The sequence below is a fragment of the Chenopodium album genome, chromosome 17 (genome assembly GCF_948465745.1).
Source record: "Chenopodium album chromosome 17, dcCheAlbu1.1, whole genome shotgun sequence".
Taxonomy (NCBI): domain Eukaryota; kingdom Viridiplantae; phylum Streptophyta; class Magnoliopsida; order Caryophyllales; family Amaranthaceae; genus Chenopodium; species Chenopodium album.
Genome location: NC_137850.1, coordinates 10,039,787 through 10,111,875, shown reverse-complemented (window position 1 = coordinate 10,111,875; position 72,089 = coordinate 10,039,787). Strand labels below are relative to the sequence as shown.

The window sequence follows — 72,089 nt, the reverse complement described above, 5'->3', positions numbered from 1 at the left end:
TAAACAAACCACCTGCAAGACCAAAATCAAAGATTGATAAGAACAAAAAAAATATTTGATGTTCAAAATCAACTTTGAGAATAAAATCACCGTAATGATCTTTACAAACATTTAGACATTAGATAAGATTGCTAAACCTTAAACACAATTGTTTTTGGTTTGTAGACGAAGACAAGCAAAGAACTAACTTGCTTTCTTGAACATGACTTTAACTAAAATGCGGAAGCCATGTCATCATCCTAAATATCTCAAAACAAAAATAGGATATATACATAGGTCCATCTCAATATCATGATTATATGAATGGCCTAAACAATAGTAAGTCATTAGAACTACCCCAAATTGGGGGCCCCAAGACTTGTGAAATAGCAAGAATGCGCATAACCCGATATATGGGGGCTCCAATATCCACACAAAAAAAAAACAACAACAAAGTGAGATATTCATGCCATTCGAGCTACTTTCGAGAATCGCCTAAACTACAAATGGTTTACGTAGATCTCGAGCCTTACAATTTTCAAATGTATCACAATGATTTAATAATCATGTTGTTCCTTTGAAAACTAAGTTTGCAACTGAATTTGACCATTAAATAGGTTAAATACTCAAGCTATTTTCAAGTTCAACTTTAAAAACTAATTTTAGTGCAAAATTGTTGTTTCAATACTTCAAATTTACTCTAGAGATTAGAGAGTATGACTAGTATAGAGCAAAAGAAACAAAATCATGATACATAAAACATACTTGCTCAGACGAAAGTTTATTACTCAATCATTCATCATGAAAATCGTATCAAGACAATTTATTAACATAAGACAAATAATTTCATGAGTTAGAATGTAAACAAAAGACTCCTAAATTATAAATTAAGGAGTCTTAATTTTAAATTATTCTTCCATTGTTGCACACATTGGAATTTCGCAAGGAGGTTAACATCTACTTTCTTGAGCTTCAAAACATTAACAAAATTTGAACTCAAAAGAAAGAATTCGAAAGTAGCAAGAATAGAGGAAAAATTTGAACAACATTTCATTTTCCCTCTTACTTGTTCTAATGAAAGACCAATACTACTAGGCTTAGCAAATTTCCTTGTTAAAACTATGAATGGTCAAAAACGATTTAAACACACTAGTTTAATCGTTTCTAAGATCCTAGTTGTTATCATAATAAGACGAAACGCGAGATTCCGAGACCCGTTTCAAGAAACATGAAAGGGTCTAATTATTAAAAAAAAAAAACAAGTCATCGAAGTCACCCAACATTGGGGATTACAATATTTGAAAAACATAAAATGGGGGCTACAATATTTGAAAACATAAAATGGGGGCTCAGAAGCCCGAAGTGTAGCCAAACTACTCTAGTTCTATGATGTCTTCAAGAATTTCCTAAACTAACTAGTTTTGTGCAAATCTTGAAATCACAGTTTTATAAGTGAATAATAATAACCATCGGTTATTTTTATCATAAATAAAACCAATTTTGCAACTTACGTGTGAAACAAAAATAAACATGAGTCGCAAGAACAATTTCATGCTATTATCAAAGTTCAAAATTTCATTTATAATTTTAATGCATAATTGTTGTTCTAAACACTTCAATTTACATTAAAATTAACAAGTATAGTCTATGTGAGCAAAAAATGAGAAATAAAGTTCAAGCACAAATTCAAAATTAAAAAACACATATATGCTTGTACATGCTCATACAGGATCAATACTTTACCACTTCACATGAAATTTGTTGCAATATATTGCTTAAACATGTCACAACAACAAACAAACAAATTCATGAAAACAAGTCGAATCGAAAACCCTAACTTCAAGTTAGGATTCTTCATTCGATTTCTCCATTTTAATGACCAAGATCAAAGTCTGGTAAAATAAAAGGAGCAAGATTTACTTTCCTTAGCTTTAAACGACAACCAAAAATGGAAAGAGATCAAAATTGGAGAAAGAGGAGAAGAAGAAAGTGAGCTGCAGATCGCACTTCTCCAACTCTTTTACTAATCCAAATGTTACGCGCAACGCATTAAGTTGCGCGTGGCATCCCAGCGCAACCTAGTTTCTTGCGCGCGCCTGGCAAGCGCGGCCCACAAAGTTGCGCGCGGACACTGGTCACTTAAAAGATCAGTACTCAGATTTCAATCCGTTTTTCCCAACGATTTTGTATGTTATTAGACGTAACAACGCGCGAATTATCAAAATCTTTTAAAATTTCTTTGCATCCAGTAGTTTCTTTTCTTTTTTGAATGTTTTTTGCATCATCCTGCATGCACACCGTGCTTTGTGCCTTCCCTAAGCATACGTTTTGGACATTTTTCGTAAGAGTGTCTTAAGACGTTCCGTAGTAGTGCTTTACGTAAAAGCTCCCATAGACAGGTTTGTCATTTTACTGTACTGACTTTATAAATGTCCGACATGTCTTTTCTTCCTTTTTCACGTCCACAGCAAAAAGGAAGGCGTTATCGTACAGCGTAAAATTGCAAGGCGTTATCATACAACGTAAAATGTATGGCGTAGGTGTTGCGAAAAATTTCACCTCTTCCCAGCTTAACGGGATCTACCTCTCGTAGTTAAAAGGTAGAATTACTTTACTTTAGGCGTTAGCTCACGAGTCGACAGGCGCACCGAACCATTGGAGAACAGACACTTCTTGATTGGAAGCAAATACGGTAGTTAGTGAGCTTATTGGCTTACCGGACAGTTAGGGTGTCATCCATCCCCTGTATAAAGAGCGACGTGCGATGTCGCATCTATGTAGGCACGTGCCCCCAGTCTTAAGACACGTGTTCTCATCTTGTGGACAAAACTACTGAGAGAGTTGCCGATTTTCTTCTCTCTCACTGGATTATGATATATGTCTCCAGTCCTGAGACATGTATATCTATCTTATGGACACCGAGTATTACGTTTTGACAAGCGAATTGTCGAGAACTTTATTCAGGCTGCGAAAGCCGAAACACTCTTTTTATCATCTTTAAAACTTGTTATAATCAAGCTAAAGTTTCAATGACATATCAAGGGACTTTAGACCAACGATGACATGATTGAGAGGACATCATCCCCTTTACTCCTTTTTAAACCGATTTCTTCTCATGACTTGACATCACCCAGAACAGCCTTTACTTGTAAAAGCGTTCTACATTTGCAAAGTATCAATCTAGATTCTTTAGCGCACTAAGACTAGAAAATAGTTTTTCTTGCCCTAATAGCTACTTGTCTCGAACACTTAGCGAATCAAGGATCGTTTCGACGTCCTTAAATATTACTGAAAGATTCCCTATTCTTAGGGAACTTCACAGAATGAGTCTCGGATTTATTTCCTTGACTACTTTGATCATCGTCTATTCTAGACTCAATCAAAGTGGGGGCTAACTGTAGACACCTACTTTTGGCCTCTTGTCCCGAAAAGAAGTGTGATGACGTTACAAAAACCCGTTCTTCATGCTAGATCAAAGTTGAAGTGTTTATGGACTAGGAAATACATTATGAAGCAAGTTAAAACTCATATTTGAGACCAAGTTATCTTAGAGCCTTGTCCAATTACTAATTAGGCCTAAAACGTGCTCATACATGTTTAAACTTGATTAATAACGAACCTAAATGCGGCAAAAGCAATGATTCGATCCAATGGATCTTACATTGTTGAAAATCGAGCCAAACAGACAAACCAACCATCATATTTCCGTGCATGGCCTATACAGATGGATATCCCTTTCAAAGATCATTCCAACAGTATATTATAAGCCCAATTCCGAGCTAAAACGAAGAAGTTATGATCAAAACACTAAACCGGGCCCTAAAACCGACACCCTTGCACTCCAACGGCCATATCTTTTGATCCATAAAATATTTTAACCTAATTCGAACGACATTGGAAATTAGACATTCAAAGATTTCCAATGATATCTTACACGCCTAAATCTGAATTTGCAATCAAAAGTTATGGAAGTTTTAAAAACACGTTTTCGTATAAGGCAAACCGCATCCCAGCGCAACTCAGTTTGTTGCGCGCGCATGGCGCGCGCGACTCATTGAGATGCGTGGGGCACCCAGCGCAACTCAGAGAGTTGCGCACGCAACCTGACAGCACGGATCTAAAACCCTAAACCTTGATCCCTACGCCTATAAATAGGGGTCTTCGTTCAACCCAAGGGAGGACCGAAAAAAATCAGAATTAAAACCCTAGCATTCTCAAAACCCTAAGTTCTCTTACTATCATACTACTTTTCTTCTCTCTTCCCAAATACTTTCCAACCCTAATTGAATCCATTGAAGTCCTTGGAGGTACGAAGAAGAAATAAAGTCCATAATCGCATTAAACGGAGATTTTACATAAAAGAAGAACGGTTAGTTTCCTGAGCACTTAGATAAATCACTTTTCTTTTATTGTTTAAATTACTTTAATTGATTAATTAGTGTTATTTGATCACTTTAAACAAAATTTTAATTAATTAATTCACATAGTATTTTTTCGTTAATCAAGATTAGAATTTGATAATTAATTGTTGTTTTATCACTTAAGATAAGGCGAATATTGTTTATTTTGTTCTTTTCACGAATATTGATTAAACAAAGAATAACGAATTTGGCAATGTAATTCCTACGTTATCAATGCGTGTAAATAAAATCAACTAACTTAGTCTTTAGGTATCACGTTACATATATTGTTTGGTAATGAAGTTGTAAAAAAGGAAGAGTTAATAGAGGCCGTACTAGGGCTAAGATAGCGATTCCCCTCTAAAGGGAACGTTATCTTAGTACCCTCGCTCCCGAACTCATTTATGGTTTATGTAGACCAATTTGGGCATGGGTAAACTTACGATTCTTGCTAATTATCCCTTGAAATCTATTTGGGAGAAAAGCATGAACGAGGTTTATGAGTTTTCCTAAAACTCATTGGCGACTCTTACTTGTTTTTTACAAAAAAGCGTGATGAGAGTATCATTCTAATTCAAGGTCTCCTAAACAGTCAGGAATTCAAATCCTAATACACCCAAACAAGTGTAAAGTTCTAGGCTTTTAAAGGGCCATGGGCATCTAAGGAGCAAGATCCCCTACGATGGGAACACCCTTCTTATAGCTACTATCCAGATTGGGTAGCCAATGTTGTGTTGGTGAAAAAGCCGAATGGAAACTGGAGGATGTGCGTGGACTATACGGATCTCAACAAGGCATGCCTAAAGGATAGGTTTTCCCTGCCTAAGATTGACCGACTGGTCGATTCTACGGCCGGGCATGCTCTCATGAGTTTTATGGACGCATACTCCGGATTCCACCAGATCCCATTGTGGGTAGAAGATCAAGAGAAAACTGCATTTGTGACCGAGCAGGGGATGTACTATTATAAAGTTATGCCATTCGGCCTCAAAAAGGCCCCTGCTACCTTTCAGAGACTTGTGAATACTGTTTTCAGAGACTAGATCGGCCGGAATATGGAAGCATACATTGATGACATGATTGTCAAGTCAAAGGAGCCGGCCGACCATCTAAAGGATCTGCCAGAGACATTTACCGAACTCAGGCAGCATAAGATGATGCTAAATTCGAAGAAATGCGTCTTTGGTGTTGAGTCCGGAAAATTTCTCGGGTTTCTGATTGATCAATGAGGAATTGAGGCCACCCTGAAAAAATTCAAGCTGTCTTAGACGTGAAGTCGCCGAGGACAACCAAGGAAGTGCAGAGATTGACGGGCTGTTTAGCCGCACTCGGACGATTCTTGTCAAAATCAAGGGATAAGTGCCGATACTTTTTTCAGACTATCAAGAAAAAAGCAATTTTCGAGTGGACAAAGGAAGCCGAGGAAGCCTTCGTCCAGCTGAAAAGCCATTTGCATACACTGCCTCGGCTCGTCAGTCCACTCAATGATGAAAAGTTGTATATGTATCTTGCAATCTCATACCATTCCTTAAGTGTCTTCCTTCCTGTGGAAAGGGACGGCCACCAGACCCAGTCTATTTCATCAGTCATGTGCTGCGAAATGCCGAGCTTAGGTATCCACCCATAGAGAAGTTCGGCGGTACCTTGTTTATGGATCAAAGAAGCTTCGACCGTATTTTCTAGCCTACTCCATTGTGGTCTACACAGATCAGCCACTGAGGAAGCCGTTTGTTACTTTGGTAGCCAGTGGGGATGCTTAAGTGGGCCCTAGAACTCAGGGGTTTCGATATAACATTTGAACCCAGAAAAGCGATCAAGGGGAAAGCCTTTGCTGATTTTTTGGCTGAAATGACTAGGCCGAACTTGCAGCCTGCAGGGGATCAAATATGGAAGGTCTATGTGGATGGAAGCGCAACAGCGTCCGAATGTGGCGCTGGAATCATATGTCAGTCTCCTGAAGGGAACAAATTTGAGTATGCAATGAGATTTTAATTCCAAGCCTCCAAAACGAGGCCGAGTACGAAGCCTTATTGGCTGGCCTTAGAATGTCTAAGGCTGCAGGGGCAGCTAAGATTGATGTAAGTTCGGATTCCAAGCTGATAGTCAGCCAAGTGAATGGTGACTTTGAGGCCAGGGAGCCAACCATGATGAAGTATCTATAGATGGTTAAAGAAGAGGCTGAGGGCCTAGAGTATTTCACCGTGTAGCATATCCCCCGTTCGAAAAATCATCAAGCGAATGCCCTCTTTAAGTTAGCATCCTCCGCATCATGTGATACTCCCAGATCAGTGTTTTGGGAAGTAAAGGAAAAGAGGAGTATTGATGCCGAGCCAATACAGATTATTGATAGAAGATCAACTTGGATGGACGGAATCATTTCCTACCTAAAGGATGGATTGCTCCCGGCCGATCCGAAAGAGAGCTGGCTGATGAAGAAGAGAGCGGCCTGGTTCAAGATGAAGAACGAGGATCCAAAAAAGCTTTTGTGAAGCCGTATCTGAAATGTATAATCCCCAAAAGAGGGTATGATTTGCTAGATGATCTCCATCAGGGGCACTATGGTTTGCATATTGGAGGACGAGCCTTGGCCAAGAAGGCTACCCACTTAGGGTATTACTGGCCGAGCATGAATGCAGAAGCCATGCAAATGGTGAGGAAATGTGATAAATGTCAGCGGTTTGCAACTCTAATTCACCGACCAGCCAACAGTCTGTCAACCATAAGTAGTCCACTTCCCTTTGAAAAGTGGGGCATGGACATCTTGGGGCCGTATACACCGGCATCCGGTCAAAGGTGGTATGTGTTAGTAGATGTTGACTACTTCACAAAGTGGTAGAAGCCGAGGCCGTCCGAAGGGTCAAGTGGACAGACGTTTCAGCCTGCATTTGGAAGAATATAATCAATCATTATGGAGTGCCACAGTCTATGGTGTTCGACAATGGACCCTAATTTGAAACGCGCCAGCTCAAGGAATGGTTGAGTGACCAGGGCATAACACACTGTTTTCCCTCGGTCGGACATCCACAAGCCAACGGCTAGGTAGAAGCCTATAACAAGTTGATCTCCAACGGTATCAAGCGTAAGCTTGAGAAAGCAGGCGGCCTGTGGGCGGATGAGGTGGTTAATGTATTATGGTCCATACGAACAACTGCAAATTGTTCCACAGGAGAGACCCCATTCTTTTTGGTCTATGGTGCCGAAGCAGTACTCCTAGTTGAGATGTTTGAGCCCACTCTCCGAGTGATGCTATATGATGAATCGGCCAATTGGGAGACTATGGAGACCGCCTTAGATTTTCTTCTAGAGGCTAGGGGCAATGCGGCGCTTAGACATGAGATCTATCGACTAAGGATGACCAGGGCATACAACCGCCGAGTGTCTAAGCGTCCATTGAAGATGGGAGACTTGGTACTAAGAAAGATGGAAGCGGTAGGCCGAGCTAACTAAGATGGAAAGCCAACCCCAAATTGGGAAGGGCCCTACCGAATCAGAGAAGAAGTAAGAGATGGAATTTACCATCTTGAAGCCTTGGATGGCCGTCCTATTCCTCGAACATGGAATACGGACAATCTGAAAAAGTATTTCGTTTAAAGCTTGTCAACTTGTTTTTGCATCTTAGTCTGAATGACCAACTAGTTTAACTAAGCCTTGATGGCCGAATGATGTAATTAAGCTGAACGACCACCAACAATGTAAATTTTTGACAAATATTAATGAAAAGTCAAACACTGTTGATAAATTCTTTATTTTACTATTTTGCATGTCTATATTGTTAAGCTTAATGCCGAATGAATTCAACAAGAAGGTGGCTCACAGCAATGCTGGTCGGCCACCAAAAGATAGGCAAAACAACCACCTGAAAAGAGAAACCAGTGTTGCTCCAACATAGAAACTCGGTCTTCTCAAAATGGGGCATGAAGTGCAGGCCGAGTAGAAACTCAATGAGAGCCTAACAAAATAGATTGACTCGGCCATAAATGGTCGAACGATGATGCACCCAAAAGAAGGGCAAACTGCATCAGCCGAGTGAAATGCTTAACAAAAGTTTTCCTAACAAAGCTACTCGATCATCAATCTTGCATTGGCCGAGTAGAGTCTTAAGCAAGGGCAACCTTAGCCAAGTCACTCGGCCGCAAATCCAATCGTGCCAAATCATGCCGACTATAAAGTGTAGCAAGGGCATACTTTGTTCAGCCGCTCAGCCAATTAGCCTAAGGGCCAGTCTAACTGTTTGGCCCCTCCAGGTCGAGCAAAAGACTAAAAGGGAAGTTAAAAATTTGTCTAAGGCACAAGTTGCCCGTCCAAGGCAAAGACTTCCTAGGCGAACGAGCCCAATAAATAGAAATTTACGAGTTGAGATAATACTTGGAATTTCTTGGGTCCGTCCGAGCGATAGCTCTAACAGACGACTCAACCAAAGCCAATACAACGGCCGTATACCTAAAGTTGATTCGGCGTTGACCTAGTCCAAGGGCAATCATTATATACGATAGCTCTAACAGACGACTCAACCAAAGCCAATACAACGGTCGTATACCTAAAGTTGATTCGGCATTGACCTAGTCCAAGGGCAATCATTATATATGATTTGATTAAATTACTAGAAGTAACCTTTCAAGGTATAAAATCTACTAAGTTAATCAAACCACTCGGAATTTGGACTAGGCAAACGCCGAATAAAAGGGCGTACCCCCAGGATTCGTACGAAAAAGTAGTAAGCATAAAAAAATGCATAAAATTTCTAAGTACAAAAATGCAAAAAACCGCTCAGAAGGCGGCAAAGTAGGCATAATTGAAAAACCGCTCAGAAGGCGGAAAAATATTTTCACAAAGACCGCTCAAAATAGGCAGCAATAAAGAAAAAATTGTTCAACGAAAGAAGAAAAAAAGTTGAAAAAATAAAGCTTAAACAAGCTGCAGAAGAGGGCTCCTCACTCGGCCGCATCATCACCACCACCATCAGCATTGGCCGCCTCGGCATTGGCCGCATTATCAGCTTGGGGCCCCTCATCCTCGGCCATCTCTTCCTCCTCGTCTCCCTCAGCTTCACCCTCGCTGTAGGAAGGAGTTTCGACAAAGGGAGAGAAGGGCAAGCCTAGGCCTCGCACTCTTCCTTCATGGTGAGGAAGTCTAGCCTTATGGTGAACCGATCATGGTAATAAGAGAGCTCGTCCGGTTCCATCATCATGGCAAAGGCGTCCTCAAAACGATTTTTGAGGCGAGAAAATTGGCTAAGTAAATAGAGAAAATTGGTTACGTATTTCCCAAAGAGCTGGAAGTATACCTCAACGCAGCTGTTGATCATCGGACCGAAGTGCCCATCGTGGATACCCAGAACATAACTGCGTCTCGGCCAGGACGACCTTCTAAATAGCGTCCCGGACGACCTTTTGTTCGGCCTCAATCAGAGAAGACCCAGGGAATCGAACGTCCATATCCTCACAAGTTTCTACAAAATAAAGATAAGTTAGAATTCTGAAAAAGAAAAAGTCAGAAGGGAAAAAGACAAAGGCGAACGAGTACCTTCTGAGAGATGGAGGGGTTGCAAACGCCTCTTAGGAGGAGGTTTCGGCAGAGGCTACTCGCCCATCTTCGGCGGAGATGGCAGCTCTCCCTCAGCTTGGGAACCTGGGGGTTTAGTTCCCAAATCTCAACATGCGGAGTTGAGCCCTGGCCGGTCGTGTTGTCCAGGGACGGCACTCCCTCCCTGTCCTTTTGGACAGGCTCGTTTCGAGCCACCTCAAACGATGGTAGCTCCAAGGGCTTGGAGTCCCCACTAGTTACCAGCTGGGGCTGCTCTCCTTTAGGTTGCGCCGACACAACCCGCGACCTTGCCTTGGCCCCCGGCGTTTTGGACGCCGAAATCTTGCGAGACTTGGACGACTCATCGTCCTTTGAAACTGGCGTCGGCCGCTTCCTCGCTGGCTTAGGGGTAGCTGACTGAAAAGACAAGATAGATTCAATTAGAAAGCTCCGTTCGAGTAGCATTGAAGGAAAGAAGCTTGAAAAGAATCTTGTTCGGCAAAAGCTCATTTTTTCCTGTCCGAGTAGGGTTGTAGGAAGGAACTTACAATCCAAATTCACTTGGCCAGGAGTGAAATGTATGCAACGTCCGACTCAAATGAAAAGCAATGCCACTCAAAGCATAGCAGGTCGGACGCAAACAAACAAACAAAAAAAAGAAAAGAAAATTTAAGGCAAAGGGAAGAAGTAAAGAGAGTGGTCGTACCCCCTTTGCCGCCTTGTATTGAGCTCTCATGAGCCGATAACGCTCCATGTTGAACTCGTTCATGTCCATCTCTCCTTTTTGAGCAAGATCGAGTTGAGACATGGCTTGCTCTGTTACAAAAAAAGAAATGGGAGTTAGAAAAATTCTCCAAGTAAAATTATATTTAGTAATGAATAATGCAAAAGTCAACCTTGAGGATGGTTTCGGAGCAGGCCGAACGAGGACATGAACAGGGGATCCCTTAGCCAGATTACTAAGGGGATCCACCTGGGAATAAAAGGTACCCAACGCCCCCCTCTAAATTCCCGCTTGACCGAGATATAGTCAAGCTAGGCGACATGGTCCGGATAAATTGGGGGGCGAGTCAGTCGTTGGTCCCCTCGTCCAAGCTGAACAGGGGAGGAGTTGAAGTTGTTCATCTTTTTGTTGAACTCCTTATCCCCCGTCTTGATGAAGTAGAACCTCTGCTTCCAGTCGTGCCATTTAGGTGGCTTGTGCAGGCATACTGTCACAGTCACTTTTGGGTCGACCTAGGCAAGGCCATCGACCACCCCGCATAAGCGCGCAAGGCCTTCGGGATCCCACTTGCCTACGCGAGCAAGTGCGTGCTCGATTCGGAAAGAACGAGCCAAGTGAGGCTAGAGTTGTTCACTACCATGTCTAAGGCTTGTGAGGTTATCAGGGATGACCCCCGAGTGCTTAGACCATGGTGCTAGCAAAGCTTTAGGCAGCTAGGCCATTGGCCTATGGCTAGCATGCGCGCGCGCGAGCACTAAAAGATCCTTGGAGTGTTTGGATGAGAAAAACTCCATAAAAACCTTTGATACTTATTGAGGGGACTTATTAGGACCCTAATAGATCATACATGGCCATAGGGCCAAGGTTGGGTTCAAGGATCGGGCTTGTGAGCCCATTATTGTGTTATTGTCTGTTGGGTGTTCACTAGTATTTCATGGCCAGATTAAAATAAAGCTCTTTAGGGGGCGAGTGCTCACTCAAGGGTTAGAGGCTGACTCAAGGGTGGCCTTAGGGCTAGGGGCCTTGGGCATAGTCTTGGACATAGGATGGCCTATGGGGACTATAGCACACTTGGATGGCTAAAAGTGGACACTTGATAGGACAAACCAACTCGGTGGGCCTGACAAGGGCAGGTGTGGGGTGACTAACAAGGGCTTGGGACTTAGTACGGGCATGCTAGCTAATGATGTGTGGTTTGGTTTAGGGATGCTCTTGGGATCATGTAAAGGTGTCTTTATGGTCCACTACTATAGTGGAGATCATAGTGGCTCCGGCATGGATGAACAAGTGCGGACCGTGCTGACGATGATCATGGGTCCTTCGGGGTAACCATGGGCTTGCGTGGCCATGTGCTGGATGTTGAGGAAAGGTCCTAGCTTGATGATTGGTCTAACCAAAGCTTTCCTTAGTAGGCTATTTATAGTAGGGACTCCTTGACGGTTATGCTTAGTCATCGTGGTTGCATGCGGTTGCCTTGAATCTAGGGATTGGCTGAGTGGTGGGGTTAGGGGCGGTTGAAGTAACCACCCACGTTGCACCACACTCCCTAAATTGTCGGGACGGTTATGCTGAGTTGACACGTGGCTAAGTATGGTTCCTAAAATATAGAAACCATGATGTTAGTAGGTTGACTAACGGTTATGTTAACTATGCTTGTGACTATGGTCAGACGGGAATGCGATTAAGCCACTACGGGGACGGTTCCTATAAAATAGGAACACCAAAGTAGTGGGGTGTAACCATGAACATGGATAGTTATTCTGAGAGGATAATGCCACGTCATTTGGAAGTTACACCACTCACTTAGTGGCCCTAGAAAATAGGAACACTAAGGGAGTGGGCAGTTACACTGATCAGGCGGTTGAGCGCCACATAGGCATAACTGATGCATGTCTCCTAAAATATAGGAACATGGCATAGTGGGGTGTGGTGGTTACCAAGAAGTTACAAGGGCATGCTGAACGTGGATAACTTCCTTGAGTACGTGGACAAGTCCAGATACATCTAAGTAAGCATCCAAGTAGTGGGCAGTTACTAGATCATGGGTGTAGTGGGAAGTTATCCTATCTGACTGGGCTGTAGTCAGTGCCTATAAATAGGTCAAGGCATTCATTTGCTGGGCATCAAATTTTGGAGTTCTTGAGAGAGATTCTAGAGAGAGAAACTCCTTGTAATTTGTAAGCCACGAAAATAATAAAGTGTTTACGTTGCTGATGTTTGTCTCTTACTTGTGTGCGTTCATTCCTTGTTGTTTGAGTGTTAGGCTGGTCTAGACTTGGTCTAGGCGCCATCACAGGAACCTCCTAAGTTCCTAACTTAGAAAAAAAAAACTAGTCCACAAAATATCCCGTGACACATACCATGTATTCCGGCCGGGTGCTCAAGACAAACCACCCGTCCGAGTCAGCATCCAGCTTCACCATGTTGTGCATAGCGCAGAAGACTGGGAAGTTGGTGGTGAAGCCCATCCTTAGACAGGTCACCAAGTATCCAAAAATGTAAGCCCAGCTATTCGACGCAAGCTAGACCATAGCAATTTGATATTCGTCCAGCAGCTCCTGGACGAACGGGTGAAGGGGAAAGCGGAGGCCAACCTCTAAGGCTGCCCTATATACATTAAAGCCTTGGCGAATGACCCTAGGGTCGTTAGAGGCAGCAACAGACCCTGAGGTCCGAGGGGGACTTATCCGAAAGCCCTCCCCTAGCATGAGGAACTCCCTCCATTCCTCAAACCTGTCATTGAGGTACGCCAATGTCACGCCCCCAATCATGCAGCTGTAGGGGCTGTTAAAGTCAATTTCCTCTTCCTCTGCTTCGGTGGCAGGATTTTCGGCTTATTGTTTTGCCGGTTGAGGTTCGGGGGCCCTTGCCGAACCAAAGTCTTGAGACAGAACCCTGTCCAACTCATCCGCCTCGGCGGAACTCCCTCCAACCGAGCTTTGCCTTAGCTCGGCCGATCCAGGTTCCTCAGGCACTAAGGGGGCCTAGCCCTTGTCATTCTTTCCGATCCCAGAACCATGACTTCCAGATGGAATGTTACAGGGGGAGTCGGTCGGCTCTGCAATTACAATGCCAGTTCTAGGTTTGGCCGACCTGATATGTTGAGAGAAGGGGGGAGGAAGATTTCGCTCGGTCGCACTAGAAGAGCCTAGCTGATTTTGGTATTGTGTACGAGCGGCCGTAGAGGACTGTGGCTAATTTCGGGCAGATTGAGTAGCAGCCGCAGAAGACTGTGGCCGATTTTGGTCAGATTGACCTACGGCCGTTCGAGAAGAAGGGTGGGGCAAAGAAGTCGGTGACTCGTCCGGCCCAAGGATCGAGTTAGCAAATAAAGCGCGGGATACAATCTGACTCCTCCCAGAAGTAGAGGTGCCTAATTGATTCTGGCGTTCCTCAAAAGAGGTGGTCACCTCGACCACCGAGCACGTACTATCGTCAATAATAGTGGTGGTATTTGTGTTTGTGTTTGAGGTTGTGGTCTCCACGTCCGTGTTGTTCGGATCATAGGAGGCCAAGGGTTGAACTAAGCTGCTGTTTGGATTTCTGGTAGCATGAAGGTCGTGCATTTGCCTCGTACGCGCCATGTTCGGCTGCAAAGACACAGAAGAATAGGTGGGGTGAGTTGGTACGCACTAGAAATGGACCCAATCCATAAAGACGAGGACTCGTCCCCGTCCACTCTAGATTCCTCAATCCCAGGCGAACAGACGGCCTCAAGAGGAGAAACGGAAGAGGCCGAGTGTTGATCCAGGATGTTTGAAAAAATTAAGCAAAAAATAAAAAGAAAATTAAAGAGGAAAGGAAGAGCATTCGATTACCTTCGTCCGAGTAGAAGGTTGAAAAACTTGGAAGTTGCTTGGAAGAAAAGTTGACCAGGAAACTCAGCCACTTGCCGGGAAACTCAACTGCTTGCCAGAAAACTCAAAGTACACGGTGGAGCTCTCAAAGATTCAATGCAAAGATTACTTTCTCTCTCTAAAAGTAAGAAATCCAAAGTAAAAAATGAAGGTCAGACCCTTGCTATTTATAGGCAAAATTTAGGGGGGTAAAATGATAAAAATGCCATTCCCGCCTAAAGGATATCAAACGGTTAACATTCAAAGAATTTTAACCTAAAAGTCAAACGGTTAAAAACCCCCTTTTAACGGAATCCGTGTAGATGCCAAGACATTTATGACAGAATTCGAACGAGCGTCATAAATACCCGTCAAACTCAGCATTTGCCTCGGAAGTTGAACCACTTTCTTGGAAAAATGGAGTACAACTGGTTGCCAACGAAAAAGTCATTCCTTGAAGATGTTAGACAAGTTAATCAAGGCACCCAGCCAAATTAAAGGCCATTCGGCCCATTCTGTCCGACTGACGACCCGGCTAAGCTCCTAGAAAGCGTCAGGCTATTCGGACAAGGCGCTCAGCCCAAAAAAGGCGGACGAACGATTCTGTCCGACCCCTACCAATAACTTTAAATGCTTAAGATACGCCTAAGGTACTCGAACGAGTAAGATCAGAGGAGGTGGCCCAATTGGGACGAGCCACCCCCTCTAAGGGGCAAATGTTTAGGGTAAAAAATACCCTAAGTACGTGGACCAATCCTATGGTGACACGTGGCCTAATCAAATAGCAACACGTGTCACCGTTGGAAGATGACACGTACAAAGATCAAGGGAGCACCTGAAATAAAGAGAGTGACAAAAGGCCTCTTTACATTAGGAGGCCCAAAATCCTAGAAAGCCGTAAAACGGCGCCCCCAAAGGGGCACATGTCCTTCCCTGATTGCGCAGCTAATCAGGACCCTAAATCCTAGGTTACTTACCCTAAGGGGCACAAATCCACACCCCTATAAATCCCCCAATCATTGATGATGAGAGGGCAGGATTGTGACATAACATAAAATAGAGCTTTCTCTCTCTAGTTTACTCCGTTTTCCGGTCACTAACTTGATCGTCGGAGGCGGATCTCCGACCATCGGAGTTCCGTGTTTTTGCAGGTGTCCGAGTCTCACTGCCAGCGAAGCGTGACCAGTATCCTGAGGGATTCCAAAAAAAACCCCGAAACACTACCCATAACTGTACAGTGCATTTAACCAAAAGTTTCAACCAATATTTTTATGGTCAAATGTTGCCAAAACCAATTCACAATACTATCCCCAATTACCCATACAACTTTCTTAAAATTGGAAAAAAAAAAAAAAAGTATTATTTGGATTGTCGAGATGGGCATCTTAAAATTGGGAAAAAAAAATACAATCTAAAAGCACTATATGTTTGTTTTTATTTCAGTTAAACTATATTTTGTCTTCAAGTTTGGTGAACTAGGTGTGTTGTTTTATTATGGTTTTTATTTGGACTGTCGAGATGGGAATCTTAAAAGTATTGTTTAATGTTTTATTTTGGATTAATTAGATAGGCATCTTGTTTATTGTTTAGGGTTAATACGTTGTTCGTATATATTATTTTTCTTGTTTTGTGTAATGTAGAATGGGAGATGAAAACATTAGACATGCATGCATGATTATTGCATTACAAGAACTCCGCGATTCACTAGAAGACAATCTTAATTCAACAACAATACCACTAATAAGGCAACCGAGAAGAAAACCAGGGGAAAGTGGATCGCAATATATATATAGGTTGTTAACAGAAACTCCTACGGAATGTCAAATTCAATTAAGACTTGATCGAAACATGTTTGTTCAGCTAGTGAACTTGATGATTCAAAGAGATCTACTCCATGACGCTAAATATGTGAAAGTAGCGGAGCAAGTAGGTATATGTCTATATATTTTAGCAAAAGGACTTTCATATCGCGATGCTTCTGACAAATTTAAGCATTCTATTTCTATAATATGCAAGTATTTTAACCAAGTGTACCAGCATTGGTTAATTTGTCCTTCGATATAATTAGACCACATCATGACTTATCGGAGGTGTCTCCCGAGGTAGCTAATAGTACAAGATATTGGCCTTATTTCAAGGTATAACTTCATTATTTACATTCACTTGTTTACATTTCAATGTCCAAAGTGTAGATGTTTATTAAAAAATTAATTATAAATGTCATTATTTGCCAGGATGCTATTGGAGTTTTGGATGGAACTCTTATCGATATCGTTGTAAGTGATACGAATTGTGTGCCATTTCGTGAACGACATGGGAAAAAAAAGTTGGAATGTCTTGGCTTGTTGTTCGTTTGACAGAATTTACACATTTATTAATGTCGGTTGGGAAGGAAGTGTTCATGATACAACGGTGTGGAAAGACAGTTTGGGCGATCCAAAATTTGATTTCCCTCATCCACCTCAGGTAGACTCTAATTCTTCAATTACGTATTAAATATATATTTTTATTTATTATGTGTAAAATATTCTAAAGGATTTTTTGACTTTTACCACCAAAAAAAATCACGAAATTGTTTTTTACTACCAAAAATTTTAAAAGTTTTATTGTACCACCAAAAAAATTTCTAAAAATTGATTTTTACCACATACTGTCAAGAAAACCGTTAAATTTAACGGTTAAAAAAAATTCTTAGATTTTCATGCGCAAAACATGTTCATAGGTTTAGGGGGCATTTTGGCCCTTTGGGTCCAATTTGAAGTCAGAATTGACAAAAAATGTTCGGTAATGCCTTGTTTTGCGTGATTCACACAAATCGAGGTATTTTTAAACATAGAAAAGGAAGCATTTTCGATCACTTTTTGTCTATTCTGACCTTAAATTGGATCTAAAGGACCAAAATGCCCCCCAAAACCCCTAAAGATGATGTGTTTGGCACGAAAATCGAAGAATTTAAAATATTCCGTTAGGTTTTTGACGACAGGTGGTAAAAAACAATTTTTAATTTTTTTTTTTGGTGGTAAAATAAAACTTTTAAAATTTTTGGTAGTAAAAAACAATTTTGTGATTTTTTTTTTGTGGTAAAAGTCAAAAAATCCTATTCTAAAATCTATATATTTGAGGAAAATATTATTTAGCATACTCGGCATATCTAAATACTCTTGGATATATGACGCCGTACTTCGGGGGAGTAAGAGTACATATGCCTGATTTTAGAACAATGTCACCTAGAGGATTAAAAGAACATTTTAATAAGCTTCACTCATCGTTAAGAATGAAGGTGGAATGTTCACTTGGACAGTTGAAAAAAATGTGGAAGATATTACATAACATGTCACAAGTGTCACAAAAGAGTCAAATGTCAATCATTGTAGCCACTTGCACACTACATAATTTTATTCGGATGCATAATCTTGGCATACCAATCATTCAACATGATGCAAGTATAGGAGTAGCAGATTCAACTATGTATATATGCACAATGGCGCTAAGATAGTATGGCCAGAGTGCGACATCGTATAGCACACCAAATTTGGAGGGCTAATTGCTCGGAAAGCGATAATGAAGGTGATAATAATGAAGATCAAGATGACAGTGAAGATGATGAAAATAAAGATCATATGAAAGTAGATGGTTAATTCACCACAATGTTAAACTCTTATCTAATGTTCTTATATTGATAAGTGGTTGTAATAATTTGAAGATTTTAAACTATTGTCTTTTATCTTTTTACTATTAACATATGTTAAAGATGGTACACATCTATAATAATAATAATAATAATAATAATAATAATAATAATAATAATAATAATAATAATAATAATAATAATAATAATCTAATCTAATATATATAAATAAAGTAGGCATTTTCGAATAGGATTTGAGAGTTTATATTCAAGCATTATTATAAATTAAAATAAATTAGATAATTTTTTTAAGTTAACATAGATAAGTAAATTAAAAAGATAACACAAATTTTTTAACAAAAGATAGATGTTTTTTGAGAATTTAATTAATCTAATATATATAAATAAAGTAGGCATTTTTGGAGAGCATTGGGAGCGCCACATAAGAAAAGGTATATTTTCGACCAATTAAAAATTAGATTTCTATTTTATTTTAGAATTAAAAAAATCACTCGCCACCTAAACAAAAGTGACGAATGAAATTTTAAATTTTTGCCACGTAGGTAAAAATGACGAATAGTAATTTATTAGGATTTTAATTATTTAAGAACACTAAATTTTATCATTTATATTTGTTACAAAACTAAAAATTATCTTTAGATATTATGATTTATATTATTTAAAAAACTAAAAATTATATTTTGATATTTAATAAATATAAATTATCATTTGATGTTAATGGTTTTATGTAAATATCTGATGATATGATATTTTCATACAAAATTTTTAAAACTTATAATGCAAGAAAACAATTAAGATATCACCAAAAAAATATTTATATACAAAATGTATATAAAAATTCGTGCATCACACGCCACATAAGCAAAAGTAATATTTCGACCAATGAAAAATTAGATTTATATATTAATTTAGAATTTAAATTTTCAGTCGCCATTTAAGAAAAAATTAACAAATGAAATTTGAGAATTGAAAACAAAAAATAGTAATTTAAGATTTAAATAATGAAAAAAAAAAAACAAAAATTATCTATTATATTATCTTTTACATTAGGATTTATATTATTTTAACAAATAATTAGAAATTAAAAAATATATTTTGATTTAATGATTTTATCTAACTATCCGATGAATGAGATAATATTTATTTCAATTTATAAATTCAAGTTCTATATACGTAAAATTTGAATAAGAATAATTTAAAACTTAACAAAATATTTTATCTTAAATTAATGTTAAAATAATAGAATAGAAAATAAAAACAAAAAATATTAAGAAATTACAAAAAAAAAATATACAAAAATGAAATATTTAAAAACCGTGCATCGCACGGGCTACGGGCTTACATCTAGTAGATGATAAAGTAGGTTGATTTAGCACAATGATATTATATACATTAACATAAACGTTTTTGGATATAAAGCAAAAAGATAGATGTTTTTTTTTTCTTTTTTGAGAATTTAATTAATAGATGATAAAGTAGGGTAGTTGATTTAGGATATTCCATACATTAACATAAATATTTTTGGATAAAGCAAAATATATAATTTAAGAAACAGAATATATATAATAATATAATCTAAAGATTAAATAAGTAGACAAATCTATTCATTTTTAGATAATTATAAAAAAATAAACAAAATTGATTTATGAGGTCTATCATGATACAATAATAAATAATTAAATATGATTTTTTGATAGAATTTTATGAAGTCTATCATGAATTTCATGATAGCACATAGTTAAAGTCGAACACCCTATATAAACCTGGCACTTCCAATCCCATTCCCACTCACCCTTATAAACGTTTCTTTAGCTCACCATTGGACTCGCCCCATATAAACGTTTATTTAGCTCATCACTGACTTCCCATCTTAGTCCACTCACCCTTATAAATGTTTTTTTAGCTCACCATTGGACTCACCCCATAAAAACGTTATTTAGCTCACCATTGGTTGGGTCATTGATTTCAATATTTTGGTGGATGGAAAGTAATGTTATCATGGAAGGTTGAGGTTTATATCAACCTTCTAGATTTATTTTGCAAAGTAATGATTAACTTTTTAACACTTTAGTTTTTCATTAGGGATGATACTAATGATTTGTACATATTATTATGCTCATGCTAAGCTTCATTCGTTCAAAAAATCATGATATTAGTATACTACTTATCTTATTATAATTTTTTTTTTTTGGCAACTTCAATATTCTAATGATTGATTGAGTAATAGTTTCATATCAAGCAATCAAATGTGATAATGAAATTTCATTATAAAAATTTAATTTTATTCAATTAGATCAATTTCAGTAATGCAACACTCTTGGTATATATTTTTCATTTAACTATTTAAAAATTTATAAATTCATATTTTTTATTTACTATTTCTCCCACTGTCTTTATTTTACCATATAGTTTTGGGTTTAATTTATTAATTTTTCATTGTATAAAGTTGATACGGGGGAAAAGAATAATGATGGTCTAAGTTATTGTTTGTGTAAGAAAAATAGTGATTCTATAAGTATATATGTATAGATGAACAACACGTTTTCGTTATACAAACAAAAGTACAAAGATGATTTATAATTTAAATTATTTAAAAAACAAAATAATATCTTTTCACAATAAAAATTTAATCCTAATATCCGATGAATAATTAGATACTTTAAAATAGAGTATAATCAAGTGTCAAACAAAAAAAAAAACTACGAATAGTTATTTAGAATTTAAATTTTATAATAAAAAATATCTTTTAACATTATGAAAATAATCTTTTCAGATATGTATAAAAAATCGTGCATCGCACGGGTTTTCATCTAGTATATATAAATATAGTAGGCATTTTTCAAGAGCATTCAGTGCGCCACATAAGCAAAGATATCATTTCAACCAATTAAAAATTAGATTTCTATTTTATTTTAGAATTAAAAAATTAACTCGCCATTTAAGCAAAAGTGACGAATGAGATTTAAGAATTTTTCTACATAGGTAAAAACAACGGATAGTGATTTATTAGGATTTAGTTTATTTAAAAAACTAAAAATTATCTTTTTTTTAAATACTTTTAGAACAAAAGATTTTCTTTAGATATTATAATTTACATATCAAAAGTTACAAATAAATAAATAAATAAATAAATATCAAATTTTACAAAAAAAAACATATATGATAATTTCCAAAAAAAAAAGGTATATGATAATTTATAAAAAAAAAAAAAAATACTCCATCAGTTTTTTTTTATTTGCACCACTTTCCTTTAATAATGATATTTTTTTAAATGCATCACTTCTCATTTGGTAACGTTATACTATATTTTATCATTTATCTTTCTTATTTTAAACCTCACACAAGTTATTTTTCATTTCCCTCTCTTCAATAGTCCTCATTTAAATAATAAAAATATATATCATCTCTCACATACTTTCTCTTTCATGGTCCCCACCTTAGTTTTATTATAATAATTTATTCACCCTCTCACAATATTATATTACTCTCCCAAAACATTATGCATTTTCAAAAAAAAAAAAAGGGATGGAGTACGTATATGATAATTTACAAAAAAAAAAAAAAAAAAAAAAAAAAAAAAAAAAAAAAGGTATGAGAATATGGAAATTTTTATCATGTAATTATCAAAATTAAAACATGATAACTTAGAAAAAAAAAAAATCATGTATGTTATTTTATTAAAAAAATATATGATTAAATGGGAAAGATGTATAATTTTATTAATTATTATTAAAACATGTTGTCTTACAAAAAAGGATTAAAAACATTATCATGAATACATATTTAAATTGAAAAAAATAAAGATAATTATTATTATTATGATTTAAAAGAAAAACACAATTAAAAGAATATAATCCTTATATATGATCTATGATCTATGATAATTGTTATCATCACTAATAACCAAAGTACATAAACATGATTTTAAAAAAGTCACAATTTAAAAAACATAATCCTTATAGATAATAACTTTTTTTTAAAATGAGGTTAGATTAAAAAAGAACAATAAAATTTATATTGAAAAGATATGATTTAATATTATAAAGTTAAGATTTTTTTTTATCTTATTATAAATAGGCATTATTGATTTAATTCACATGCACCACCGATTTACCACACACTATTTCATACGTTGGTAACCATTTTGGGATTCCATATTGTTACATGTAGAAATAATAATTATTGGATTTTTTTCTTAGGGATAAAAGAAGCAGTGAACTATGTCAAGCTTCATCGCTCTACATACAATAGCCTCTGCCGCTTTGACAATGAAGTGAGGAAAGGTCATTGCCATATACTTCCTCTGTTTCTTTTAGTTGACACATTTCTTTAGTCACGTTTGTCAGCACAAATTCCACCATTAATATCTTTAATTTCCCATAAGCAAAAATTATAAAAATTTGATATTTTAAAAAAAATATATCATGACGCTTTTAACAAGATCCCACATCACTATATTTTTCATTACATATAAATCACAAAACATGGTCAAAGAAAAGTGTGTGAATAGTGCTAAAGTAAAAACGTGTCAACTAATAAAAAAACAGAGGTAGTATCTAACACCACCAACCACAACTTAAGTGTGAAATTTACAATAAATCGAGGGATGTAATGGTAAACGAAAATATAACAGGGGCTAAAGTCGAAAAAAGAATTATCTTGCAAGCATCATTCACGGGAGGCCAAAGATACATGTATTTGAGATTAAAGAAAAAGTATAAGCTCTACCTAGAGGTGAAAGGAGAGAAAATGAAAAAAAAAAAAAACAGAGAATTGTTTGAAACCTGACAAATTGATTTCTTACAATAATTTTTTATTAAAGGTAGGGTTTTTTTTTTTTTTTTTTTTTAGTAGCATGCAAGTGCTAATACGTGTTTTTTTTTTAAAAATGGATTCAAAAAAAATAATTGCTTTTTTTTTAGGTATTAAGATTTATAAGATAAAGAAATACAAAATAAAAAATATTGACAGTAATATACAAAAATATTAGAGAAAAATCCGTGCATTGCACGGGCTTACATATAGTAATAATAATAATATTGATAATAATGCTGAAATCTGCTCTGCTCTGCTAAAATCTGCTATGTTGACCCCTGCTCTGCCCGAGAAGCTCAAAAGAACAGGGCAACACGTTCATCGGGCGGGTAATACTCTTGCACATTTAGTTGCAAGATATAGTGCGAGTGAGTCGACTTGTGTATGGTTGGTCAATTTCCCTCAAAGTTTCAAAAGTTTCGTAACTTTGGTGAAACTTGATTTGATTTAGTTTTAATAATAATGCCTGGCTAATATTTCTTCACAAAAAAAAAAAAAAAAAAAAAGGAGTAAGTAGGATAGTTGGAGTATTAAAAAATTGTAAAAAAAAAAAAAAATATAGAGGATAATGATTTTTAGAAAATTATTGAGCGTGAGAGAGACGAATCAATTAAAAATGCGGCTATTTCACTAAATGCCACTAAGTACTTATAAAATTCACCAAATGCCATCAAAGTTTTCAAAATTCACCAAATGTCACTAACAAACAATACAATGACACCTCGTGCCACTAATAGCATATGGACGTTAGTTTTCCGTTAATGCAATTCTTATTTCACCAAATGCCATTACTTTGGAAAATTATTTCACCAAATGCCATTACTTTTTAAAATTAATACACAATAATGATTTATTTTAATGATTAAATAATACTTTTTTCGATTTTGGTGACGAATATTGTTCGGATAAGGTTTTGGGGCTCATTTTGACCCTTTATGAGTACAAATTAAACTCGAAATTGGCAAAAAAAAAAAACATAAATGCCCCGTTTCGCATTTTTTCCGAAAAAAAAATTTACGATATCGACATACAAAACGGGGCATATATGTTATTTTTTAGTCAATTCCGAGCTTAATTTGTTACCATAAAGGATCAAAATGACCCCCAAAAACCATACCCGATCAATTTTGTTGGTTAAAAAATAACGACACGCTAATCGAAATATTTTTCAACACACAAAACGGAGCATTTACGTTATTTTTTTGTCAATTCCGAGCTTAATTTGTACCCATAAAGTTCAAAATGACCCCCAAAACTATACCCGTGCAATTTTTGCCACGAAAATAAAGGGAAAAAAATTATTTTTATTAATTAAAATGAACCAATCATATTATGACACGTGTCAAGATTTAATCTTAATGACTAATGGAGTTAACGGTCATTAGTCATTAATGGCATTTGGTGAATTTTTTAAAAGCTCGATGGCATTTAGTAATTTTGAAAACCTTGATGGCATTTGGTGAATTTTTTAAGTACTCAATGACATTTGGTGAAATAGCCGTTAAAAATGTAGTAGTTGGTTTTGGTAAGGACCATGAGAAGATATTAATATAATATTAAAATATAGTTTTTTGCAAAAAAAAAAAAAAAAACAAATTGTAAATCTTATTAAAACACAAACACATTTAATAAGTGTAACCCTTATTAAAATATGGTGAAAGTTGTATGCCGACATGGGTGTTTAGTAATTGCTCAAGGTATAAACATACATGATCAGCTAAGAAAAATCCAATCCGATATTGCTGCAATATCAAGGATCACGATGATGCTACAACACAATAAGCAAAAAGATTATCTTGCCAGGCATAAAAATAGGTGCAGGAACTTCTATACAGATTTCAAAAGACTAAAAATATAAACTAGCTTTTATTAATGGGAAGCCAAGTTTACAGTACTAAAACACTTTCGAAAACAAACGAGGAAGGACAGGGTTTGTGTGAGGTCGGAGGAGTTCCTAAACCGATGTCAAACTTAGCAATCCTAGCGTAAACAGCACACAATATATAGTAGCCACTGAAGGTAGTGCATGTTAATCTAGCAATTGGAGTATACTAATTAACCAATAACATAATTAACTACATTGTACTTCTATTCCATTCATCTTTATAACCACTTGCAAGCTAGCAACCAGTGCGTAGAAGAGTCTTAAAAAGGTCAAGATGTGTATTAACCCCTAGTCAAAGTAAAGTACTAATTGACTTGATTATGAACAAGACACAAAGTATGTTCATCATAATTGACCACAGCTTCACATGTAGGTCCACACAGTCCCAAGTGCATGCCCATGGACCATGGTCATAACTTAGGGCCTGTTCTATTCAGCATATTTTCAGTTCAGCTCCAATAAGTTCAGTTCAGTTCAATTCTTATCTTAATTTCCTTCTCTCATAAAAAATTCAGTTCACTTCAGTTCAGCTCTAGTAAGTTCAGTTCAGCTCAGTTCAGTTAATCAGAACAGGCCCTTAATCCTTATACAAATGCAACCGCCACAATATAATTCACCAATTAGGCGTGCAGTGGATTGGTTTAGGAACATCATCAATATTCATCAGTAGAGCATTGTGTACATTTCAGCACATTTTCCCCAGGGTTCAGTGAGGATAACAAACCCAAAACTTATCTTCTCTGTAATAGATGGGCTGAAATATCGACTATATGGACTCCCTATCAAAACATTCAATGGGCATGATCATCCACCATTCAAAATTAATTTCATAAAATGTTAAAAAAAGACTTCGGATAACTTGCAGCTTGTAGAACATTTTAAAGACAAAAATTATGCCAGAAGCAAATCATCTTTAACCAATTAAACTATTCACAAGTAACAAAAAAACAGCAAATGCATCAAATTCCAGAATAAGGCATCCTTCGATTCTCCTCGAAATGTGTCTCATACTAAATTCAATCCAATGAAGAAATATGGTAATGCTCCAACCGATCCAGCATAAAATATCAGTTTCATCCCTGTAAAGCTTTACATAAAAGGATGTGTCCTCATGTCTTGCTCACTGATATAAGTCATGTCCTCAATCTCTTTTTTTACATGTCTTTGCCTTCACTTCAAAGTACCAACTCTAAAATCAGACAGGAACAAATATCAGTATCTATTTCAATTCCCACCCTCAAGGCCCTACTTCATGTTTATATCCCCCTCCCCACCCACCCACCACCACCACCACCACCCCCCCCCCCCCCCCCCCGCGCGCGCGCGCGAGAATCAATAATTATAACTTTTTGCTAAAGATGATCATTTTCATTAACCAATACTCTTAGCTACACCAATCCCTTAATACACATATCCCCCTCTAGAACCTAATTTCTCCAAATTTATGCATATTCTAGAGTCTAGGCATTCATTGTTCTCCATAATTATGAGCTTTTCGATAAATATGAACCGAAATCCAGTCTAACCCTCCAAAGAGCAATCACTTCACCATGCTAAGACTCAAGCTTATGAAGTCTTAAATGCCAATGTACACATTCAAACATCTCAAAGCAGAAAAGAGGATGCAGTACCAAATTCATGGTAGCGAGAATGCTATATAAAGTTAATAATCTTAAAAACCCCAACACATGAAGTTTCACCATAAGGCGTCTTATTCATGCACTCATTTCTAGACAAAAAACATTTGACGGCCAACCTTAAAGCCTTCTATTTGCACTTTACATAGGTCTAGCCTTGGTAAAGTCCATCTTTCTATTTGGATCTTTTGACTTTGAGCTTGGTAGAGAAGGTTGATATGAGAGGTAAGGTAAGAATCTCAATATATGCTAGTATGAATCAATAAAATCACTTTAAATTTCATTATCTCAATCTTGAGAAATGTAAAAGCATTATAATAGAAGAATTACCTATTGTCAATATAATTATGACATGCCAATATCTGATGGATAACTGCCCAATATTCTCAGCGATGAAGCAAACTCCTGTCAAAAAAGAGCAACAGCCATTTAAATGAAATACACATGCGCACACACACGAAATTAGTAAACAGAGATCTTTCTCCCATATTCCCCAAAAGAACTACCTCAATATTTCTGACAGCATTCTGCGCAGCTTTATCTTCCATTGATGCTTCAAAATCCAAATAGAAAAGATAGTTGAAGCACCTGAAAAAGTATAGAAGGAGAAAAAAAAGGGGTGAGGGGCAAAAACAACGATCTTCAGCTTGATGACTTTGAAGGTACCGCAGTATGTGAAACATGTGCTTAGTAAAAGGCAATGTTACTGTATATACTTTAGTGATCCATTTTTGCTAGCTCGATTTGGACGACTTTCAATCTGATTGAAAGATCAATGCAAATTACCGTGTTAAAACATAACTATAGCTTAATTAACGGTAGTCAGTAGTTGAGATACATTGGTAAATGGGAAAACACACCTTTGTGAGGTTGATTTGCCTCAAAGAAAATGCAGCAAGTGCTTGAAATAGTGCCCCAGGACCCTCATCCAGTGAACAATACTTGTCTGACAGGCATATTCATCAAATCTCATACATATATAAACAAAATCATGCCTGAATTATGGTACATAGTTATTTTTTATCATCACTGATACCTTAAATGGTCGAACATCTGATGGAGTTATTGGCTCCCTTGCTAGCATCAAGAATCGAGTGATGTTATTAGAATAATCCTGTAGAAGAAATCAAGTGACAAATAGGTGTAGAGTTACTTAGGGTACTTTTCATTGAGGCTCATCCCAATTCAAAGCTTTAATATATTCACCTGAATGTTTTCAGCTAGTACATTTAGTCCGTAAATTTTTGCAGCTGTGGCACTAGCAACTGCACCTGCATCTTTGAGCTGCTGGTCTGCAATATACTACAAATAAAACAAAATATACCGCATCAGAGTCACATTTTGAATGGTGTAAATGTTTAGTAAAAGTCACAATCAGGGTCATAGTATAAGCCATTAGGATGCACACTTCAGTTAGATTGCTTACCTAGCTGAGGCACCTTTGCCACATAACGATTAATTGACTGGAGTTGTCAACTTTGATGGCACTAAAACATTTGCTTTGCAGCTGTTAGAAGGTTATTAAATCGTTGGACTGAAAATTTCACATACTTTGGGCGATAAAAAAGGTACTTTCCATCAGTTGCACCTAGCTAAGGTGACCTTCCATCAGTCACCAAGTAGAAAAACTAAAAAATCAATATTCCATCCATTAAACAACAACCTTGTTCAACCCTTAATAAAGAAAAAAGGTTTTAAAAAACTACCAGACCAATTCTATCAGTTGGGTTGCTCTCACACTTTTCTCATTAATCAAACTAGTCTCACACTTACCTCAATCATCACAAAATAGTATATTTGATATTATTGCGAATTAAAGGGAGTAAGGAAAAAGGACAAAAAATCTTAAACGAGCTAAAGCAAAAACTCACTTGTGCTGAACCAGCAGTGTCATCAGCAACTTCTCTAATTAATCCAAAATTGGTCAATTTATTCTCACATTGAGCAAGAGCCTACCAAAAAAAAAAAGAATTAAATTGATGCAAATATCATATTTAAGAAAGACATGGATTAGTATAAGATCTAAATACCTGTGGATGGCTTAACACTCGTTTCAGGTCTTCAAGTTTTACACCATGATTGGCTAATAAGCAATGCTGAATAACAACTTTTATTTCACCAACTATATGAAGCCTATGCCGCAACATAAGATCATAATTTCTATGGATGCTACCCCCTAGAGAATTCTCAATAGGTAAAACAGCTCGATCAACAAGCCCTTTCTCAACAGCCTGTAGCAATTAATGTAGACCTCAGTCAAATACATATGTTATGGGCTTATGGTTTTACACAATAAACTCTATGTCTTAAAACAAGGAATATATAGAGAAATTAGTTTGCAACCCCCTTTTTTTTGACCGTGTACAAATTAATTTGTTTTGACTAATTCTTGTTTATGCAGGACAAAAGCAATTTGTGACACCACCCAATCTAGTAAGATGTAAAGTTGCAAATAAGTGATAGATAAGCAGAGGTTTTCTTTCAAGTTTATTGCGATCAAAAGCATGCAGACAGCAACAAGAGGAAGTTTGGTTCCTATCAATCAATGCCGTCAATAGTAAAACTGCATTTGACTTGGAATGCTGGATAATTCAAGTTGTAATCCATTATTTATTTAGTTCTTATGGTGCTTTAACAGCTAAGCAGATAGCAGACTGGAACCGAATTAAGCTCTGAAATCCTAAAAGCGGCTAGTACATACTCCATAATTCCATACAAAGGAAAGACCAAAATAGTGATGTGAGTGGTAATTTCTCAATAACTTTTTTCTTTCTTAAAGAAAATGCAAGCTAGTTCATTAATCAATAGACAAAACTTCCATAGTTACATAAACCAAAAGTTTTGAGAAAATAAATCTTTTCAATTTCTCCTTGGTGCCAACTGCCTAGTTTCTATAATCACTGTCTTCAAGCCCCCAGTCAAACTTTGCCAAATGAACAGGAGGTAGATTCTAAATATCATAGATACAAAGTCATTTATTAGATTAGTACACCACTCTAACTTTGTTACATCATTTTTAGAAATATATTTTGATTATGCATGACAGAATTTCAATCAATGCAAGTTAACTGAACGTATATGACTGATAATAAGCTAAACTACTAAGTGCCTAGAAACATCACAAGATTGAACCTACATTACTGAAGTATAATAGATTAATAGGTACACACTCTTTCATCTCTAACATCAATATAACACTTGGCCGACCTTCTAAAGAGACTCCCAACATGGGTCAAATGTACCCAACGACAACCCCAAAATTAACAGACTTTCTTATTAACCCTTAACCCAATACACAACAACCATCTGCTGCTTCACAATAGATGATAACTTGGTCAGTTTAGATGTAAATTAGTCAAATAGAATCGTAAGCCAAAGAACAGAAAGTCTATGGCTCCACGAAAATGATCTGACAATGAAATCATCTTATTCACCTATCTTCAATTTCTTTAAAGCCGCTAACTAATAGTCTAAAACCCTCGTTTTCTGAATGATAAACGAAGGCATTATTAATTATTTTTACTTCTGGCTTCAATAGGGGAACCGGGAATTTAACCTATAACTCAAGCAGTCAAGCTTAAAGCTCTAATAAGCTCTGAACATGTATGCAATCGTAAATTGTATTTAACAAATTGCCTCTCTAGCCTTTCTAAAATGCCAAAATCATTTTGAAAAGATAATATATACAATCATCATTCATTCATTCATTAAACCAATAGTTTTGAGAATGTACTTCAAAAACAGTCTCGAATTGCTCACAAGGTACAGCTTCACAATTTGGATACGCCCTCTCAGCAGCAAGCTGACTGTATGCACCAGGAACTCCCCGTAAATGCAAGTTCAATTCAAAAATTAATCATAGACTTTATATTCTAAACACATGTCTAACCTTAATTTCTTGATCAAGCAACTCCATCATATATTTAAACAACATTCTTGTCAAATTTTACTACAAACTTAGCAACATTTGGTTGAAAACCTCTTCAATTTTTAATTTTTTTAATAGGATTGTCATAACTTTAATGTAAATTTTGACAACATTTTAGTCAAACTCCACAATTTTGGTAGCACAATTATATATTTATATTTATTCTGCTCAGGAAGAGCCACAAATTAGTCTTATTTCTCAGTGAAATAATTTGCAACGATCTGACATAAAATAAATATGAGTAAAAAATGTCTAATCGTTGCAAATAATTTGAAACGGAAGCTATATATTTTTTTAAAAAAATCTGAAAATTTTGAAACCACATAATGGTATCTTATTTATTCTCCGAAAGGGAGAGGGTAAAGCGCAAATTAGATCCTACACGCGGGAGCATGATTGCCACAAGCCGGGAAGACATAAATTGAAATTGTAGTATTGAAAAGTAAGTAATGAAAGTGATAACTGAAAAGCAGGCTGGTTACATATAATTGTAAATGAGCAATAAAAAAAAATAAAGGGAGTGTATAAGAAAGAAAGACCTGATATGCAACACGAAGCAGAGGAAGTTGGGACGACGGATCAGCCATTGAATGTTCAGGGGTGGATGGAGGTGGGTTGGTGAGTTGGAGTAGTTAGGCAGACACACAAAAATGATTATGAGTCTTACTTATAAAGGTAATCTGCACGGTTGGTTTGTAGCATGTAAATTACTAAATTAGGACTGTATGAGTCTTCTTTCCATCTGTTTGGGTGTCAGTCAGTTGTCGTTGAGGTTTCAAATTTTCCTAAATAATAAAATTCTTACGCCAATATGCCATGTTGTGTTATTTGATACTAACTTCGTATTTAAATAAGTGAAACGTTTTAACTTTTTACATATTCATTTACTGATCTCAAAGAAACAAGATCTACTTCCTTACCATCTTAGCCAATAACAATTGATGTTATCTATACATATAAATATAACTATAAATGACATGCATCAATTAAAAAGGAAATACAAGATAAGCAGTTTGAAAAAAAAAATAAGAGAAATAAAATCAACATTTCACAAATAATAGAGTGTTAAAAATATCTTTCTATACTCTTTATCAATTAGTAATATAATTTTTAACATTTATGCATAACATAACTAATCAATGATAATATATTTCATTATATCAAAAAGATGATAATATTCTTTCAAAAAAAAAAGATGATAATATATTTCATAAAGAAACAATTTAATGAAAGTGGTAACTCGGTGCAACGCTCGGACCGCACACTAGTTATACCTCAAATAAATGAAAATTAGGCGAATAGAACTTATCTAAACTTAATATACTTATTACACGACTTTTTTTTTTTAAAGGAAATTTCACAAGCATTACACCATATATATTTTAATAAACAAAACATATGTGTTTACAGTGCAAATACCCAAATATAGCCCTTACTTTTAACACTTGATTTTTTAATTTGTACTTTAAAAAAGTTGGTTCATAAGGTATAATTGTAGTATATTACAGTAAATTTGGGTAAAATCGCTAACATCATCAAACTGCTAATGGTATATTGGTATTAGCATGTTTTTCCATAGGTGATTTATTCACGGTGTGAGTTAGCAGTAGTGGTTATCAAGATGATAAACTTGTGCAAAGTATACATTTTTTCAATACAAGTATGTAACGATTGTGGACTCATGGTTATAAGGAAAAAAAAACAATTAACTAGTGGCATTTTCATAAATAAATTAAGGATTTTTTCACATTTACTACCAGCGAAAACACCACGTATCAAATTTACTACCTGTTTTAAAAAATATTTTATATTACTACCACCCAAATTCCCTAACTGTATATATTGCTACCACTGACTAACCCCGTTAATGTTTCTGTTTGAGGGGCCCACAAGAACGGCTGGTTGGGTGTAGCCACCATTCAACCACCTTGCAGCCCACCCGTCCCCTCAACTGCCACCCCCTCCCCCCTGCCGGCGCCGGCGCGACCCCACCACACCCCCCTGCCGGCGCGACCCCACTCCCTCCCTTTCCCCCACCTACGCAGACAACCACCCCTCTCCTTTCCCGTTGTTGCTGCCCCGACCCCCACCCCGTACCGGAAACCACTCCCTCTCCCTTTCCCCCACCGAAAATTGCCCCCCTCCCTATTCCCCACACCGAAATCGACCCCCTCCCCTTCCCTTACCCTTTCGGCCATCCCTAATTCTAAACCACCATCCCCAAACCACCCTAAACAAGGGTTTCGATTTTGGTGGTTTGGGGCTGGTGGTTTATGATTTCGATTTCAATTTCGATCTCGAATTTTAGGGTTCAATTGGCTGGTGGTTTGGGGCTGGTGGTTGGGAACAAGAAGGGGAAAGGGGTTCGTTGGCCGCCGATGAAGAACGTGGTGGAATTTCGCGGCGGAGGTGACGGTTTAGCAACATGCGGGTGTGCACTGACCATGAGGTTAGGGGTGGTTGGCAGGAGGGGAAAATGGAGGAGGTGGGGTTCGCCGGTTTCGGGGAAACAGATGGCCGCCAGCAGGGGGGAGGGTGGCTGACGCCGGGAAGGGGAGGGGAGGTGTTTGAGAATATTTTTTTTTAAAGTTTTTTTTTATATTATTTAAATTATTATTTAATGAAATATGGGGCCCACTTAACGGAACCTTAACGGATTTCGTTAAGTGGTAAAAATATATATAGTTAGGGAATTTGGGTGGTAGTAATATAAAATATTTTTTTAAACAGGTAGTAAATCTGATACGTGGTGCTTTCGCTGGTAGTAAATGTGAAAAAATCCATAAATTAATAACTTTTTGTTAAATGTGGCTTTCATAAGTGTAGATTTATTTTGCCTTCAATAAAGTGTAGATTTATTTTAAAAAAATGTAGATTTATTTTAAAAAAATGTTATGCTGACTGATATTTTTTGTTGATTTAATTACAAATGCTATTCGATAAGCGATTTTTGTTTATAACACAACGCCTCCGAGTCTCGGTCTCTCGGACCCTTGGTAATACTCCGTAGCTACACTTGTACACTGGCACAGTGAACTTTTATTCCCTTCATTCCGTCCCTCATTCGCCATTGTCGAAAGTTCCATTTCAAAAATGTTAGACGCCGTGTGTTCCAGTTCATCGCAATTCCGCCTTCAAATTACGCTACCCAACCACCGCCACTCCGCCGTAACCCTCAATTTTCCGAGACGCCGTGATCTCATTGCTTCATCTCTTCCTCCTCCTTCATCTAATTACATTTCTCAGGCTATTTTGTCCCAGAAGTTTCCTGAAGGTTCTCCCTCCTCCGCCAACGACTCCACTAGTCCCCTTCCTAGTATGTCTTCTTCTTCAATTTTTCTGGGTTTTTCTTTTTTTTTTTTTGGGGTTGTTCTTAATTTTGCTGTATTTGATTTTGCTGGTTAATTTATAGTTATTTTTACATATTTATGTTGGTATTGCAGAGCCATTGACGTCCAGTGTTGCTTCAAAATCTGATGGGTCCCGTCTTCGTGTTGCCTACCAGGTATTCTGTGTTTTTATTTTTAATTTTTTTTTTTGTTTATAACATTTAAATTTTTTTATTTTGGTATGTTTTGGAACAAGTGAATTAACAATATAATGACAATGAAATCGTTCCTAAGTGTAACTTGGTCGAAGATGTAGTTAGAGGCTTTAATATATTGACAATGTAATGACAATGAAATCGTGCCTTGGTTCATATGTGTTATTTGGTCAAATATGTAGTAAGAGGCTTTAATGAATTAACAATGTAATAACAATGAAATTGTGCCCTGATTCGTAAGTGTTACTTGGTCGAATATGTAGTAAGAGGCTTTAATGAATTAACAATGAAATTGTGCCCTGATTCGTAAGTGTTACTTGGTGGAAGATGTATTTAGAGGCTTAAACACATAGAGCATTGTTACTAGAAGAGAATGGTAATGATCACGGATTGTAAAAGAACATACTTAGCTACTAGTGAGAGTAGTGAGTAGTGACAATACAATTCCTTTTGATCAATGATTTAGATAAAAAATTATTTTCTTTCATATTTTTTTATTTATATATTACATTATCAAATGGTGAATATACATGGGGTTGATTTTTTCTTTTCTCTCTTCAAAAAGAAGAGTCATTGATTGCGTTTTTTTTTTCCTGGGATATTGGTGATGATTTGATGTTTTTGAGAGGTTGGTTATGATTCGATTGTGTTTTTGAGAAGTTGGTGATGATTTTATTGTATTTTGGAGAACTTTGATGATGAATTTATGTGGGAGAATGTTGGTATCTTTGTATATACTGGCACTTTACTGATTAGAGTTTTATAGGCTGGAAACTAAAGACTTCTTAAAGAAGGAAGAAGCTGCCCTTGTTAAAGGCTTGCTTGTTTTTCATGTTTTTATTAATTTTATCTATTCCCGTTAGTGTGGCATGAAGTTGGGGAATATGGAGAAATTAGAGAGAGATTTGGTGGTGTGGAAAATGGACCCAAAGAGTTTTCATTGGGTAATGTAGGAAGAAGTTTGTCATCGATAGTAAGATACGGATTGGGAGCATCAAAATGTGATGCTATGTGGTTAGGCTGATGGACCCAAAAGCTTTCTTGTGCTTTTAAAAGTGTAATTTGGAAGTCTATTATAGCTTATTTGCAAAAAAAATTAGTTTGTTGTGGGTTTTAAGGTGAATGCTGGGTCTTGGATGGTGGTTAAAGTTTAAAGGATTGATTTTTAAATCATATAATTAGTTGCATAGGATGTTTTTGTGGATTTTCCTTGGGATGCTTATAAATTGCTTGTCTTTTCATATCCTTTTCTGCACTTCTTAAGGCTTAATCGTGAATGCCCTGATTGGATTTCCATAGTGGAAGTGTACTTAAAGATGTTGATTTGGTATTTTGGTTTTAGGACAAGACATGTGCTAAAAGTACCACTTTCTTACTTGAAGTGAGTTGTGAAAATATCTACTTCTAAATTTTATAGGAAATTGGCTGCCAAAACACTCCTCCAAAAGCATTTTATATACAAGTATATATTTTTTATTAGAAAGCTTCTTTGCGCCAAGCTTTTGGAACGGTTTTGAGGTTGTATCTTTGGTGTCAACTCATTTGTCACATATCTAAGATTACCGCTGTTAATCAGGTTTCTGGAATAATTTAACTTTTTAGGACACATAGTTAGACTTGAGCTATTCAGCTCCATGCATCAATATAATGGACTTCATGGCCAATTGATTACAGGCTATGTTACTCGGACTCTTCATTTCACCTCACGTACCCGTGTCGGACCCTCAACACTCACACATGGGTGGGACACTTGGACAATTCATTTTAGTTAAAAATCATTGAATTTTTTCAAAAAATAGCCGGGTCGGACACTTGGACACGTATCCATGTCGGACATGGGTACCCGAGTCCATGTAACATAGATTACAGAGCTCCTCAATACCTTTATTTACTCGGGGTATCAAAATCAATACCCACTATTCATTAATAAATGATCACATTTTATCAACTAGGAAACTAATTTAAATTGATATACCACCTGAACAAACAGCTCCTACGTAGATTGGATTACTCATGTAGTCATTTTAATCCATTTCTTCAAAATCAACATTACTATGCAAGAAAAGCCATGCCCAAAGCTCTTAATTCTAATACAACATGTAATAATGGGTAAGTTGAATGCTCTTGCATCAGTGGGGATTTTGTATTTAGCCATGCGTTAAACGTCTATACTGGTTTATCACTATATTTGAATGCCATGAAGCTGGATATTGGAGGACTGGTTGAAGATGACATTTAAGTAGACACACTGCTTGAGTGTTACCTCTTTGAATTGTGTAATGATGAAATAACCAGGTGCACAAAGGAAAACTTTAAGGCTTGTTTGGCATTGTTTTTTGTTTTCAGTTTTCTGTTTTTTTGAAAACAAAAAACCAAAACAGGAAACAAGAAAAAGGTGTTTCTACTTTTCTATTGTCAGTTTTCAATATTATCATGATTTTAATGGGTTTGTCTAATTTTTGTTTTATTATATGACATATATCATATGAGTTTGAAAACCAAAAAACCAAAAAACAGAAAACCACGACGATGCCAAACGAACCCTTAATAATTAGGTTTTTTTTTTTTCCTGATGATGTAATGATGTAATTTTTTAAATATTTATAACCTTCTACTTGTTGCTTCAAAAAAAAAAATCCACTTTTATCAATGCATAGCCTTTATACGAGTTTTTGGATAATTTCTTGTTTATCACTTTTGTCTCTGTACATAATATGTCATAGCAAGAAATTACATTTGTACTGATTTGGTGGGCTTCTGCAACTGTAGGGGGTTAATGGTGCATATAGTGAGCTGGCTGCGGAGACTGCTTATCCAAATTGTGAAGCAGTTCCTTGTGATCAATTTGACACAGCTTTTGAAGTGAGTCTTTTGGCTCATTGATTCTGAAATAATTACATGCTATATTGCTTTGTTATTGAAAATGAACCAGGGTTATGTTACTACAAAGTACATTCATGCTGTTTTATTTAAATATAAAGAGGGAATTCTTAGTTGTATGTACTTTGAATATATGCATCTGTGTCTCCATAAATCCTTCGCTTTATGTTGAAGTGCTCATTATATGCATGGGAAATACTCTTGTACATCACAAAGAACCTCCAAGTAGGATGCCAATGCTGTTTGAATATATTAAGTCACCATTGGAATCTATCAATAGGGACTATTGTTGGTGAGATGAGTAAAGTGGGTTTAGTCTTAGCTAGGGTCATACAGTAATAAAGTATAGAACACCTAGATTTGTCCTAGTTTAGTGCTTTCATGTTTTACTTTTCTCTTTGATGTCCTTCTTGCTGCTTCAAGTATGATATGCCTTGAAATTAGAAAGGTTAGGGGTTGAGTAGATAGACTGATTTTCAAGAGTGCCATGTTCTATCCTCTGTTTCTAAATTGGGATTCAATAGTTGGCAATATTTTTTTTTTTTTAAAATTTTTTTGTCAAGGTTAAATTTTATGGTTTTTCATGAAAGAATAGAAAATCATGATTTGTTTGTTATTACTGTTCCCTTACACTTCAACGAGTTCAACTTGTGCTGTGCTGTTACTAATTGGATTTATGGCATAACTTTATAGTGTTTATGGGTTCGACAAACTGTCTTTTTTTAATGACTTGCATCCTTTGCTGTAGGCTCTTGAGCGCTGGCTTGTTGATCGAGCAGTTTTACCTATTGAGAATTCTCTTGGGGGTAGCATCCACAGAAATTATGATCTTTTGTTGAGGCACAGGTTGCATATAGTGGGAGAGGTGAAGCTTCCAATTCGGCATTGCTTGTTGGCGAACCCTGGTGTCAAGATTGACGAATTGAAAAGGGTGTTAAGCCATCCCCAGGTATTTCCCAATACAAATGTGAGGTATCTTAGTTTATGATATGTGGCTGAATTTTAAAAGAAATTTATGTAGGCTCTTGCTCAGTGTGAGCACACATTAGCTAAGTTTGGAGTGACCAGAGAAGCTGTGGATGATACTGCTGGTGCAGCAAAGGTGAAATTCTTTCTTTCCCTAGATGACCCTTTAAAGAGTACATAAGGATAAAATATTTAATTGACCATCATTAATGTATACACTTTGGTATATCTTACTTATAGCTGTTTTTATTTTTATTTTTTAATTTATTTTTTAATTTAATTTTATTTTTTTTCTCTCTCTACAATATGGAGTCACATGATATATATGTGCAAATGGCTATGATGTAAGCAAACTTGGACAAAGGGATTAATTTTTACTTGTTTAAATATATAATGAAAATGTGAAGTTTTGGATTGTTATTGTGGAAATTGAAGATGTAAGCAAACATCAGTATTTTAGATTCCCTTAGTTTTCCATAGTTGTTCCATTGGTTTTTGCAAGGTATACTATGTGAATTGAAATGCTCCAAATAACTATACGATTTCCACGCCATTCAACAAATTTATATTTCCATTGTTTTCTCCCCTAATAAAAAAACATGGTAAAATCAAGGATTGCATAAATATCACACTTGTAGTAAGTTTTTTAAAGCAGTATCAAGTTCTAAACACACTATTTGAATTACGTCTAATTTTTCCCCTTAGTCAACCCTTGTATATTAAATCTTCAATTTAATTCTATGGATTAGGGAAAACAAGATTGAAGTAGTGGTAGTTTCGAGCTTTAAGTAATTGTGAGAAAATAAGACTTCACAATGAAATTGAAATAAATCAATCATTTGATCACTCTTCTGGAATATGTTATGAAATTAAGGCAGATTGATTGATAAATAATATGTTTAATTTGTGCAGAACTAGCAATATATATAGAACAGAAACATGATAAAATAAAGGCAAAATTGGCCTCAATGAACTATTTCTTAAGTGCACCCAACACCACAAACTAATGACTTGGGTGCAAAGCGCACCTTTAGTGAGTTTTCCGGCCACCATTCTCACCGGAGCCACGCAGAGTAAATTTTATCTTTTGATTTGCGTGCTGAAAATTTTCTCGCTAAGGTTTCGAGGGTCATTTTGGCCCTTAAGGGTCCAAATTGAACTCGTAATAAGCAAAAAACTAACGTAAATAACTCGTTTTGCGTATTATAAAATATCTCGATTTGTGTCATTGTTTTTTTAGCCGAATTGAGTCATTTACGCTATTTTCTTGCTTATTCTGAGCTCAATTTGGACCTTTAAAGGCCAAAATGACCCCGAAACCTTAATAGGACATTTTTCGGCGCGCAAATCAAAAAATAAAATTTTAATTCACAAGCTCCGGCGAGAATAGTGGCCAGAAAACTCACTAAAGGTGCGCTTTGCACCCAAGTCATTAGTTTGTGGTGTTTTGGCTACTACGCAAAGTACAGGGTGTTGGGTGCACCCTAGCCATAGTTCAGAGTGTTAGGCCAATTTTGCCTAAAATAAATGTAAAGAAGATGAACAGCATATATACGTGGTTTATTCAACATGACCTACTCCATAGGGTAAGGGATGATACCATCTTATTAAATTTAATGGATTTAATAAATTATAGGAGAAATAATATGCTCTCTCCCTCTCAAAGACCTCTCTAATAACTTGAGTTACATGACATCTTGGCTAGAATTCACTTCACTTATGGCTTCACACACTCATCCAATGGTCATGGGCTTCTGGGTTCATTAGCACAATTTTAGTTCAATGGATTTACAACCTTTTTTAATGTTGTATTTAGGGGTAAGTGTTAATGAGTTAAAGGATTGTCTACCTGGCAAGTTGAAACTTCTTTTTGTTATGCTTTTCTTTAGTAGTCTGCTAATTGAATCAGAATTTACTTTTTGAGCATTAAGTTTCAAATAAATACTTCCTTCGTTCTTTTTTAATCGCAACCTGTAGAATTTTACACTTTTCACATACACAGACATATTCCTTTTGATTGTCTCTTGTGATTATACGTTGGAAAAAATACTATTGTGGGATTTTGTTAGATTTGTCTCGAAATATACTTTCAAAATATTAACTTTTTATAATTTTTACTAAAATACAATTTAAGATATTAAAGTCATAAAATGTGCATTGGCGAGCATGAAATCCACAATGTTGCGATTAAATAAGAACGGAAGAAGTACATAACAAGGTGTAACCTCTTTAATTTTTGCTTATCTCTACTTATAGTTTGTTGCATTCAACAAAATTAAAGATGCAGGAGCAGTTGCAAGTGCTGCTGCTGCAAGGATCTACGGCTTAAATGTACTTGCTGAAGATATACAGGTTTGTAACAACTTCTAGTTGAGCCAACTTTGTGGGATTCTTATGAATGTCTTGGATGACCAATGTTCCTTTTGTAGGATGATTCTGATAATGTTACTAGATTTCTAATGTTAGCAAGGGAACCCATAATTCCGGGAAGTGATAGGCCCTTTAAGGTAAGCCCTTGTTTGAAAGTTAAGTTTTAACATTGATCAACTTTGATCAAACTTTCATAATTACCTTCCTGCTCTTTGCTGTTGAATCTGCTGAGTAATTAGCTAATGGAAGCATTATTTTCAACTGTAGACAAGCATTGTTTTCTCGCACACAGAGGGTCCTGGTGCACTTTTTAAGGCTCTAGCTGTTTTTGCACTGAGGCACATTAATCTGACAAAGGTATCTTTATTTTGTAAAGATTAATGTTTCTTTTAATTATCTAGGATAAATAATTGATTATCTTTTTTTTTAAAAAATAAAAAATTTCTTTCGGTATGGTTCTGAACACGGTGTGACAGTACGCAGAATGCTCTAGGGTTAATCACTTTTATGATATTAGCTTGGTAATTAATACTCCGTAACATTTTCTTTTTTTTTTTTTGGCTTTCTTGTGCCAGATTGAGAGTCGGCCACTGCGAAATAGCAACAATGGTTCTTCGAAGTATATTTTGCAATTTTTTTTTTCCATTTTCTCTTCTGCGTTTTAAGTGGAATGACTCGGACATGGATGTGATATAATTGTTGTTTTAACTGTAATTTTACCAGGTGTTTTGACTATCTTTTTTACTTGGATTTTGAAGCGTCTATGGCTGATCCCAATGCGCAAAATGCCCTTAGGCATCTTGGGGTAATGTCTCTTTTATCTTTCACCTAAACGTGGCCATAATTATTTTTTATTATTATTATTATTACTTTAATATATATACATATTAATTTCCAGTATGTAACCGTCATCTCTCATGGCAGGAATTTGCTACTCTTTTGCGAGTTCTAGGAAGTTATCCAGCAGACATGAGTAGGAGGTGATTATTGAGTTCTGGTAGGGCTTCATCATTGGGGCAAGCATTGATGCTTAAATTACTCTTTTTTTGAAATTCTATTCTTGTTCTTGGCACATGCACTGCAATATCCATATATCACAACATGCATCATGAGATCAGCTTCGAAAAAATTGCTGGAAAATAAGGAGTGCAACTAGGAGTTTGGCTTTTTGAATTACTGGTGCATCGTGTATGAAATCTTGAATTACAAATCTTGACTTATAGCTATGCATGTGGATGTTATTGTTGGAAACATTCCTAATGAACAGCTAGTTAGATTAGGCTGTGTACATCTCAACCTCTTAGAACTCCTCATATCCTTTACGAGTTGGGTGAGTAACACAATGTGGTAGTCTTTTACTGGCATCTTGGGGCTTCATTAGAATAGGTATATATAAATCTACAATGCCTTGGCAGTTTATCACTTAGATCACTCACCATGAACAATAATAAAGTGATGCTAATTGGATCCTGGAGTGGTGTGCAGTGAGTTTTTGTACTCAGCTTTGACTGGTGTTGGTACCATGGTAGAAGCCAATAACTTAGCTGATAGGAAAAGGAAAGAAAAAAAATGCAATCATTTGAATGAAACTAATATGATGCACATGGAAAATAGTTCCTCTAATATGAGAAGTAGAGATCAAAATATGTAAAAGAGGTTGATTGAGTGGGGCTAGTCCCCTATTTTGTTAACAGTTTAGCATGGTGGGGAAGGAGGCTTGTAGAATTTAGATGTTTAAGGAGAATTAATATGAATGTTAACTGCTTGATGAATTTACTATATGAGTGAGGTTTTTTTCCCTTTTTTTTGGAAGGGGGGTTGGGGTGGGTGGATAAAGTTCTGATTGTTTAAAAAAATTGGAGAGGATCAAGATCCAAGAAACATATTATCAAGCCTATTGGAATAAGCGTCTTGTAGTATGGAGTACTGACTGCGATGTTCAATTTGCTTATCTAGAGCTGCTGTATATTCCCTCTGTTCTGCATTTTATTTCATAATATAAGGATAGGATATAGGTATGGTATAGGATGTGGTAGGTGTTTTCTAGAAGACAAGAAATGGTTATTATAGTAGGATTAGAAAAATTGAAGTCAGATAGAAATCATAGAATGATAGAAGGAAAGAAATAAGAGAAAGTAGAGGTTGGAGAGAGAAAAAGTGTTGATGTGATCTGGGATTGTGAGTATTTATATCAAAAAGAGGTGAAACATGAATCAGGTTATTGTGATACCAACTTTGTGGGATGTGTGTTGTTTCTGAAGGACAGTGGCTGAGTTATTTTGACTCCTTGTGCGGTTGTATGATACCCTGGTTTCATTTTCCAATTCTGCCAAAGTCTTTGGGGGGTGGGGATTGGTTCCTAGTTTCAACCTGTGATGTATGATGCTGTAGTGGTGATTCTTGGTGGAAGCATTATGGATCTAACATTATTGTATAGATTTTAGGATTGCATTGTTTGAGCTCCTTTGTGATATAATATTTGTGTTAATGGGTCAAAGTTCTTGTTTTAAAGATTTATTATTAAAATTAAGAAGTTACATCATGGATGTCTTGTGACTTTTTAACGAGGCTTAACATCTAGGTTGAGTCAATATACAGCAATAATGGGCTTTGTGTCAAGTTTCCGCAAACCTAGTCGTGTCAATGATTTGATAAGTCTTCTCGGTAACCATCATTGTGATTTTTAAGAAATTCTATTTGATCCATCTGATACTAATTTTGACCTCTATATCTTTTCTTAGATGCTTGATTTCTAGCTCTTCACTACATCCTTGATGGTGATGTTGAGCTACAAGAGGTAACATGTAAAGTGAAGTTAGGCTTTTAAGTTTGTCTAGAATTATCAACCATTTATCTTTCTAATACACACCATTCATTTTTAGAATTTGTTGGTGTAGGATTGGTAGGCTAACCTTTGATTACAGACTACCAACCTCGAAGAACACCAATTTCTTAAAGTCGTTGAGTGGGTTTGAGGCAATGATCAGTGAGTATGCGGAAGGAGAAATAAGTAGAAGAACCGGATCTTTGCAATTTATTACATATGATGTTCATCTAAGAAACCTGTAGTGACTTTAATTATCACAAGGATTCAAATGGGATCATGTTTCTACACTTGGCATGTCTTAACTCATCTAAACAGCCTCTGTATGTCCTGCTCATAAAATGGAATTGTGATTGGAAATGGGAGTGGTGCATATCACAAGTGGATCAAAGATTCGGTGTAAAGGTCTGATGTAATTACTCTTCTTGGTTGTGATGCTCGAGTAGTCTTTCAAATGGATCCTTTAAAGAGAGCAGAGTAAGGTTTTTCTGAAAAGCCCTATGAATATGATGCCGTTAAGGAAACAACTCTAACCGAAGGCCATTTTCCTATTTGCTTTTCACTCATCTTTTTAACAATACAGAGATATAAATCTATTTAGATGTGGTATGTGGCTTTATGGCCTATACTTGTGCGTCCATGGTGGCTTACATTTTGTTCTTCATTACTTGTTATGTATATGAGACTCAAATAGGCAATCTATATTTCTGTTCCTGATCAAGGCTTGAAATTGCCTTGCTTTCAGCGCGTTTACTCTGATATTAATTTTGAATTCAACCAATGGTCCTAATGGAATTGATGTCTCTATGCAATCAGAAATCTATAACTTGGATTTTGTGAGTGTAGGAAAATTATAAAAGAATGATGCTCTAATTGATTTTAAATTGAGTGTAGGAAAATTATAAAAGAATGATGCTCTAATTGATTTTGTAAATATGCAAGTTACATAAATTCAAAACTCTGGATGTCTGAATTTTTTTTTAAGAGATTTACAACTGACTAATTTCTTACTGTCCTCTTTGATGCAGGTCTTTTCAAGCTTTCTCGATGCCATGACAATGATTGCCATTGTTGCAATTTTGACTTCCCTGCAATGGGAGATGATCCTCTTCATATCTTAAAAGAAATGGAGAATCCATTTCTCTAAATGACGGTTGGATAAGCGTGATGAGGAAATAGGGCTTTTTTCATAATCGGAAGTTGAGGAAGGTGGGGGTATATAATGTGCTGCGTGCTGGAGTTTATTAAATACACGCCTTTAGTCTGGACGTTAAACAATATGAATATGCAATTTATTTCACATTTTGTGGTGGCTTCACTGGTTTTGAGATTTCTAGTGTCCATGATTTTCGATTGGTTATATACATGTTTTTAACTTAGGTGCAGATGCCTGTTGATAATATTGGTACAAAATAAAAATAAGTAATTTTGGTCCAAAAATGTGCTTGTTTGGTACTATGAGTCTGTGATAGGTTGATTATGACGCCTTGCCTCTCTCAAATCTCAATATCCTTGCCTAGGCAAGTTCTAATAAAAGGGATGACTCAATATTGCTATTACAAGAATTGCAAAACCTTATGGTAGTTTGGATACCCGTATAACCATCAGGACTGTTGAAGTGACTATTTCCTGGAAATTAGGAGGTGTTGAGGACAAAGAATTACAAAAGTATGGTTGTTTGAAAACTTATTTACACTTTTATGTCTGAATAAAACTTACGGAGTTATTGTCCACAAAGGCTCGGATAAGTTTTTTTTTTTATTTATTTATTTTTCATGGTAAAACCACTACCTCAAGTAGCGGTTTATGTACTAAAACTGCTGCCTTCTGCTACTTAAGGTAGCAGTTTATGAGACAAACCGCTACCTTCTGCTACTAAAGGCAGCGATTTATGAGACAAACCACTACCTATAGCGGTTAGTCTTTAGTACTCCAATAATACTTATGGTAGCGGTTTGTCTTTACAAAAAAAATACCCCAAATGTAATACGTGGATTAAATTTTCATAAATAAGTTTCATTCCAACACAAAATAGTAAAAGTTCTATAAAAAAATCACAATTTTGTTAATAAAAGCCATTTGTTCAAACACACAACCACAAAAAAAAAAAATATATGTCCTTTTAGTAATCTTCCCCCAAAACAAAGGATGAAGACAGATCGCAATGAATATCTATGAATGAGACTTTTGATTTCAATCGAAAACACTACATTCACACTCGGTGTGTAAGAGCATTTTACACACTACAAATAGAATATTGACAACTCAACTGATCCCAAAAAAAAAAGAGGGAAGGTAAAATAATGGGAGGGAAAACTGAGCGCTATTTTTTCTGGGGTATTGGCGGTTTTATGCTAGTCTTAGGCGGAAAAATTGTCACACAGCGTCAAATGGGTCCCACTTAATATCATCATCTTTGTCCTGAAATGTCTTTTATTGCTGCCATTGACATAGGTGGCATGCCAATAATTTTCTCCAGAGAGTTCAACAACTATACTAATGTAAGTATAATATCAATTCTCCCCAACTTCTGCAATTTAATTTCGATGTTAATAATTGAAGATTCCGATATTTTCCCCACTGATTGTTGATTTCCCCTTTATTCTGAAGGGTTATATTTCCATTTTCAATGTAATTTTAGACGGTTATTACGACTTGATGTGTAAATGTCAAATTAAGTTATTTGCAGTCGAGCTCGTTATTCTTTCGTGCTTGTGCTACAATATTAGTCTTTTAATTCCAACTTGTGTTGGCTGTTTTAGGAGTTCGTTGACAGTTTAAGAATTTCTTAGGATTTCACATCCCTTGTTATAATAAGTCGCTTAAATATATTATATAACTTATAACATATTTAAATTTACAGTATTACTTTTTTTAATGTATGTGTCATTCATAATGTTCTAGTATCACATTGTTAATTATGTAATTGTATTGCGGCATTGTTTTAGTAAATGCAGAGCGAAGCCCAATCATCTGGTGAAGGTGTGAACATTGATCTCAATTTGTTGGATGAAATGAACCAAGTTGGTCAGAATGATGACATTATAATTCCTGATCTTAATGAAGACGTAGAGGATAATGTAAGTTTGTCATTTAAAGGTGACCATGTTCCTGATAACCAAACTAATAGCAGTGTAGACGTAGACAATAATCGTGTTGCTGCCATAACCTCAGCTGTTGGGATGTTGTTTCAATCCGGTGAAGAATTTGCCCAATGTTGCCATAAGTACGCTTATGAGAAAGGATTTGAACTTTATGTTAGAACAGATACATTGATGAAGGAGTACAAAGTAGTAGATGTTAATCGTAGAGGTGTTGGGGAAAAGGAGTCGAAGTACCATATGATGTCCTGTATTAGATTGGATTGTAAGCTTAGTGTAAAAGATAGGAGTAAAAATCAGAGCACAAGCGCAAAAAAAAAGGTATCTTGTACAGAATGTAAGGTTTATGTTGATGGAAGAATGTCAGGGGGATGGTTTGTAATCACACAATGTGTGTTGGATCACAATCATCCTCTTTTGCCGGATAGCACAAGGCGCATGGTCAACTATAGAGGTATAGAAGATGATAGTTATGAGAGAATGGCACTAAAAGACTCTGCTGGGATCTCTTTGGGTAAGAGCTATAATTCGTTCGTTATTGAGAAAGGAGGACCTTCGAAATAGTCATTCACCAAGCAAGATATGATAAATGCAGCTCACGGGCAACGTCGCCTTATCTTAATTCAAGGGGATGCACTCGCCGTAGAACAACACTTAAAAAAGATGACTGAAGAAGATCCTAATTTTTATAGTGCAATTTAACAGGATCAAGAAGGAAAACTTCTAAATGTTTTTTGGGCTGATGCTAGGGGTCGTGCAATGTACCGAGATTTTGGTGGTGTTGTGTCATTTGATACAACCTTCTTATGTAACAGGTACAATATTGTCGCATAAGCACATTATGTTTGTTTTACAGAATCATTTATTTGTAACATGAATCATTTATCTAATAAAGGTTTCACATTTATATTCTCACAAAATGAATTTTGTAGGTACAAAATGCCATTTGCTCCATTTGTAAGTTGTAATCATCATGGATCTACTATACATTTTGGAGCTGCCTTAATCACTCATGAGGATTCAGAGTCGTTCGAATGGGTATTTAGACACTTTCTTGAATGTATGGGCCAACCCCCAAAAGGAATATTAACTAACCAGTGTAAGGCTATAAGGAAGGCAGTGGAAATTATGTTCCCTGTGTGCCGCACAGGCTGTGTTTATTTCACATTAAGCAAAACGCAGCAAGGAACTTGGGGAAGTTACCGAGATAGAAGGAGATAGAGGCAGATTTGGATCATGTTGTGCACGATAATTTTAGCATAGAAGAGTTTGAGGATGCATGAAAGGCTTTGGTTATAAAGTACAAGTTACAAAAGAACACTTGGTTAAGTGACGCATATGCTAATAGGCATCGGTGGGCTCCTGGCTATTGGTGTGGGTTTTTTGGGCTGGCATGTCATCAATGGTGTAAAAGTATACGTGTGTTTGAATACTAGGCTGATGCAATTCATGAATCAATTTAACGCGTATTGTGGTGGCTTAGTGGAAACGGAAAATGACCTAAATTATAAAACAAAGCGTAATCCATTTTTCTATGACAACACTGTACTAGCCGAGGTGGTGTTTAGCAAGGCTTACACAAATGAGAATTTTTTGGAGGTGAGGGACGAGGTGACAGGGCTAAAGCACACCAATATAGTGACAGGCAACGTTAGGTCAACGATTTTGTATGATGCAGATGAGAAGATCCCAAAACCAGTATGGAAAGCAACGAGGCGGACGTTTAAGGTTTTCGTGGATAAAGAAAAAGGCGAATTTAGTTGCAGCTGCAAGCTTTTTGAGTTTCGGGGTATCTTGTGCCGGCACATTATCCAGGTGATTCATACTGAAGATATCGAGTGCATCCTAGAGAAGTACATTTCGAATCGATGGAGGAAGGATCTCATTAGGGATTACGCGGGCATAAAGGTGTCTTATTACGACCCTAAGGATTTAGTTTACGTAGCTAAGAAAGATGAAATTCAAAGGAGGCACAAATACCTTTCAACGTTAGCAATGCACAATGATGAGACACTTTCAATGTATTATGAAGCAACTAACAAAGTTCATACTGCTCTTGAAGATGTTATTGGTATTCGAAGGACTGGTGAAGTAGATGTTTTTTATTGGAGTCACCCCTCTATGAATAGTGTTTTTGGCCGGCGTAGGATAAGACCCAAGGAGAATAATCAGAGGCATCTTGAACGTGTGGCAAAGCCTGTGGGTGATGGTCAGATTAAGAATCCAGTTGACAAACGAGGCACTGGAAGGGCTCCTACGAAGAGAAACAAACATCCATTGGAAAAACGGACACGTAAAAAGACGAAGAAAAGCGTAAGTATCATTTTGTGTATAATAGAACTTTGAGTAACAAAAAAACTATTCTTTCTAGTTTCTATGTTGAAACAATAACTTTGAGTAAATTGCTTTAACCCTATGTATTGATTTTTGCTTATTACATGCTTGGTTTCCTAAACTCGTAAGCTCTCCTGAAACTCGGCTGTTATCCTGTTGCTATTGGCCCTTACCATTTCTGGTAGGAAATGGGATGAGGGCGTTCCTTTCCTACCTCCTTCGATAAGTAAAGTCTCCTCTTCTTCAAGGTTTTGCTAAACAGCTTTTTTGAATTCCTTGAATTTATAGCTTCAAAAACAGTGAATGTACAAGCGTAGTATTCTTTATCTTAACTGCAGCCTCCAGGGCGAGGGCGAGGGCATTTCTGCTTCACTCTGTTCTAAGGGTATAGCAGCCATCGTTCGAAACAAGTTTCTCACTCACAAGCCGTAGCTTCGCTCCTCCGCTGTGGCTGTGCTCCCCCCGTTGGTTGGGGGTCCCGTCCTTCGAAAATCCGAATTCGAGTTTGGGGCGAATTCGGTTTTCTCAGTTGCCTTGTCGCGCGAGAAATTGTATCGAGCTGTCCCTTTTTTCCTATTTTTTAAGGAAAATAAGGGACTGGCAGCTTCTATATTTGGTTACCCCCGTCGCGTCGTTCGCTTTCATGCGTGTGAAAGTAAGGTCTCCCCTTCTTTATCCGAAGTATCTCCCCGGAACGAGCCCTGTCCTAAATCGATAAGGCTCGCGAGGGCCCTTTTGGGGCTTTGGTGATAACCAATTCATTTTCAAATATAGTTGGGAGACTTTACCGGTTAGAGGGTGATAACCCACCTACTGCTGTACCTCCTACTGCTATCCCAGGTACTCCTGAACCTGGTAATTGGTTTGGGTTATTTAAGGGTAGTTTGAATGCTAAGGGGTCCTCTTTGGGTTATGTTGCTCCAGCGCTCTAGGAGTGAAGGAATCGAATAGGCTGCTAGACTTTGCTTGCTTAGACTGATTGAAGTATGCCAGTTTGCTAACTCTAGCTCCTTGCTCTTACTAGCCTACGGCTTAGCCAATTCAATACAAGTAGTGTCCTTTGGGCTCGTGTAGAAAGTCTCGATGATAAGAAGCAGAAGGACAATGACACTAGCTAATCAACTAAGAGAGCGGAAAGAGATTCATTTCATGTCGGTAAAGCTAAGCCTCTTAATAAGAAAGAGCAGGACAACTATCCCGGCTTTCCAGTCTCTTTGCTCTTTGCTAGCCTTCTAATCGCATCAGCCTTTACAGCAGCCTAATTCTTCTGCCCAAATCCGGCTCGGTTATTGATAGAGTGAATAGATCTGCCCCCGATTCCCGCTACGCACCTTGCTTTCGATTAGGGATCCCTGCCCTCCATTCTCTCAAGTACTTCCCTGCTTCCTCTACTTGCTTTCATGTAGTTTATTGTGGCTAGACTGGATTTCTTCTTGTCTTTACTTTTTTTTGGAGCATATAAATCAATAGCATAAATTCTTTCTCTCTCCCTTAGGCATTTAGCAGGGCTAAAGAGAGCGATCGGAGGGGAGTCCTAGCCATGATTTATCTACACACGGGTGCTCTTCTATCTATAATCATCGCATGACAACAAGCGTAGGTTTAGCACGGTGGGGTCTTCGATTGGGGTGAAGTCGTAACAAGGTAGCCGTAGGGGAACCTGTGGCTGGATTGAATCTTTCGCGATGTTGAATAATTTTTACGAATTCGGCCATTTCACCGATTCGTATTAAATAACGAGCTAATGAATCTCCTTCTTTTTGCCATTGAACTTCCAATCAAATTCGTTGGTTCTTTTGTTCCAAAATTCTTTGACTGAACCGATCCGTGGTCTCTTTCATTCCCCAACCTCTACCAGCTTCTTTGCCATCCCCGCAAATAAGTAAAAAGTGGGACTCTCTAGTTATCAAAGAAGAAGCTTATAGGCATTATCCCAATTAAAGTTAGGGAAGGAAATCTTATGACAACACTAACATAGTACTTTATGTTTTTGTTGAAAAACTCTCGATATATAATCTATATATCGAAGATTTCATCAACTTCATTTTTTTATTTTAGTTTATTACTTAAAAGATAAAAGATGGGGATTTTTTTCCCCATCAACCTATTTTTTTTGTTAAAAAAAAAATGAAAAGTTTTCTCGACTTATAGAATTAGTAGATATTATAAAAAAAAGGGCAAATAAAAAATAATAATGGTTAAACTTTAACTTACAGAAGCATTATTTCTCGAAATAGCTGGAGTACGGTAGGGCCAGAGGGAATTTTCGGTGGAGCGGTGAAATGCGTAGAGATCGGAAAGAACACCAACGGCGAAAGCACTCTGCTGGGCCGACACGGACACTGAGAGACGAAAGCTAGGGGAGAGAATGGGATTAGATACCCCAGTAGTCCTAGCCATAAACGATGGATACTAGGCATTGTGCGTATTGACCCATGCAGTGTTGTAGCTAACGCGTTAAGTATCCCGCCTGGGGAGTACGTTCGCAAGAATGAAACTCAGCAAGCCGGAACTGGCTTCGTGACTACTGGGACTGTAGCCTCAATAAAGAAGAGACGTAAGTTTTCACTCCTATTTACCTTGGTTATCAGCGAGGGACTACTTTTGTGCTTGTATCACCATGGGCCTACCCATTAGCGCTATCCAAGTAACAGTCAAAGTGGAAATTGTACGAGTATGCCTATATCTCTGTCTAGGAGTTGAAGCAGTCGATTACTTATGTCCTAAAATACTGGGAATAAAAGAATAGACAAGGAGTGAAATTTTTTATGTGTATCGCCTTTATAGTACAATCCTTCTTATGTTCCTACAGAGGTGCAATTGGTGAATATCTTCACCAAACCGTACCCTTTAAAGAAAGAAGCGGGTCTCTGATAGTAGCCCTTTAAAAAGAAGAACTGCTGAGATCACCACAGACCCATTCTCGATCAAGGAACTAAAAACGTTTTTTGAAATTGTTTATCGTTTTAGGTTGACGATGAAAATGAAGAAATTGGATCAGAAGAGCTTGATGGTGGCAATGTCAATGGACATGGCAATTATGATACATTTGTATATTACGGTTTTCCACCTCAATTTTACAATGGGAACTATATCCCTAATTTTGGTCCCGGTCCTAGTGGTGCATTTCAACCTGGTGGATATACATCTAGTCAGACAGGACCGGTTAGTTATGGTCATATGGGTGCATCCATGAACGTGCATGGTAGTGCAAGGGGTGAGGCAAGTTCAGAATTTAGCAGCATGTACCACCACTCACAGCCAAGTATCTCAAACCGTACTAATAGTAATCTGGGATTCAATCCATTGTTTCATAGATGAATTTATTAAGTATTGTTATCAATTCTAAAGGATCAAGAGGATGTATCGAACATTATTGTTTATTTATCAACTAACTTCTGTTTTCGGTTTTTAGAATATGTTCTTTTAAATAATTATCTGTTGACAAAAAAAAAAAAACCAAAACGAAGATGTTAGTCAGTGCTACGTTTGTACTGTTGACTTACGCCATATAGTTAGCTGTATATCCACAACAAAAATATGTTATGTGTCACATAGGTTGAAGGTTAAAAAAATGCAAAAAAGACTTTAGAGGAATCGAAACCAGGTCCACGAAGGACACGCTTCTCAATCACCACTTACTCGTCAACTGAGACAAGGGTATCAGCACGATATAGTATTTCAAATAATTATATTTATACAATTTTATAGAACCATTAGTTTTGTATTTTGATGTTTTAAATATTACTATGATACAATAAATTTAACTAGGACTGGGATGCGTTAATTCCAACCAAATAAACTTCCTCTACTCACTTTTTTCTTGGGTTTTAGTGCATCTAAACTTATTTGCACACCCATATGTTACCCATGAATATAAAAATACCTGTATTCAGGACCCGTGTAATTGTTTGATAAATTTTATAATGGGCCTACATGATAGAGCTAGTGAGCTACTACGCTTATGGCTATTATGATCCATTTGAAAATTGTCCAAAAGAAAGAATTGGGCTTTAAGAAGTATATTAGAAGTAAGGGATTAATTATTATTTTTTTTAATCAAAAGCTTTTATTTAATTTAAATTCTTTGTCAATATTTTTATTTTTTGAATAAAGAAGTAAGCTAATTTGAAATTAATGTACTATTTGTAAAATTTTAAACTATTCACAAAAAGATGTGTTATTTTGTTGGTGGGACTAATTTTTATTTTGTTGATAATTTTTATTTTGATGTGGGAATAATATTTTTGTCCTCTAAGTTCCTTTACTTATTAAATCAACAAAAGGGGATTGTTGCTTAATTAAAAAAAAAAAAACTAAACTAAACTAAATATTTTTCTTTTTAAAAAGGTGGTTCTTGGGTTTTCCCTCTTTCCAACAAAACTTGGGAAGATGACTAGATGAGATCCTTATCGTCTATATAAAGAACCCTGGTAAATCAACTAAGTCTTCAAACGTTAATCTCCAATTCTCCATACACCCTTTCTGTTGCCCATTCAAAACACTAACCTACCTCATCATCTTAAATGGATAACAAAAATGGAGCTTCATCATCAAAAACTCCTTCTGAGTTGCAGTTGCTCAGTTTGCAACATTATTTGTCATATATTCAAGGGCGTTATGTTGAGGCTTGCAATCAAAAGAAGGAGGCGGAAAAAAGGCAAGTTGAATTGCAGTTGCTAATAAAACAAATAAAAATCGATATTACAAGGACAACGTTAGAAAATCAACAGGAAACCAAGGCGCAGCAGCAACAACAACCAGGACTAAACTAATTTCAGGTTGTCGAGGATGAGGATTCGATTGTGGTGTCTAGGATGTAATTGGATTGTGGTTATGATGTCATGTAATCTTTTTATCATGTTTTTAAATTTGGACCTTTTATGTTTTACCATTGATTGTGTTTTATCCGCTTGATTTTTTTTTTTTTTTTTTTTTTTTTAATTTTTTATAATTGTGTTTATGGTTGGATTATGTTATCCATAACAATATTATTGGTCTTGATCTATTAAATTGTATTTATTTAGTTCTATATCCATTAAATTTATTTATTCTAGTTTGTTATTTTAAATGTTATTTTGATACCATAAAGTAAACTATGACTGGGATGCGTTTTACATAACCACACATTGCAAGGTAAAATTGATGTAGATGAAATATAATTCGGTAAATTAACTATTTAAATATGATAAATTTAAGAGTATAAGAAATGGTAGATAACCATCAATCATAATGAAAAGTAGTATGTAGGATTGACAGTTTAATTGCAATTTTAAAGTATTTCAAAACATAACAAGGAATGTAAACTAAACAACTACAATAAAAAGAGGAAATTTATATAAATAACTATAAATGGATGTCAAACCAATATCTATGCCCTGCGCCTATGCCTCCATCAGAATGTATTAAATAACATTGCCCACGTTCATAGTAGTGGTGTCTCCAATTTACTTGATGTTAACATGTTTCACACCCGTTCATATCCTCAAATGAGTTGTGTTGACATGAGTCTTTGGAAATTGGCTTACAGCAATATTTTTCAAACTGGGTTTAGAGAGAGTGACCCTTAAAGAAAAGTCTTTATTATTTGTATATATCGAGGTAAATGGTTCCCCAATGGTTTGTTTTCCTTCTTAAGTACTTTATTTGTAAATAAGGCAATTATGTAGTTTTATTAGATTGTAATTAGTATGAGAAATATTTGTTATAATATACTTGTTTGATCTACACTTAAATAAAAATAAGTGGAAATTGTTGCTTATTAGTTAGTTGAACAATATTGAAAATATGTTTCAAAAAAAAAAAAAAAGAACAATGATGAAAATAAATACAAGTGTGCAGTTATTTTTGAAGCAAGATTCAAAATTAATAGATAAATTACGTAAAACAAAATATAAAATGGAAAAGTTCTTCAAAAAAAATAATTATAAAGTGGAAAAGAATTTTTTTTTTTAAAAAAATAAATAAATAAACAAATAAATTGCTTGGGAAAAACTTTAATGAGCACATTGTGACTGTAGATGTTCATTGGTGGGACGACCCGATAAGCCCTCCCATCCCGGCCCGAAAAACTGATGGGCTTGGACAACCTTTTTTTAAAAAATTGGATATTTGGGCGTACTAGGCTCATTACGGATGGTCGGCATCGGGGAATGGGAGGGAGATGGTCGCCGGCTACCAGCAAGGGTCGGGCAGCGTCAGTGGGTAGGGGATAGGAGTATGCATTATAAACCGGACTCACGTGAAACGGAGTCACACAAAACCTTCGAGGATAATGTTAAAAGTAAATGCAAAACTTAAACGAGCAGACCATGACCTTCTCGACTCGACTCTAGTTGAAACTTTAACGACGAATTGTTGAGAAGGTTTAAAGAAAAAACCCTAGCCTCCTCAGCTTTCCCTATTCTCTGTCCTAAATTCTAGGGGGCTTCCATTGGATTTCACCAGTGAAAAGCCCCAATCTTTATTTTCTTTTAAGCTTTTTGTTTATTAGGTTTCAATAGTGTCTCCCTCGAAAGAAAGGGTTTATCTACTTCGAAAGACAAGGTTTTTTCGATCTCCTTCGAAAGACAAGGTTTTTCGGACTCCTTCGAAAGACAAGCTTCTATTTTTGTTTAATTTGGTCTCCTGTTGTGCGGGCCTATGATTGATTATGGCTCGGATTCGGGTTACGAAATCAGCACAAGAATTTACCTTTTCAATTAATTGCAAAGCGACGACGGATCCACTCAAAAAGTTGTATGAGACAACGAATCGGGAATGTGCCGAATTGTTAAATATATGTACGTAGTATTTGGATTCTTAGCCCTTCCCCGATCATTTCATGTTTGGTTTTGTTAAATTCGTTTTCATTATCGTTAATTGTCAATTGTAGATGCGGTATTGCTTTAAGTAATGAATTTTAGTGTCCTTTAGGACTTCTTTCCAAATTAAAAAAAAAAAAAGTTGAGCAGGTTTTATTGCATCGACACTTTACTGAGCACTACTTGGTCGTATGTAAGTATTTTTCGATGACAATGTTATAAATTTATGATTCTACTCGATTGTACATATATCCTCTAACCAACTAAAGCTTAATGAGTAGGTAACATGGCTATATAGTTAATCATAACTGCATATGGTCAATTATTGGTTGCTTTATTGGTAAACAACCATTTTCAATTAATAATTAGGAATTCCTCCTTATTATTTAAAATTGTTTTTTCCTAAATTTGGTTTAGGGTTTAGCCTTGTATTTATAGAATCATAATGTAATTTATAGTAATATTTTTACCACATAATTTTTCATAATATACCTCACGTAACAAAATTATAATAATTATTAATTTTTTAAATAATAATATTAATTAATAAATTTATTAGCTTGGAGGTGCCTCTAATGCACTCCAATTTTGGCGGGAAAAAACAGTAACAGCTTGCACATCTTCCCTCCTAATTTTCCCTCTATAAATAATCATGACATACCATAATATGACTACCATTTTTCAAGTTATCCCACAAAAATTATACATTTTCAATGGAGCATTCACAAGGGTTTTTGCTCCAGAAGTAAATGTAAGTGACTTTGGCAAATGGGATGAAATATTCGAGGAGCACATCTTGCCAAAGATACCTGAAATTGGATACCTTCTCAAATTTCAATCATTGGACAAGAGGATGCTTTGTGTTATAGGTGAAAGAATCAACAAGAACAAAGATATAGATTGGAGTCAGTTTGAGACGGTCATAAGCAGACCATATCTCGGGTGCATGGTTAGGCATCAAAATTTAAAGGAATTTGAGAGTTGTCGCGATTTCTCATGGAGTATTGAATTTCATAAGTGCCTTTTCCGAAGTGCTGTGTCGTTTTTTATGGAGACTCACGGTGGGCACATTCGCGAAATCGACGAATCCTAGGAGTGGAGGGCTGCTTGATCCCGCAGGGTAGGTTGAGGAATCACCCAAAGACTGACGAGTTACTGGAAGACATTGATCCAGTGGATTATCCATTCATGTGAGATCAATTATGTTATGATATTAGCACTATAAGTGCACTTCAATTAATGTATTTTGCTTTGTTTTAATGTATTTTGCTTTATTTAAAAAAAAATTAATGTATTAGCACTATAAGTGCATTTCAATAAATCATTACCCGAGTAATTAAATTTATGTTTGTATAGAAGCTTTACTACTAAAATTGGACAAATGTAGTGACTACGTTAAATTGAATAAGATTCTTTAAATCGTGAAATGAAAACGTATTTAATTCTTTACAGACAAATCGACTAATAACGAAAATCAACATTCAACATCAATAGTAATTGTAATTTAAAAACCCATAACAAACATATAGATTCATAATTAAATACCATAACCATAATAGCTTAATTTGAACAAAACAAAACACAGTTCAAGTTCAAACACGGAAGAAAAATTAAAGGACAAAAGAAAACATAGTGCAACAATCATGACAATTAGGTAAATGACGATGTCTTGAACTCTAATTCTCCGTCTTCTCATCCGTGATAAACCAACGCCTTTCCGGCCATGAATTGTAAATCCATTTCTTTCTCATGCCTCCACGCGTATTAATGAGCCAACGAGCGCCTTTTAGAAACGCGTCGTACCTCATTGGCACAGTCCAGTTGCATGTTTCACAATCCATCACGTGTTCAAGATTCTGATGATCGTCGTTCGGACACGTGAGTATGTTCTTGCAGCAAAAACTCTCTAGCTGACTGAAGTCAACATCAATGTTAACGTGAATCCTATTAGTTATTCTTACATTATAACTTTTGTTCAAGGGAAGAAGATTCAGTAGATAAAATATTTCATTGATTTTTGGATGAATATGTTCATCAAAAATAATATCCCAACCACCAAATGCATCATGGTCGAGGTAGTAAGGCTCGGGTTCACTAAGATCATTGTTGTTCATGATGAAAAAAGAATGGGGTTTGTTAGGTAGGAAAGGGATAAGTAAGCTATATTAGTTTGTATGTGAATGTGTATGTTAAATATATAGAGCAACACCTTCACTTATGACCTTAACAAAAATATTTGAAATCAGAATGTGTAATTTAGCATGCATAGATTAATTAAAATAAAAAAACATGCAAACATTATTATATTCTCTAGGACAAAAAAAAAATAAAAATAATAAATGACAATAGAATTAGAACCATGCGTCATTAATATGTGTTTGTGAGTTAATTTTTAGTTTTAATTTTTTTTTGTTTTTTTTTGGAAAGAATTGGATAGAGTATATTTCGTTATAAAATGAAGAATTAGACAAAAGATTTATATTTTATGTTCCCTAGGAAAAAAAAGAACTGTTAAAAAAAAAGAAAATTAGAGGAATTTCAAATAATACACACTACATATTAATGACGCATGGTTGTCTAAATTCATTTACAATAAAATCAAGAACAAAGTCACATAATACTTGACAGTTAATTTAAATTTGTACGTTAGGTGCTTCGTTTTGATTATAAATAAATAATGCTGTTATATTTGATTTATTTTGTAATATTAAGATACTGATCGATTATTGTAAAAGTTTAGGGTCTACAAGTAAAATAGAGATATATACCTTTATTTGTTTTTAATTCCTTTAGTGGGAGGGATAACATATAACCTACACAATATTAAATCTAGAGTAATTTGTTCGTAGTTCAATGCAACTTCTGCATAATGTTCGATTGCTTGGTGCAACGTTTCGAATACCGAGTTGAAAATGAATTATTTTCCCTTTTTAAATAATCTTATCTAACCTCCTAACTCAAATATGATACCCTATATATTTTTTTAAAGAAGATACTAATTTCTCCTTTAATTATGGTCTGATATGTATAGTTTTGTGTATTTTGTAATGTTTTTATGTTAATAGTATAATTATATTTTTGTTTTTAAACATAATGTTGGTATATGGAGAAATTAGATTACAAATACTAGTATATAATGGTGTCGTTAAGAATGTTGAACATACAACACTCCAAAATCTACCCATTTAAAAAAATAAACAAAAAAAAACTTGTACAACACTATGTTGAACAGAAATATAATATTTAACATCCAAAAATAAAAATCCCGAAATACAAAGTGGGATAATAAGATAAAAAAGTGAAGAGTCTTTTTCCCCTATATTAAAAAAATAATAATAATAAAAAAAAAATAGGTGAGTAGTCTTTAATAAAGAGAAAAATAAACCTAACCTATTGATCTTATTTCAAAAAATATTGATGTTTTCCAATGCATGCAATTAAAAAGGCTTTTCCTTTACTCAGTTTTGATAAGAGAAAAGTTTAATATTACAAAATATAAGTGAGAGGGTTTTTACAAAATAAACATTTGTGATCAACGTTACCTATATTAATTTTACGAAAGCATATTCTTTTATTTAATTGTTTTATTCCATTTCAAATATGTTACCTTGTATTACCACTATATATATATATATATATATATATATATATATATATATATATATGTTACCTTGTATTACCACTATATATATATATATATATATATATATATATATATATATATATATATATATATATATATATATATATATATATATATATATATATAGTGTGTGTGTGTATATATGTATACATATATAACAAACTCATACTAACTTCTTTTAGTATTAAAAAAATCAGAATTGTTTAATAAAAAATGAATCTTGAAGAGGAAGAGCAACCCTATTACCCAAATCATAATGAATTTGGTCAATGGGAAGTAATCTTTCAAGATTATATCTTCCCTAAGATTAATGGGATATTTCATTTACTTAATTTGCTATGACTAAACTCAGAATGGAACAATATAGTTAGTGAAAAGATTTATGCAAACGAGGACGTCGATTGGTCACAACTCAAGAGGCTTTGTTGTGAGAATATATATTACACCCCTTGCGGTGGCCATGTCAACCTCGACAACATGCAACATTGTGACCATTGCAACTGGACTGTACCATGGAGATTTGAAGCTTTTAACACGGGTGCTTCCTACCTCGTTCAATCTTATGGAGGCATGAGGAAGAGAAGAGTTTATGATGCATGGGAATATAAGCAATGGTTTGGAAACAAAAAGTGATGTATTTGTATAAGATACGACACCTTCTCGTATTATTAATCAGATTATTATCGCAGCTTTATTTGTAATGAAACTAGTATGTGATGTTTATGAAGTACGTTATATATAAGTTGAAGGCATTTTAATAAGTGATTTGTCTACCTATGTTTTATATAATCATTTACTTTGTTTTTGGATCATTTTATTATTACTAGAATGTGATATAATGCCTCAATTACTTGCATATTATATATATTGAAAAGAGTGCATATGAGGATACAACGGTTTGATACCCTTAGTGGAGGAAATAGCTGGATACAATTCTTGAAACCTAAATTGAATAAAAGCCTACATATAACTAAGCGTCAGACAGATCAATAAAATCGATTTTCTTGAGTCGCTTAGGGGATGTCTCTTCATAAAGGTCTATTGGTTCCACCTTCACCATTCGGTCATCAATATCAGCAACAGTGATAAGTCGTATTCCTTTGTTGTTAATCGGTATAGCCCCAGCTCTGCCTTTGTGGATCATGTAGTTAAAGCGCTCCTCCTCAAACATTTGTTCAATCAATGGATCATGCCCACCAACACTTACTAAATTTCCCGTATCCAAAGATCCTATGTGGTACAAGACATTTCGAATGAAGAGTCGAAAGCTGTGGTGATCTTTCATTCTTTGAATCTGACATTGCTCTAGCTTAGAAGGTGTTGGCAAATATGATAAAGGTCCAAACGACATAAACATCAGTAGAACAATAATTAATTTTTAATTAAAGAATCAATATTTAATAAATGAAATTAGTTTTTTTTTTTATTTTTTTTTATACAAGAATAAATGAAATCGGTTAGTTACCTGAGCATCTATTACGCTTTGCCATTTATAAGATATCTTTAGATACAATATACAATTTGTCTAGAAGTGCCAAGTTGTAGTGCGTTATGGAAGAGTGTATGTGTAGTAGGGATATAGATATGTAGTACACTAATGTTATATTTATAGGGGTTAAAATTTCCCGCCACAAGTAAGTTATAGTATTCAGTATATGATTTTTGGCGGGATTTTAAATTACATTTACATATGGTGGTGTAGTTTTTTTACACAACAATTCCTTTAATCGTGTTAGTGTCGTAAACGATTTAAAAGGATCAAATAATATCACGTGTAATCATCTATAACTATAGTATGAGTGGAGAGTTATGATTGGACAAAACTAAATAATTTTTATAGTAGTGATTGATGATATTATTTGCAAATAATATTATTTTTTTGGAAACATAATTTAAAAGCTCAACCTAAGCTCAATTTCCTTTATATAACATTTTATTAAAAGATAAATGAAATCTATTTATATAAACCATTTCTTTATTCGTTAATATTTATTATATACTAGATGTTTATTTACTCATATCATGATCTTTATATATACATATATTGATATAATACGTATATACATTTCTTATTTGACAAAGTTAAAGAGGTTAAATAGATGTTAGTAGGGGTGTCCATTCGGTTTCGGCTTGGATTTAGGCCAAATTCAATCCGATCTGAATACCTTACCAAATCCAATCCGATCCAATCCTAATTAAAATTCGGTTATTTGGATCCGATCCGAAAGTCCGAATTCAAATACATTGTAAATTTTTTAACCTTAGTCCGATTATAAAAATAAATATATAATTATAAAAAATTAATTTCTTGAAGGATAGTTGTACATGATTAATACAAGTATTTAAAACATAATTTTATACGATTAATATTAATGTAATCATGAATATAGTTTAACATGATTAATATTAACAATCATTGTTTGTAAAAGCATTATTACATATTTCAGTTACTACCTTCGTTACATATTATTTGCAACGATTAGACATTTTCCCTCTCTACTATATGTCAAATCGTTGCAAATAATATGTAATGGAGGTAGTATTTCAGTTTTTTGGATCCAAACAAAATCAATCCGATCTGATCCGATCCGAAAATCCGAATTATCTATGCCTTCAATCCGATCCAATCCGATCCGAAATAATAATTCGGTTTTGATTGGATTGGATTACGATTTTAATCTGAATAATGGACACCCTTAGATATTAGTCATGTTACATTTAGACGAGAGTTGTACAAAGACGGGACAAATTGCAAGCTACTCGAGATAGACTCTGTCGATGACAGGTTATACCAAATTTGGTCAAAGCTTGATTTGTCCAAATATCAATTCGATCAAAGCTCGGTTAGAATTCGACTCAATTAAGCTTGGACAAGACTTGAATCGATTAGGCTAGACTCGATTTGTTAACGACTAGAAGAAAGATACCCCTTATAATTACCCTATCACGAGTTGCATCAAATGCACCCGGAAGATTGACTTACACTTTTATTCAATTACAAATCTTGTAATACTTTTTCATTCATTGGATTTGTTAGAATTTCTATTATGATTATTCGTGTTCATATCACGGTAGTTGAATACAGAGTATCTTTGATGTGAATCAATATAATATGAAAAAGATATGTGAATTTATATTTTTATGTTATCCATACATTATTTTTTTAATAATTTACATGAAGATCTATTAACGTTGATATGAAACATTGTTGTCCATTTTTCATACTAATCTCATTATTTGGATTTGTATAAGAAAAAAAATGACTCAACTATTTTTTGTTATAACTGTTTTTGGATCTAATGTATAATTATAATAATTGTTGTAACTAGAATACCTTTTACTAAGTCCTTCTTGTTTTAATACCTTGAGGGTTTAGGGTTTAGGGTTAAGGGTTTAGGGTTTAGGTATATTATAAGAGAATCAGAAACAAAGATACAGAATCAAATTTTCGCAATTACTTTATCATGTCTTCTAATGTAAACATTATAATTATTTCATACTCTATCCTAAAGTCAAAAAAATAATTGTTATACGTGAAATGTAATTACTAGTGAATTTTGGTGCAATTTGTACTTGTAATTCTTGAAACGAAAATGTTAATAATGAATAAACGGAAATGAGGGTTTTAGCTCCATCATATTTTTAAATGATTTATAAATAAAATAGTTTCTAATAGAGTGGAAAGAAAGTTTGACTATGCAACAAAGGTAAGTATTATATGTTATTTTCGAGGTAACAATACCCATACTTTGGTTCCCCAATGGTTGTGCATCTACTTTAATTTTAACCTAATTTTAAATAAATCAAATTTTAAGATATAATTTATTGAGCAAATTTTGGGATACAATTTAATTTTGCAATTTTTTTTTTATTCATGCAAATTTATAGATATAATCTTCTGACCAATTTTAAAGATATAATTTTATGAACAAATATAATTACGCTAATTTAAAGATATAATTTTATGAACAATTTTTTTTAAAGATTTTTAAATATTATGATTAAAGTTTGTGAATTGTAATTTTTAAGTTATTTTACCGTCCAATTATTTTGTAAGACTTTACCTGATGATCTTGAAGTGAAAATTTTGGTGCCATTTGTTATTTGATATCATTTATAAGAAAAATATTGAAAATAAATATCAGGAAATGAGGGATTTAGATCCTACGTATTTGTAAAAGATCTTAAAAAACACTTTATCAAAATAGAGTGTGGAGTAAGATTTAACCTTGTGATAAAGGTAATTATTATGTGCGATTTTCGATGACATTATAACCTGACATTGGTTGCTTGTAGATTTAATTATACATATGGCCAAATTTTGTGATTGATACACGACCCATAGATACAAGGCTAATCGATCAAATATAAAATTAACATAGTATAACAAGCTTAAAATTAACAATACTTATGCATAAAATTAAAATTACACATAAGAAGCTTAAAACTTACAATAATTGTCACATAACATAATTAACATTTAATTATCATCTAATTTGGTAAAATCTTGACGTAGAGGGTCTACATTCGTATTCTTGTTATCATTAGTATTTAGCATCTTCATCCATGGCCTAGCATTATCCTCTACGTGTCGAAACAACACACCATGGTGTTTAGTGTAACAAGATTTAGCCTTCTTGAACATGTTTTTCCTCCATATTCCAAACTAAGCACAATCTTGACAATCATTCAAGTTGTCAACGTTCATGTGGACTATAGTGCATGACTTGTCTCTCTTACAATAAATCTTCTCCAATTCACTCCAATTTACATTTTGATCTTCTTTGATTCGCAATCCAGCTTGTTGTTGCCAATATTTGCTGATCATCTGAATTCTCATTAAATCAGATATATTGGTCATATGCGGGAAAATATGAGCTTCAAAAATCGTCTCCCAAGCCCCAAAATTTTGAGAAGAATTACAATCTTCTTTTGCCAACTCTAAAATCTCCATTTGTTTGTAAGAATAAGTGGAGATGCTGTTTCAAAGTTAGAAAACCCTAGGGTGTTAAAGTAACAAGGTTATGAATAAATATATAAGTCCATTTAAGAAAGTTATTTTAAAACTATTTTTTAAAATAATGCACGTTGGGAACTGAACAAGTATAGCTAGGTCACTAAAATTTTCTATCATATACATGAGGATTGCTAGTAGTAAATGTAGTATGATATTTGCGTTCATCTCTTTTTAGTTTTTAGGCTAATTTTCACCTAAATAACTCTTGAACTCATCTGATATTTTGATGTGAAAGGAACTAATTACCCTAATCTACACTTATAAGATCTGGTACTTGTAATATAGGCAAAAAAATGTACATTATCTGCATATAGTTAAACCATGATTAAAATCTTAATTTCGGGGGTGTGGTGTGTTTGAGTGGTTCCCCTCACTTGTTGTCAGTAGTCATAACAAAGTCAATGGATGTAACACAAAACATGAATGAAAAATAGTCAAAAAAGGGGACAAAGTTAGATAAATTAGAACATTAATACTAGTATAAATTTAGACAAATTTTAACTACTTCTAATACTTAATATAAATTTAGATTACAAGTAACACACAATAACGAAAACGGAAACAATAAAACATAATAACGAAAACTTAATTAGTAACACATAATAACGATAGTGTAATTAGATAAAACATTACATACGAAATAATATTGTATTTTGGACTTAATCACGAAATTCATCTTGAACTATAATATATTCCGATTTGTCCGAGGTACTCCATGTATATATTGGGGTATGGACGCCTAATCTCACGGTTAGGTCCCCGTTCATATATGAAATTAGGTTCATGCATGTGCTTCCATTCCCAGTTAGTCCTATAGGGGGTGTCGTGCACAAAGAATGGAATAAGTCTACCCCATTCCCTACAAGTGAGCATGACTTCGGATAGGGTTCTCTCAGACATAAAACTCCAAATGTTTTCTATTATGTCTTGATTTTTCCATAGGCAAATGTCTGCCGAATCAAGCGGTTCAATATCATGAGAATTGCACAACTGAAAGTACAAACCCAATGGAAACTGTCTCCTCCACTTAGGGTCTTTAGCCAGTTCTAAAACCCACTTAACACAAGAGCATTGATTGGTTTCAGTATGAGGAAAAGATCTTTCTATCAATTCCTTTTTATAGGCTTCGGTTTCAAAATTCATCCTGTAACAATCCTGAAAAATTGAAACAAAATCAATTCAATTCTAATGGAACGAAACTATAAACAAATTTAAATTATGTACCGGGATATGAACGGCGTTACAAATTTGAAGTGTAATATTTTATTTCTAGTATCCATACTTAGTTTAATGTTTCAAAAATAACAACTTATTTAAGTGGATAAGTAAATAAAATAATGTCAAAAGGTAAAAAACAATATTAATACCGATTTCCTCCATTCGAGAAGAGCTTGATTGTCCACTTGGTTCCCAATGCTGACATTAGCCTGAAGTCACATAATAAATTATTAAATTAATTTAATAAATTAATAAATAAATTGATAAACTAATATAACTGTGTGAGAATAGTAAATAGAGATTAAACAAATCAATTAACTTTATGATATTAAGTTGTTTATAATAATGCAAGTCTACATATATTCATATTAGTTCATTCTTATTTTCTTTCACACAGGTATTTTCTATTTTCAAACAATGAAAAAAAAAATAACTTGAAAATTTTAAACGAAAAATCACCTTTTGCCGCTTTGCTAGAGATGATGGTGATCCGAAGTCTTCATCACTCTCTAAGGGACGTTTTCCTTTACGATCAACATCCTACCACAACAAGGAAGATTAAAAATCGTACAATAAAAAAGGACATAAATATAATTATTGTTGGAAAAATAAAAATGGAGTTTTGTTTTTACCAGTTGTACATAAGAAAGTTCTATTTACTAATAAATATTAAAAATACAAAGAAATGAACAAAACCTCTTCGAGTGCGTGCTCCTCTTCGTTATTCTGTGGTTGTTATTGATTTAGTGCCTAAAATTCATTTTATGGACCCAAAAAATAAATAATGAATACATTGCACAACAATGTTTAAAAAAGATGAACATAATTTTGGTAGGACATTAAAGATAAGATATACTTACACTATCACCGACGGAGATGTCATCTTCATCGCAAAATTCTGTGATTATCACCATGTTCAAAGTAGTGAAAGGTTTGAGTGTTTTGAGAGTGGAGTAGAGTTTGTGAGTTTTTATTTTTGTAAAAATAATCCGTAATTTGATTAAATTAGATTGAGAATGACGGTTTTTATTTTCTTTTGACAAGACTTATAAATGTAATGAGTGGGTAGTTTTTTTAGTTTTGGTTGAAATAACTTCTAAAGTAGGATTAGTGGGTAGTTTTTTTATGAATTCATCAACTTGTTTTATGTTTTGTAAATATTTCGTAAAGGAAAGCTATTGATAATTATTTGAAAAAATTAATTATTGGTTGACCTAAAATTTTTTTTTTTTGTTGATTTTAGATGATTCATGTGTTCGAGACAATGTGTTGTGAATTGGGTAATCGATCAATGATGAACAAGATTGATTAAAAAATGAAATTCAATTATCTCATTATCATGTGATTATATGAGTGTATAATGATTCAATCCGTGTTGATAGTATGATTGAGTCCACAAAGAGATTATACAATCTTAATACCATATGAGTTTATCGTTTTTTAAACCGTGTCGATAATACGATTAAGTACACAATGAGATTATACAATCTCAATACCGTATGAGTGTATCATTTTTTAAGACGTGTCGATAATATGATTAATTACAAAATGAAATTATACAATCTCAATACCAAGTGTATCATGATTTAAGCCGTGTCGATAATACGATTGATTACAAAATGAGATTATACAATCTCAATACCATATGAGTGTATCATGATTTAAGTCGTGTCGATAATACGATTGATTACAAAATGAGATTATATAATCTCAATACTATATGAGTCGATCATGTTTCAAGCTTTGTCAATAATCATATGTACACATGGTTGATGGATATACAATGACGATGTTTTATTCCAAGATAGTGTAATTGAATGATTTTATGATCATTATACCCGTCCCGATAGAATATAAAACCTTGTACAATCATGATTACATGGAAGATTATAAATACGTCGACAATCAAGTTATATGTTTTGTTTGTGTCTAAGCGAATACATTTGAAATAACAGTACGATGATTTGTGTATTATACAACCTCATAAGGTAAATCATGATTGTCGTAAGGTTAGTCGATGTAGAGAATTTAAAAATTCCTTATTATATGTACATAAAATGATAAGTGAACCATAAACCTTAAACCTTAAACCCTTAACCCTAAACAATAAACAATCAACCCCATTTTTTAAAATTTTTTTTTTGTTCACTTTTAATATTGTTATTGGTACAATTAGTTATAACAATTACGTAAAATAATACTTCCGTATACAAAAAATATTGTGTCAAAGTTTGTTTTTTAATTGAGAACCAAAAAAATTGTGTCAAAAAATAAGTACAATACATAATAAAATGAATGTATCATAACATAGAAATAATAATCATGAACATCTTTTATGCTTAAGTTTAAATTTATAAAATTTTAACAATGCATCATATAGACCTCATAAATCACAATTACCGACAACCCTATAAACCTACTCCTAGACTTTAATTTAACAAGTCAGAGTTTTTCATGCAAAATATTTTTTATTTCCCTTTTTTTCATATTAAGCTAACACATTTTTTTAGGCGGGTTATAATAAGTACCCTTAAGATTCTCTAGATTTTCTGGTTTCCATAAAAAAAATTCTATAATATTTTTTAATTAACTATTAATTTAATAAATCAACTTTTATTTTTGATAATAGGGAAAATCAATTAATACAACACGACCTTCAATAAAAGAACAAACCAATTAAAAAAGAAATTAAATACGGAATCCTAATCTATTTAAATAATGTATAATATTTAGAATTTATGTTAGATTCTTTATAATTAATTAATACAGTATTAATTAATTGTTCTAAAAAAATTAAATACTAATTACCTTTAAATCGGTTACAGACAAAATTCAAGAAGAGGGATAATCTACCCGCCTTCGTTTTATTTCCCCCATTTTCATCTAAAACTCCAACTTTACTTGACAACCGCTCCTCAGTGTTTCCTCTTCAAACTCTTCAAATTATTACTTAAATTTTATAAATTCACACTAAGTCACGCCAACTACTCTTCAACAAACCATGGATGCCTCTGGAAAATCGTAAGTGTTTTACTCATTTTGTAGATATAATTTCATGCAATTACCTTATTTCCGACTATTGTAGAACTTTAATTCGAAAAATAGCAACCTTTGTGTTCAATTCAAATTATGATTCAATTTGCAAATTAATTGGGAATTGTGAGAAATTAGTTATTTGTACCCTGATTTATAGATCATCGATTTATTTAATTCACTTAGTTGAATTGGCATTGTTATTTTATGATGTTTTGACAACAGTTGTTCTTCAAAAAAAAAAAAAAATTGAAAATTTGTCGACTATATGGAATGATATAAAACCCTAACAAGATCGTGCACTGTGTATGCTTTTTGTTTCATTTATTAGTGTGATAATGTGTTAATTGATATGGTAAATTAAAAAAACAAACACCCACTCAGTAGATTAAATTAAAATTACTTTCATGTTGGTCAGAATTAATCTAAAGGAAGGGCTAAACAATGATCCTGCAATGAATAAATGGCTAGATGTCACTTCTATGGCATTAGTAATTGCATCTGAGTCTGAGGTAACAATATATAATATGCATGATATCTTATTATTCTTAGAAGCACCTTTTTAATTGCAAGAAATTGAGTAATTTGTCTATTGTACAACATCCAATTGAAGCATCAAAGGTTGTTGGTCTGGTTCGTGTTCTTGAACCCAACTAAGTTACAGATGATGAACATAATGCTCACCCTCATCTTGAAAAAGAAGTAAGTCCTGTGTTCCACTAATCTATTTTTATGGAAATTAACTGTAATGTGTTGCAAGGTTGAATAGTTCCTTTTGGTTAAGCGGCAACGGTAATTGTTAATTGACATTTATAAACAAAAAATGATACATTTTATTTAACTCTCTAGCAACAATAATTAGTGTTATAGCCCATATTTAAGATAGTGAAGTGTATAAGTAAATTTTGTTACCTTTTGTGCAGAAAAATGGTTCAGGAGTAGCAGGGTCACAAAAGGATGCTATAGTGGATCCTAGTATTGAAACCAGCCACGAGGCAACACCGGGTTTGGTACTGAACCAATTACCAGGTGGATCAGAGAGATCATCGAATGAATCAGGGGTTCCTACAGTTGATGTACAAACGACGAAATTAATAGAAGGAAAAGAGACACCAGAGGATATAATTGTGAGTCCAATTGGTATTTTGGTAAGACAAACTCTAACACAAATTAAATGAAATTGAGATCAATTTCACTTCACAACAGGAATCAGGTACAGGACTAGGAGTGGAAACTGGTGATCATATTAAGGATCATATTGGTTGCTATTAGTAAACCGGCAATATTGGTTGCTGAAATCAGTCAAATTAATCCAACAGAACAGGCTGTAGCAGAAGCAGATACTGTTGATGGGTTTGTTAACCCTACAAGTACAAACACTAGTGCAAGAGCTAACTTGACATCAGATCACGAAGTGAGATGTTTAATCTTATAAGGTATTCATATGATTCCTATTTAAAATTATGTGTAGAGTCAATGTTAGAATGACTACTTATTTTGTTGTTTTGAACGTACAAAGCCTCCAACAAAAGGGAATGGTGGAGAAGGTGGGTCTAAGGACACAGATCAGGGTGAAGATGCTGGTGTGAGAGAGGAAAGAAGGGCAGTTACTGTGAGTTAAACCTTGACTCTATTAATACAAAAATAATTCCTTTTTAAATTATTGTATTGTATAAAATTTGTCATATTTTGTTGTTTTGAATGTAAAAAGGCTCCAACAGAAGGGAATGGTGGAGAAGGTGGGTCTAAGGACACAGATCAGGGTGAAGATGTTGGTGTAAGAGAGAAAACAAGGTTAGTTGCAGTAAGTTAAATCTTGACTCTCTTAATACAAAAATAATTCCTATTTAAATTATTGTATTGTATAAAATTTGGGAATGAATGTGACTATTTTGTTGTTTTGAATGTAAAAAGGCTCCAACAGAAGGGAATGGTGGAGAAGGTGTGTCTAAGACCACAAATCAGGATGAAGATGTTGGTCTAAGAGAGGAATCAAGGGCAGCTGCAGTAAGTTAAACCTTGACTCTATTAATACAAAAATGATTCCTATTTAACTTATTGTATTATATAAGATTGGGAACGAATCTGACTATTTTCTGTTTGATGTAAATAGACTTCACTAGTAGGGGATGTTGGACATGCAGTTGGTGGACAAGGTGGGGATAAGTCTCATGTGCATGGTGGACAAGATGTTGGGGATAAGACCTAAGAGCATGGTAGACATGGGTTCGGGGATAATTAAGAACATACAAGAAGAGGTAAGTTACGTAATTTTTCTTTGATTAATAGATAATAAATCCATATATCAAAATGTACATCCTATGAGAAATAATATGATTGAGTGAGTTGCATTGTAACTTATTAGGAACCGCCTGTAGAAGATAGTAGCAGAAGAAAGAGTAAGCGCCATAAGGGAAAAGAAATCGCAGACGAAAATGTCGTTACAATTACCATTACGGATGGCGAAGAAGAAGAAACTGAACCAACAAAGTCGAAGAAAAAGCGCGGAAGGCCATCCCTTCCTGAACACAAAAAAAAAAAGGCCTGTAAGTGTTTTATCTTATCGTAAATTAAATAAATTTGACAATGTTGGTAATATAAATTACTTTAGCCGATTACAATGTACTAGTGTAAATGACATTATATTATGTGATGCAGTATCATGTCATGAGGATTTATCCAGACAGAGTTGTCGACGTGGTACCAAAATCAACAACTCAAAAGGAATGGATTAGAAAGGCAGGATTTTCCACATTGATGGATTTGAAGTTTACCCAACTTGACAGGTTTTTTTTTCTGTTGTGGTTAAGGGGTCGATGGGATCCTGAAACCGAGTTACTACACATTAGGGATGATTATGAGATCAAGATCACTGATGAAGTGGTGGAGTAGATATATGGGCTGCCGTTCAGTGATTTCACATTCACTATTGAAGAGCATGTTATAGGTACTACGATAAGTATTTAAAGCTTTGGAAAAAAATTATGATAACCAAAACAGTTTTTATAACCTCCCATTGTATCATATGTGCACGGTGAAATTTGAATTTTTTTTCCTATGCTGCATACTAAATGCAGAGGATAAAGAGTACAAGAAGCTGAAGACTTCCTATCACAACAGAGGGGGGATAAGTTATGGCATGGTTCTGGAAGATATGAAAGAGAATCTGAACAACAAAGATAGGTTCTTGAAGTCATTTATTTTGTTTGTATTTGGCAATTTAATATGTACAATTGGATTAGTCCACTTTTATGCTGGATTTTGAAATCGCAGTACCTAGAAAATGCAATGAATTAGAACTTTTCAAAGTTTGTGCTTGATTGGATGATTAAGCAGCACAAAGAAATGGATGCAGAGAGGGGTGGAGTCAAGGGATCCCCCATTGTCCTAATAGTTAGTCATCATTTACTCCACTAGCCTAGCAATATTTGTTGTTCTAATAATAATATTGTCCTATACAGATTGCCTACCTTGACAGATTGAAATTAGGCGATAATGGGCATCGGTGGCATACCGATAGACCAAGGCTTGAAATGTGGAAGAGGACGATATTGACAGAGCGATTCGTGCAGAAACTGTAGATGATGGTTCGTATGGTGCGGCGGAGGTAATTGTGGTTGATTTGGATACAATTCCAACTTGTTTTTTTTCTTACAAGAGGTGCATAACATGGTTTTGATATGTTGAATTTTTTGTAGGTTGTGAGGGATGTTGTGCATGGGAAGGAATACCCTATTGGTCAGCGGAAGGAACTTCCTGTTTGGATGAAGAATCCGCCTCCTGTGAATCCTAAAATAACCATCGTGGAAAGGAAAAGAAAAAGACGGCAATGCAGAGCAAAGGTCAGGAAATTGAAAGACTACAAAGACATTTAACACTTGAGTTCTTCCGGAGAAGAAGAGGTAATTTGAAATCGAGTATAACTAAGTACAGAGACTGTTATTTATAGACACCTAAAAATGTCTCCCCAAAACCAAACC

General features: G+C 34.9%; 2 protein-coding genes and 1 pseudogene across 3 annotated transcripts; 2 read left to right on the top strand and 1 right to left on the bottom strand.

Annotated features, from left to right (window-relative positions):
* Positions 1 to 25,625: 25,625 nt before the first annotated feature.
* On the bottom strand, positions 25,626 to 31,029 carry LOC145589484 (arogenate dehydratase 2-like). The gene is made up of 11 exons (XM_081646071.1): positions 30,917 to 31,029; positions 30,182 to 30,275; positions 28,479 to 28,679; positions 28,320 to 28,400; positions 27,655 to 27,750; positions 27,466 to 27,562; positions 27,309 to 27,379; positions 27,165 to 27,208; positions 26,955 to 27,036; positions 26,779 to 26,853; positions 25,626 to 26,000 (listed from the first exon to the last, which is right to left on the bottom strand). The coding sequence occupies exons 1-10, from the start codon at positions 30,961 to 30,963 to the stop codon at positions 26,794 to 26,796; spliced, it is 873 nt and encodes a 290-aa protein (XP_081502197.1). The 5' UTR covers positions 30,964 to 31,029; the 3' UTR covers positions 25,626 to 26,000; positions 26,779 to 26,793.
* A 2,371-nt stretch (positions 31,030 to 33,400) lies between these two features.
* Positions 33,401 to 44,354, top strand: LOC145589482 (arogenate dehydratase 2-like). 2 transcript variants are annotated; one of them, XM_081646070.1, is made up of 12 exons: positions 33,401 to 33,692; positions 33,820 to 33,881; positions 36,690 to 36,782; positions 37,549 to 37,749; positions 37,822 to 37,902; positions 40,023 to 40,118; positions 40,196 to 40,273; positions 40,404 to 40,493; positions 40,712 to 40,755; positions 40,860 to 40,941; positions 41,061 to 41,133; positions 43,989 to 44,354. In XM_081646070.1, the coding sequence occupies exons 1-11, from the start codon at positions 33,470 to 33,472 to the stop codon at positions 41,118 to 41,120; spliced, it is 1,110 nt and encodes a 369-aa protein (XP_081502196.1). In that variant the 5' UTR covers positions 33,401 to 33,469; the 3' UTR covers positions 41,121 to 41,133; positions 43,989 to 44,354. The 2 variants fall into 2 exon arrangements, with proteins under 2 accessions (XP_081502196.1, XP_081502195.1); XM_081646069.1 differs by lacking the exon at positions 43,989 to 44,354 and having other exon boundaries at positions 33,402 to 33,692; positions 41,061 to 41,307.
* Positions 44,355 to 50,474: 6,120 nt separating this feature from the next.
* Positions 50,475 to 50,942, top strand: LOC145590475 (18S ribosomal RNA; annotated as a pseudogene).
* Positions 50,943 to 72,089: the final 21,147 nt, after the last annotated feature.

Bases quoted from the DNA above. Each gene is read 5' to 3' on its own strand.
- LOC145589484 (XM_081646071.1), bottom strand. From the start codon at position 30,963: ATGGCTGATCCGTCGTCCCAACTTCCTCTGCTTCGTGTTGCATATCA. The intron at 27,209-27,308 runs GTGTGTTTTCCC...TCTTTCAATCAG, and splicing joins GGCAAATCAACCTCACAAAG to ATTGAAAGTCGTCCAAATCG. The intron at 26,854-26,954 runs GTAGTTCTTTTG...CTTTTTTGACAG, and splicing joins ATGCTGTCAGAAATATTGAG to GAGTTTGCTTCATCGCTGAG.
- LOC145589482 (XM_081646070.1), top strand. From the start codon at position 33,470: ATGTTAGACGCCGTGTGTTCCAGTTCATCGCAATTCCGCCTTCAAATT. The intron at 40,274-40,403 runs GTAAGCCCTTGT...TTTCAACTGTAG, and splicing joins GAAGTGATAGGCCCTTTAAG to ACAAGCATTGTTTTCTCGCA. The intron at 40,494-40,711 runs GTATCTTTATTT...TTCTTGTGCCAG, and splicing joins GGCACATTAATCTGACAAAG to ATTGAGAGTCGGCCACTGCG.